This window comes from Schistocerca gregaria, chromosome 1 (genome assembly GCF_023897955.1).
Source record: "Schistocerca gregaria isolate iqSchGreg1 chromosome 1, iqSchGreg1.2, whole genome shotgun sequence".
In the NCBI taxonomy this organism is placed as follows: domain Eukaryota; kingdom Metazoa; phylum Arthropoda; class Insecta; order Orthoptera; family Acrididae; genus Schistocerca; species Schistocerca gregaria.
Genome location: NC_064920.1, coordinates 1,171,502,468 through 1,171,574,556, shown reverse-complemented (window position 1 = coordinate 1,171,574,556; position 72,089 = coordinate 1,171,502,468).

The window sequence follows — 72,089 nt, the reverse complement described above, 5'->3', positions numbered from 1 at the left end:
CATGTATCGTACAACGATATAGCTTTGTAGTTTCAGTCGTATATGTGGCTCCTGTCTACAAAATGGGTAGCGAATAGACTCAAGCAGTAAAGAAATAATAAATTAAAACTTCACTACTGAAGTTTTACAGCACGAACAAAGAACATTTAACAAGCGGTAAACTGTTTTCCTTAAGTTATAAGCGAGCAAAAATTTAAAAACGGTATAAAATTGTGTTTAAAGTTTGTGGGAAGTCGCTAAGTGTTCTCATTCTTAAATATTGGATGAATATAGTTTGGATAATTTGGCCGCCATGATTTTGCGCCTTCAAGATGTATACACAGTTTGCAGCTTTTATACTTGACCTACTTTGTTGAATATTTAACGTAAGATTAGATATCTTAATGAGTACATTATCACAGCATTTTAAAATTTTACATTCGGTCTACAGTTACATAAAATCGTTTGCCCCTGGAAGTCACTACAGAGGCAGCGCGCAATTGGGTAATGGTGGCTGGTGACAATTTCATCCGCTTAATAATAAAGATGTGAAAAAAGTAGGACTGTGTGTTTCGTTCGGTCCTTAGCAGTAGGCGTTGTTGCCAGGTTAGTTAGTTCATAAAAATATAAAAATCGCTAGATTCACCGTAAATTACTGAAGATCTTTCACGCAGGAGATGTGGGACAGCTTGAGACTTTATTTCACATCATTGACGCTGTTAACTGCTAGTGGTTCGTCTCCAGAAATAGATTACTCTTCACAGTGATATCTACCCCATTACACACCATTCAGATTGAGTAATGGAAGTTTAATTACAAAAAAAAAGACCAAAGTGAGGGGTTACCAGACTACAAAAGAGAGACTCCAGACAACAACACGTAACAATAATGCATCGATTAGGAGAGTATGCACCGTTTTTAACGTCATAGTTGAGAAAACGGTAGAAATAATGAAGTCCTAATGACGTCCTTCAAGGCTATAACACCACATGGCTCTGATCTCGAGTACAGAAAATCTTCAGGAAGAGAAACTGGAAGGGGCATCTCTGTTCTTGAAAAGTATGAAGATCAAACATAATAGAATGACGGCAGTCGAAGAGGGACAAAAATATATATAAGAAGAAATGATATTTTAGACTTTACCACTGACTTCCTGTATGGGGTGTAGGAAACTCTATTATTATCTCAAGAGGTAGGTCGAAATATTGCAGCTTGCTATGAAAATACAGGGCTGTATATGGGAAGGCGCGCTAGTCGTCACCTCCTGGATTTGTATGTTTAATTTAAATATTATGTTGTTTTTTAAAGCAAAATTGTTAACATTTCTTGTAATGTAAAACTGGTAGTTTTCTGTGTTACAAATATTTTGTCAGTAAATGACAGTCGGTGCAGCAGCACCACAGCATACTAATAAATGATAGTGTCTATTGCTCACAGTTTGACTCTCTTGTATAAAGCTATTCGTGCCTTTTGGCACTATATTGTGTAACTAGTTACGGTTAATAACGACGTGTGCCTATAGTCATGTAGGTATTTCAAATATGGACATATTGTTTAAATATTTCTGTACTGCATGTACTTTGTATTTTTAAGTATGTGTTCTGAGTGTGGGGAGTCAGCCCGAAACTGGTAACGACCACAGCAACAAACTGAATGAGAAGGATAAAATAAAAAAAGCAAATTTTCCTAAAAAAATGTAAATGTCTTGTGGCTAGGGCCTCCCGGCGGGTAGACCGTTCGCTAGGTGCAAGTCTTTTGATGAGACGCCACTTTGGCGACTTGATCGTCAATGGTGGATGAATGATGATGATCAGGACAACCCAACACCCAGTCCATGTGCGGGGAAAATCTCTGACCCAGCCGGCCGTCGAACCCGGGCCCTTAGGATGGACATTCTGTCGCGCTGACCACTCAGCTACCGGGGCGGGCACAAAATTTCCTAAATGCTGTACACTTGCGATCCTACCACCTCGAGTCAGCATGCCTCCGGTCAGCAAAAATATTTTGGTTTTCAAACATTAGGAACAAATAGCAGAAACGTTGGAATTGCGAAGAAACTGACACTTAAGTTTAGTTTTTGCTAGCACACCAGTGCCACGTAAGTCTACCTCAAGCAAACCATTGATCTTGCTGTCTTTTTGTGGGATCTGTACGTAGATGCGAACTGAATATTTAAGAATGGAACGTTAATAGGTGTTATGAGAGGGATAAGGAGAGAGGACACTCGGCATAGCCAAATAGATCCAATATCGACGAAATAGCCTACACACTGGAGGTCGCCAGTTCTCGCAGATACAGTAGTGCTGTGTTTAGAGGTAGTCGGCTCGATATTAAGTGTTGGAAACAAAAATTACGATACCACTACGTGGCTGGTCAGATATTAAGTACCTAGACCACAAGACTTTGCACCAGTATCCTTGACACGTTCGAAATAGACCCATCTGAATTTTTGAATTGTTTCTCTAGTGCGTACATTATCGTGAAAAAACTCAGTCCTTAGTCTCAGACCTCCTTGTGGTCGGTTTTGAAATAATACGTTACAATTTACGAAGTATATCACAGTACACTTCTTTATATACGTGGTGGTGTCAAAAGTTTCGGGAATCTGAATTTTGCACAAAAATTTTTAAGAATAAACAGAAACGGTGAGTTATTTCCATTGTCCTGTATTCCGTGAGTTTTTCTGTATTGACAAGAAAGACAAGAAGAGAGTAGAAGCTTATGGAGTGTGGTACTACAGAAGGATGCTGAAGCATAGTTGGCTACATCAAATAATAGATTGGAGGTACTGATTCAAATAAAAAAAAGAAAAAAAGAAATTTATGGTACAATTTCACTAAACGAAGATAACACACATCGAAAGGCATCAGAGAACTGTCAATTTGGTGGTGAAGGGATGTATGGGAAGTGAAAACTGCAGTGGGAGAACAAGATTCGAACATAGTAATCACGTTCAAATTGACGTAGAATGCAATAATTTTGCACAGATGAAAAGGATTGCAGTCGCATAGGATAGACTACTGGGAAAGCACGACACATTTATGAAGTGAGAATTTGGCTGCTTCTGGGGTATTTTGAGATCTTATTTTTTCCCGGTGTATACAATACAAGAGCACTCCATGCCATTTTCAATGCAACACTGCAGCAAGTAAGCGCTGTGCAAGCGAACGTAAAATTTCAGTTTTCACATAAACTCTATAAAGATGACACACACACACACACACACACACACACACACACACACACACACAGACTATAAACACTAGCCAAAGATGACCGACGTCAGAAGTTATCGATAGCGAAATTAAACGGTTGATGTATCATAAGCTCTGTCCCTCTGGTTTTGACAATTGAGAGAGCAGGGTTCCACGCAGAATTTAAACAAAAACCACCATCCCTGTTTATAAGGTTACTTGCTAACTTAGTTTCAACAGTTTCCTTAATAACACTATCTCAATAGCTGGAAGTGCATGCCACAATCTAAAACTTATATTTCATAGGATGACGAAAGCCAACACGATGTCGTGTACTACAATCTGGAACCGCGCGACCGCTACGGTCGTAGGTTCGAATCCTGCTTCGGGCACGGATGTGTGTGATGTCTTTAATGTTTTTAGGTTAGTTAGGTTTAAGTAGTTCTAAGTTCTAGGGGACTGATGACCTCAGCAGTTATGTCCCATAGTGTTCAGAGCCATTTGAACCATTTGATGTCCTACAGTGGCGGATTTGCTCGGCCATTGTAAGCGTGTGTACCGCTTGAGCTCAGTACACCGGTGCTCCCCAGTCTTGATAGTCTGCCGGCCGCTGTGGCCGAGCGATTCTAGGCGCCTCAGTCCGGAACCACGCTGCTGCTACGGTCGCAGGTTCGGATCCTGCCTCGGGTATGAATGTTTGTGCTGTCCTTACATTAGTTAGCTTTAAGTAGTTCTAAGTCTAGGGGACTCATGACCTGAGATGTTAATTCCCATAGTGTTTAGAGCCATTTGAACCATCTGAACCTGATACTCTGACCAATGTATGACATGCCACAACTGCAAGAAGTACTGTAGACACCCACCTTAAGCTCACCAAGATCATCCTTTACGGAATCTTAAAGGACGCTGATCTTAGATGGTGGTAGAAAAACACACTCTGCATCATATTTCCGCAAAATAAGGCAAATACTGTTCGAAATGCTCCCTGCTGAAGCATCCCCAACTCTCTTGCGGTTCCCTTTTTAGGTACTCCACGTCGACGTCTGCTCGTAGATACGTATCGTCGGTAGGTTTCTCGGCTTTACTTTCCGACGTGACAGCGACGACTCTCCGATGAGGTGCGGGCCTTGTGTTTTGCTGTTACTGCGAGCCTTGTAAATATCGCTTTTATTTAGTGATTTGCCCGGCTAAAACTCTCCCCCTTTGATGATTAAGACAGCCTGCGCCACCTTTCGGAGTGATTGGGGACGTCAGAGAGTCACAAAAGTTCATATTAAGGAGTCCGTAAATCACGTAAACGTTCACTTCAGTTAGCGTGTTAGTTAATGCCTACGCTTTCCGCTAGATGGTGCTGACTTACTGCTGAATAGCTTTGGTTCCGTAAAACCATCACTGATCAGTACTAGGTAAATGAAATAAGTACAACTCTCTTGTATTTCACTTTCATTCTATATTCAAGGATTTAGATGGTGATGGATGATGGTCTATTTAAAAGGTTCCTAGCCCGGAGGAATCTAAATAGTCTGCAAATGCCGATATGCACGCGCTCTACGTCCAGATTCGCAACTAACGGCACACGACACTTCCTAAGTTCACACGTTAATACCTGAACACTGGTACCTCTGAATTCACTCGTATCAGCAGATAATTTGAGTTTCTGTCGTCTATGGGTCTGTAAAGTTCCAATCTAGCACTAAAGTCATAAAATCTCCTTAATACTCCGTTGTTACCAACAGACAGAGATAATACACAACATCACTTTTTATCTCCGTAATATTCTAACAGTTTATCGTGAATCTTAACACGATAAAGTCCAATATAATTATTGTCTCGCTGACTGACACGGGTTCCCCGCCCTTTAACGAAACAATCAAGGAAAAAAAGGCGACAATAATGACGATCAGGCCTTTTTATAAGTTTTTCATCATAATAGTTCAACGTCACTGCCTTCTCCATGACGGAGCTTCCGTGGCTTTGCTGTACTTAGACGTTAAACTACTTGCTGATATACTATAATTTTGATCTGAAATTACCGAACTCTGATTCTACACTCTTTTCCCCTTTGTAACCTCCCCCTCACTCATCGACCTTAATGACAGTGAAAAATTAAACTGCGTGCACCTAATGGATATTTGGGAAAAACAATCGTAACCAAAGTTAATTTGTCGGTAAAGAGGGAGGAAAGCGTTACATCTAAATGAAAGGAAAAATGCAAATGAAATTATTGGAAATTAATTTTGAGAAAAGGTTAAAATTAATAAAGAAAGTAAATGTGCGGTCGTTACATTAACAATTAATTGGCGTCAATTAGATATTTGAGATTTGGGGAAAATTACGGTCGCCAGTCCTATGGACAACTACTATAATAACTGAAAATGAAAGATTAATGCACATGTTTTTAGCACTAAAGCCGTCGCAACTGAAGGTTGACACGTGTTGTGTGAAAACTGAATGTTTCTCAGAAATAATAAATTTCGCTATACTCTGACTTAATTTAGCAAAAGAATAACTAAAACCGGAAAATTGAAAGTTAATTTAGTGACTGAACTTAATAGTGAACTTCTGAAGCAATACGAAATAAAATAAAATAAGACTAGTCTTGGGCTACCTCAACAATCATCTCAAAAGGTACTTGAATCTACACAATTTAGAAATAAGAGATTTAACTTTGAACTTGAATTAAATGATTCTGTACACCTTAACAATAGTAAAATTTAGTACGTACCAAGCTGAGCTGCAGTCACAGGTAAGCTAAAATGTGGTAACAAAGCTCGCACTCTTAATTTGTGCTTGTGTAATCTAAATATTGTAGCCAGCGAAGAAAACCTTAACTGAACTTTGAAATTAAAGCCGTGAAATCGAATGATATTACTTTAATGCTGGTGTTTGAATTTCAACGACACTCGAGTTCATTTTGGAAAAGGAAGGGACCATGCTTGGTAATGCAATTGGGACAATGAGCAACTAAGGTTCATGATAAGTTGCTGTGTTTTAGTGATGGTACAGTTTGAAAAGCTGAGGACTGCCATACAGTTCTAAAACTTTACGTGCTTCCAGTCTTCCTTGTTGGTTAATTGAAGGTTTGCAGTCGTCCATCGGGGAGGTGGCGACAGTCACTCATTGTCGACCGTCGCTATTCCAGAAGCTGGATGTTAGCGCGCCTTCTTCTCGACACGGTCACCAGGCGAAGCGGGCTCTTGATGCGCGCCAGCTAATGCTTCCCGTCTGCGACACCGTGTCAGAAACTATCATAGTAAGTCGAGTGCAATTAAATGCTGCCAAACCCCGAAAGCGCAGCAACTCGCTGGAGCGTCACACAACACACTTGCTACACCGCCCTTTTGTAGCCAGACTCCGCTCTGCCCGCGCTCCATGCGGCAGAGTTAACACTCCCAAAGATCCTCAACACTTTGGTTCTCTACACGACCTATCGATGTAGTTGTTCGATAACATAGCTTTCCCTAGGCCAGACCCAGCGTAAAAATACGAATAATATTTACAAAACAAACCAATTATACATCGACATAAATGCATAAATATATACATACAAATAGTAAAACAATTACAATATATAAAGACACAGAAATGTCATATCTTCAGGTAACAAATAAAGGAAAAAAAATTATAGTACAATAGATGGAAATAGGAGGATATGCATTTTTGGCGTTACACCCTCTAAAAATTCTATTTTTAATTTTAAATTATTCTTTCTGTAGCTTTTATCACTGTAAACTGAACCGAGGTGTTACACTGCGTAAGGCAACAAGGCCATACACTTGGCGCCGTCTCGGTAGTATCATCACTCACTCTCTGCACAGACGGTCGATATCTCAATCCACGATTCGTCTTCGACTATAAATATTCTGACGAAAAGTGACAAGCTCTCAGAGTCCAAGATGACGTGGGTCCTGTGATTGTTGTTGTTGTGACGAATTTGCATTGATTTCCGAAGACAAGTCTATTTAGGAGGAGCAAGAGCGCTAGGAGAAGGACATAAGGAAGTAGGAGTCTGATTATTTGATAGGCGCTGCGAAGGCAGAGCTGCTCGGCGTGCTGATGAAGTTGCACGCGCCGAGCTGGTTGGCGTTCTTGAGAGCCGCTGAAGAAGGGCAGCGCGTATTTGCGCAACCGTGGCACGTGCGGCTGGGTGGCGTGTCGCTCGGCCGCTACGCCACTGAGGCGTGTACTGGGAAGGACACGGCGTAGCAGGCCGCCAGGTGTCGCGAGGAATTCGATACTGCCGAGCAGGCGTCCGTCGCTAACACGACGTACGCGGCAACAATGCGCTCAGTTCACACAGATCGCTCACGCTCAACAGTGGAGTTCTTGCTGCTACTTCGCTACAATGTTGTCTAAAGCAGGGGTCTCTAAACTACAGCCTGCGGGCAAGCCGTCCCGCGTTAGCTGGCCGGACATTCCCGGTATCCAGCCAGCCTATATTGCCAACAATTGAGTTTCGAGGCCTATCACGACCAATACAACGCGACATTGTCGGAGCTTTACAAATCAGAAGGTCCTGGTTAAACTTGTGGCTATCCACAATAAACACACAGACCATTCTCCGTGCAGTAAGGGGGGGGGGGGGGGGGGGAAGAACAGTTAACAGACTACTTTGGCAAAAACATTTTAAGTAAAAACATTCTTTGCATTTTATTCTACTAACAATGATTTTGAGATTTCGTTAACTTTGCAGGACGCTTTCGTGAAGAATATGCAGTGACATATTTTTTTGTCGGTGAAATTCGCCAGAATAAAATACGCCAGAATTTCGGTCAAGTACGTCCACCAATCAAAATTATGTAATTCAATTAAAATGGTACTTCGTTTCAGTGCTAGCTATTCCCACAACCTTAGATTTTTGCGATTTCATCTTTCCTTTAGCCTTACATTACGGTTATCATGGAGTGCTACGGTGCTTTAATCGCACTAGGAAGATCTAGGCCCTTATGACTTCGTCGAGGAGTTAATGTGTCCCGCGGACTAAAAATTTTGGAGACCCCTGGTCTAAAGGGTAGGCGAGTGGGTGCTGAAGCAGATTTGCTAGTTGGCCGAGTCTTGCCAATTGCAAGAAACATCTGTCACCTCTTCTTTGGTTAGTGTCTAAAAAGAATTCATCTGAAAATGCAACAATTAACTTTCGCTTCGCTTGTTAATCATTTCAGAGAAGCGTCATGAGCGGTGAACTTTGAGTGAAACCTACACATTTCTCTTGCTATCAAAACCCTCGTAAAATTTAGTTCTTTTGCAAAAACACAGCGGAGTTTTCGCGTCACTAACTTGTTGTGCAGATGCAGTTGCGAGAGAATTCTGAAGCAGTGGTTCGTTAAGTTCATTAAGAGAGGAACTGAGGGAAAGTCGGGTTAGTACCTTATCAAAAAGCATACACTATGTGACCACAAGTATCCGGCCACCCCCAGAAACATACGTTTTTCATATTAGGTGGATTGTGCTGCCACCCACTGTCAGGCTCTCCATATCAGCGACCTCAGTAGTCATTATACATCGTGAGAGAGCAGAATGGGCGCTCTGCGGAACTCACGGACTTCTAACGTGCTCAGGTGATTGGGTGTCATACGTCTGTAATCGAGATTTCCACACTCCTAAACATCCCTAGGTGCATTGCTCCTGATGTGATAGTGAAGTGGAAACGTGAAGGGACACGCACAGCACAAAAGAGTGCAGGCCGACCTCGTCTGTTGATTGAGAGACCGCCAACAGTTGAAGAGGGTCGTAATGTGTACTAGGCAGAAATCTATCCAAACCATCACACAGGGTTTCCACGTTGCATCAGAATCAACTGCAAGTATTATGGCAGTTAGGCGGGAGGTAAGAAACCTTGGATGTCATGGTCAGGCAGCTGCTCATAAGCCATGCATCACGCCGGTAAATGACAAACGACGCCTCGCTTGGTGCAAGGAGCGTAAATAGTGAACGATTGAACAGCGGAAAAACGTTGTGTGGAGTGACGACTCACGGTACACATCGTGGCGATCCGATGGCGGGGATGTGGGCATGGAGAATGCCCGGTGAGCGACACTTGCCAGCGTGTGTAATGCCAACAGAAAAAGTCGGAGGTAGTGGTGTTATGGTGTGGTCGTGTTATTCATGGAGAGGGCTTGCACGCAGCGTTGTTTAGCGGGGCACTACCACAGCACAGGCCCACATTGATGTTTTAGGCACCTTCTTGCTTCCTACTGTTGAAAAGCACTTCGGGGATGGCGATTGTATCTTTCAAGCACCTGTTCATAATACCTGTAATGGACTGTACTGCACAGAGTCCGGACATGAATCCTATAGAACTCCTTTGGGATACTTTGGAACTCCGACTTTGTGCCAGGCCTCATCGAACGACATCGGTACCTCTCCTCAGTGTAGCACTCCGTGAAGAATGGGCTGACATTCCCCTAAAAACCTTCCAGCACCTGTCATCAAGGCTAAGGGTGAGCCAACACCATACTGAATCCCAGCATTACCGATGGAGGGCGCCACGTACTTGTAAGCCATTTTGAGCCTGGTATCCGGATACTTTTGATCACATGGTATATCCTCAGCATAAAGTAAGCGGTTAATGTCTTTCCTTATGTTGTTCGTAAACCCATAGCGTTTCTCGTTTCACCAACAGTCGATGGCCCCATGAAATTACATTATTTCATCGAAAAACTATATATTTGGTGGAATAACACTGAGGATAATGAATTTATGCGTAATAACCATATGGCAAAATACTCTCCTCATTATGTGCTATCATTTGCCAAAATCTCATATGGATATCTCAAACCGTTTGTGCAATGTGAGGAGTGTTGTAAATATTTCACTCTGCCTTTATCACTGGTGGTGCGCGAACGCAAACGTGTGTGCTATATCAATCAATTTTCTGGAGATTGGTGACGGATAGAGACCTCCTTCCAAGTACAAATTGGATATGCTAATTGATTCACAAGTTGTTACATGTTATGTAATATGCACCGAACGCAACGTCATAGCGACTTTTGTATTGCAAACTTTTTTGGATTCGCACAGAGCGTTACTTCCACACAAATATCACAATAAGTACGACCATTAACGAAATAGTGGGCACCTGACTTATGAAGCTAAAAGTGAAACAAAAATGAATTATTTTCATAATAGCTTCTGTACAATTGTTTGACTAAGATTGCATATGTGCACCTGGATTGCGTCATCGCCGACCGGCCGGAGGGTGGCAAACACTGTCGGCTTCCCCTCCCGAACAAACGAATGAACTCCCCCAGCGCTTTGGACGAAAGTTGATCACTGCGCATCGGCCACCGTATCCTGTGCGGACTCTATCAAGTGTGTGAGAAAAGTAGTGAGCCGGTTATTTTTATCTACTAATAATTTTATTTCTTTCAAACAACAATATAGTCCCCTTCCAAGTGCCGGCCTGTGTGACCGAGTGGTTCTAGGCGCTTCAGTCTGGAACCGCGCGACCGCTATGGTCGCAGGTTTGAATACTGCCTGCGGCACGGATGTGTGTGATGTCCTTAGGTTAGTTAGGTTTAAGTAGTTCCAATTTCTAGGGGACTGATGACCTCAGATGTTAAGTCCCATAGTGCTCAGAGCCATTTGAACCATTTTGAACCCTTCCAGCTATACACTGGCAGAGTAGTTGTTCTCAGTCTTTAGCAATGCTGTAAGGCTCCCGGGTACAGCCTTTAAAACGTCAGCAACGTTCTTTTAAATGTTGTCCAGAGCCCCAAAATGACGTCCTCTTAAGGCATTTTTTAATTTCTGGGAAAGAAAAAAGTTACTAAGACTCAGAACAAGTGAATAGGCGGATATGGAACATCAGGAATGCCTTCTGAGGTCAAAAATTCTTTCATAGAAGTGGCCGTGTGACGTGAGGCGCAGTTACAATGCTGTGTCAAAATTTGATGTGAATTAAAAGCGTGTAACAAATCATCCATCAAGCTTGTTGTAAAAAGTCGGTCTGATCTAAAGAGCACGCACACACACACACACACACACACACACACACACACACACACACATGTTCGACGAAGTCGTCGGTTTTTGAAGCTGAAGGTCACGATGAGCGAGGTTCACCTTCAGCCTGTTCTCGATGTTCGCTATATGTCTGTTTCAACTTTTCAAAGGTCATATTCGCGGATTCTGCACAAAACACAAAACTGGATCGCATAACGTTGCTCTAAATGCCGTTGTTTCATTTTCGTAACACGCAACAAAAACACAGCTTCACTGATGGCGATCTCAAAAATCATGTGACGGCTGTACGTAGGTGAAACTCGGACTGAGCATCTGTAAGAGATGAACAGCCAGAGCAGCACAAGTAGAAATACCCAACGTTGCCAGATCGGTTACAGTGTTGCCAGTCTCATTGCTTTTTTCACACACCTCGTATTTACTTGTAGCCCTGCCCCCATGTCTCACTTGCTACGATTTACTATGTAAATACAATAGAGTAAGACTTCTGTGGCTGATTAATACGAGCAGCATTGGCAGTTCACAGGTGAAGAATTTACCTATCTTGTCGTTGGAATACGCAGCAGCTGCTAAAATTGACGTTAGTACGAGTTCGTTTTGCTGAAAGAAAGGAAATGCACAGCAAAATTATAAATAAAAAAACACAATTAGTGCAAAGAGATATTTCAACAACTCTTGTTTATAGCTCTTCTTTCTTTCTTTTTAATCTATAATTTCTGCACAGTCAGTAATTTGTGATGAGAAAACGAAAGCTGCTCCTTCACATACTAAAATCAATGTGCAGCAAGAAACCATAAACGACAAGTAAACGTCTCGTTTTACTTTCATTTTTCTAGTAAGTTTATACAATTTAGAATTTATTTACTGCAGTGATGCTTTTAATGTGTTGTGCACAAATTTCATCAGTATAGGTCACTTATGTACTATTTGTGAATAATACTTCATTTTTATTACATCTACTTACAAAAATTATTGAATTTGCTAAACTCGCTTAGCTGAAAGGCAGTTTTACGGAGTACGGCAGGGGCGGATTGGTGGGGGGGGGGGGGGGGGGAGGGGGTGGTGGAAGCGGTCAGGGGCGTAGCTTTGACGGTTCTACCAGAGATGCATGATCTCTTCCGTACGGGTCTGGGTACAGTTGTGCCTTGATGCAGATATCAGTAGATGCCTGCAGCAATATGTACTTTGCGGAATAAAAGACTGTGACGATGCTGATATTTCCCACAATATCAGCAAAAATGGAAAACCTCAAGGAGGGGGTGCTAAAGATATCTTAATCTACCTTTACTTTTACCGCAATAAAAAAATGGTCAAGTCGCATGCAAAGTTTAAGAAAGTTTTATTTAAACTGATTGTACACATATACAAGACAATGCCATCTTATGATGTAAAACGTTTACAATTGTGGTTCTCTTCCTTAACTGAGGAATTATATGCGCTCATTCTTCCTGGCAAATGGGTTAATTACTTCGTTAATAGGACAATCAATGCCAGGGTAAGTGTTCAACAGAGCTAAGACATTAAGTCAATCCTCCTTCACTGTCGACCTCAGCCATGTTGAAAAAGACTATTCGGCGAACAGTCCGTACTTATAAAGCTACGTATCGAAATTTCTCTGTAGACAAAAGCAGTAGAATATTCGCCACTTTTCTCGAACATACCACACAGAATAGCGTACCGAGATCACCAGAATGGCCGCGACTTTTCTCGTAGGTATGTGTTAGCTATCTACGCGCCAGAGAGAAAGGTATAAAACACAATGACGCGGACTTGCGTGCTTAGTAGGAAAGTACAACTGCTCGATTCTGTCGAGTCGACTGACGAAAGAAACCAACGAATAGCGTGCGGGCTGACTGGCTGGGGGCGGCGCGGTTGGCAATGCGGGCGACTCCGCAAAAAAGGGAAGGAGAGGGGGGGGGAAGCCCCCCCCCCCATATCTACCCGCCACTGATCTGAACTCGGAAGTGGGACCGTTGCCTCTCGCTGCCAAGTGGTCTACCGATTCAGTTAGCCAAGCGCACCTCGCGGCCTGCCCTCGCAACCATACTTCTGCTACTCATCTTGGGGTTGAAGCTCTTTTTTTCCGTGTTTGCTTTAACAATACGTATATTTTTGGATAGGGTCCGCCTTCAGCGAGACACAATTTTATTTTTTAACCCAAACATGTTTCACTGCAGTTGCAGCATCTTCAGTGGGCTTTTATTTTTCATCTGTTAAAGGTAAAGAGTGTTGTTTGCTGATTGTATACATGTAGCTATTAGTTTTTAAATCGTAATTACTGATATTTGAAAAAACACAAAAATTACGAATTCATACCCTTTTATCACATGGTGTGGTTTTTCTGATGTGTTGTGTTTCTACAGTGACCATTTTGTTCCATAGTTTGTCATCTACAACCACTTACACCTTAAAGTAGATAAATTGTTTAAGCCAAAATTACGATTTGAAAACTTGTTATTTCTATGCCTGAAGTTATTTATGTTTCACTTACATTCTCTTTTTATTCATCTTCATCACTGTCAAACACTATACACTGTGTGAAAAGGGAGAGAGACAGACAGGGTGGAGAGGGAGAGAGAGAGAGAGAGAGAGAGAGAGAGAGAGAGAGAGAGAGAGAGGGACATTAGGTTTTAGGACTTCTTGTGTGTATGTGTGTGTGTGTGTAAAGAGGGAGGGGGAAAGAGAGAGAGAGAGAGAGGGAGAGAGAGAGAGAGAGAGAGAGAGGGGGGGGGGGGGGGGGAGTGAGGGTGACACACACACGCACACACAGAAACACACACACACACACACAAATATCACAGACACCTCTGATAGACTCAAAACAACTGCCAGGAACACCTTCAACTGTTCCACTGCCCGCCATGTTTGTTGTTACAGCTGGTAAACAGTGAAATAATGACAGTGACAGTGCCAACTCAATATATAGTGTTAGACAGTGATGAAGATGAATAATAAATAATTTCAGGCATAGAAATATCAAGTTTTCAAATTGTAATTTTGGCTTAAACAATTTATCTACTTTAAGGTATAAATGGTTGCAGATGACAAATTGTAGAACGAAACGGTCACTGTAGAAATACAACACATCAGAAAAACCACACCATGTGGTAAAAAGGTATGAATTCGTAATTTTTGTGTTTTTTCAAATATCAGTAATTACGATTTAAAAACTAATAGCTACATGTATACAAACAGCAGAGAACACTCTTTATCTTTAACAGATGTAAAATAAAAGCCTACTGAAGATGCTGCAACTGCAGTGAAACATGTTTGGGTTAAAAAACAAAATTGTGTCTTGCTACACGGAGCCCCTATCCAAAAACATACGCATACATCTCCTAGTTCCTCATCTCCTGCCTTCCAACTTTTCAGAAGCTGTCCTGCACAATTTGCAGAACTAACACTCCTGGAAGAAATAATGTGCAGAAATAACTTAGCCACAATTTGTGGGTTGTTTCCAGAATGAATTTTCACTCTGCAGCGGAGGGTGCGCTCGTTTGAAACTGCTGGGAATGTAGCTACCGGGCAGGTTGTGAATCATCCTTGGATAGCTCAGTCGGTAAGGCACTGGTGCGCGAAAAGCGACAGTGCCAAGTTCGAATCTTGGTCTGGTATACAGTATTCATCTGCGAGGGATGTACACTTCTATACAAAGCACCTTTTTTTTTTAAAAAAAAAAAAGGAAAGAAAAGAAATGGTGTCACACATTCCCCACAGTACATAGCATAGGTCAAAACTAGGAGAAAATCTATAACCGTATGTCCAGAAACTAATGGCTGTTGAAATTTAGGTTCGTTTACTTGCGAAAAGTAATGTGTAGTATTCGCACGTGAAAAGGATTTCCAAGAGATGGCATGATAAATTACGTATGGAGCACATGAAAACCCTCAAGTAGTTGTTGAGGTGAGGCATCAGGATCTCTTCACTGTCCACGTATATGGGCAGGAACTGTCAAGGACAAATTCGTAAGTCCATACACTTGGCCAAACAAATTAGTATGTGCTGTGTATCACCCACTTCTGAGCTATGAGTTTTCATTGCTCTTGGAGAATGTTATCCTTGCAGAGAGATGAAAACTTGTGTTTTAGGCAGAAAGAGACACCACCCCAATTCTTATCGATCGTGTATAGTACCCCATCGCAACGTTGCATGGGCAACAAATTGGTCGAGGAGGTCTTGTAGCTTCCCCGCACGTAAATCCGTTAGATTTCTGTCTATGGTTGGGTTCTAAACGTCCCGGAAAACTGGGATTGTCCGGGTTTTCATCCCCGTGTTCCGGTGTCCCGAAAATTTGTTTCGGGACGCTCAAAAGTCCCGGAATTCAATTTTTAAATACATTTCGTGAAACTTCCCCAAATTTTTGGGATTTCGCTATATTAAACGAAATACAACACAAGAAATTAATATATTTTAGCTTATTTGTCTAAAACCTCCATTGTCCCATACGAGTAATGACAGTATCAGTTTTGATGCACTCAGGCAATGATTTACTTTGAGAGGTACTTTGGCCAACAAGTAGTAAGTTGTATTATTGTAAGAGAGCTATGAAACCTTCCGATTGTCGCGCTACTTACTCACACACTCATTGTCAGAACAGTGTAGTAGTTGGTGTTTTGTCAGACAAACTGCAATAGTTTTTTTCTCATATTAGTGGTATTATTGCTGCAGTACTTTGAAACGCAATGCCGAAACGTGCCTGCAAGTTCAGTGACTGTTATTCCAAGGAATGGAATTTCATTAAGAAAGGTCGTTTTGATTACGAAGCAGAGTGTTCCGTATGTAACTGTTTTATTAGTATAAGTCATGGTGGACGTTCCGACATAGTTGATCACATCAGGTCAAAGAAACACGTTAACAGAAACACTGCACCGATCTGCAGTAAAACTCTACAAAATTATTTTGTGAAACATCAGTCAAGTGAAGAGTCGAAAGTTCGAGCAGCCGAGCTTACACTAGCCTACCACATGGTAAAACATCACCAAACTTAAAGATCTAGTGATTGTACTAATAAGCTTAACAGCATTATGTTTGATGATTCTTCCATTGCAAAAAAGTTTAGTTCAGCAAGAACTAAAGTGTCAGCCTTAGTGAAAAGAGTTATTACTCCCCAGAGTGTAAAGGAAAGCCTTGAATACATCAAAAAGTCTTCTTTCTACGGGATATCCACAGATGCCAGCAATCATAAGGGCACTAAAATATTTCCGTTTGTTGTTCAGTTTTTCGATATTAATTAGGAAATTCAGACCAAACTTTTGAAGGTGAGTTCCCTACCTAATGAAACATCTCACGAAATTTTAAGATTTTGTATGAATACTATCGAAATGTTTGAGCTCGAGAAAAATAAATCTGTGGCAGTTTGTGGAGACAACACCAACACAAACTTTAGTGGTTTAAAAAGACAAGGCAAATGCAAAGTATTTACCAAATTAAAGGCAACATTGCATGAAAACATTTAAGGCATAGGGTGCCCTGCACATGTTTTACACAATAGCGTGCAGACATCTGCTGACAGTTTAAGCTGTGATGTTGAAACTATCATTATGACGGTATACTCACACTTTTACATATATACTGTTAAAACAGAGAAGCTTAAGGAGTTCTGTGAATATGTGGGAACTGAATAAATGAATGTAATGTGTCACTCGAAAACTCTCTAGTTATCACTTTTAAATCAGTTGAAAGAATAATCCGTCTGTTTGAACCGTTAACAGATTTTTTCCTAAATAAAGACAAAGCCACCAAAATATTGGTTCAGTTTTTCAGTAACCCTTTAAGTGAACCCTACTTATGGTTCATTCACAGTCAGCTCAGCACTTTGCAGCATGGGATAAAGGAAATTGAGAGAAGCATGAAAAGTGTAATAGAGGTCAATGATGTTTTGAAAAGTACTCTGGAAACTGTTACTAAGAGGAGAGAACAGCAGTTCATTTCTTTTAATGTTAAATCTGTCCTTAAAAGAGCAGAAGTATCAGAAGCAGCGGAAAGGAGTTTTAGAGAAGAAATTAACAAGTTTTATGACAATTGTGTAGAATATCTCAGCAAGTGGAGTGCCTCATATTAACCCTCATCGCCGGTGTTTGATTGGATGTTACTGAAGATAGTGCCAAAATGGGAAAAGTGTTGAAGAGACAGTTTCTTATTTGAAGAGTAAAGAGATTGAAATCGATGATTCCATTCTTTTTGACAAGTTCGGCATACTGACATATTTTGTTGAAGAAAGTCTTCACAAGTGGAATGATGAAAAAAAAGCATTGGAATGTCATGAGATTTGGGTGAGTATTTTTAAAAGCTGTGACTGTCTTCAGCATTACTCTGAGCTGGTAATAATTGCAAGGTATTTATTTGCAATCCCAGCCCATAATGCCAATGTGGAAAGAATATTTTCGTTCATGAATATCTAGTGGACTGATGAAAGAAACAGAATGGAGGTGGACTCTCTTGAAGCAATCCTGCAGATCCTGTACAACTACAAAATGGATTGTGCCGAGTTTTATCACTGTGTCTCAAAGAACAAAGACATGATCAAGAAAACTGGAGGCAGTGAAAAATACCCTTTTCTCCAAGCACAGTCAATTCCATTTACATGTGCTCAGTAATATTAAAGCTAATGTTAATATTAATTGATTAAAAGTTGAATGGCCATAAAATTTTGTAAAATCGTAATACATTCCTTTATCACTGTATACGTTTATTAAATGTCATTAATTATACAGATAATCTAGATTATATCAATCTTTTGTATCCTCTTATTAGTTATAATAATCGGGTTAACAAAAGTATCAACAAAACATTAATATTTAAAATTAAGAAACCTGGGTACATGTGGAATGAGGTGTCCATTGGCACCCAGGTGAATGTGTTCCGGTTTTCACCGAAAATAATTTGGTCACCCTAGTCTATGGGGCATTTAAAGGCATAGTTGTATGTCCAACAAACTGTGAGAATGTGTAGTAGAGATGGGCAAACTGAAACACGTAACTGTTTCGAAACAAATGAAACAGTACAATGTAATCTTTCGATACGCTGTTTCGAAACAATGAAACAGTTTGTGTTTTGTAATCTAATAAACCTACACATTTTATCATCTTGAATGTCTACTGTATAAGTATGTCCATATAAACACGAATGAAGTGCGAGAGCGCTAAGCGTATTGCAGAAAGTATGAAACTATCACTTGGGCGTCTTGGCAGTTTCGTATTTCCTGCAACAAATGCGCTGCATACTTTTGAATTGGCTGAGGACAGCCATAGCTGAAGGCACAAGAACCACCACGAACGGAACTGGAGGTGGGAGCAAACTGCAGAAACAACGGATATGCTACGGGGATTCCCACATTCCGTTAGTATGGGTAATATACCCATCCTGCTAATTTCCATGCACACAAAGGGAATCATTGTGGATAATAGGCACAGTGACTATAGACTCACAAATAATTCGAATAAATAACAAAATATAACAGAAAAAAAATTTGTCTTTCAAGGTGTTTCGAACCGTTACTATAAATTCACCATGCTTCCCAGCCCTTACCGTTCGGCATTACACTATCTGTGATGTGTCAAACAGATTGCTTGCAGTTATACCTACATCAACTTTATGTATGTGTCCAATAACTGTCACTATACGCCTTTTCTTTATTCAAAATGTTGTAGGCTTACTTGCGTTTCTTAATATTATTACTGTACATGAAAAGAGAAGCATATGTTATAAAAAAGTGTAATTTAATCAAATGATTTTCACGTATTTATTATCTTGAATGTGAATAGTATGCATCGTTTTATTGTTTGGTTAGTGTTTACAAAGCAGATGTTACGCCATTTCGTAATAGGACAGTCAGGTAGAAACGAAGCTTTATTTTCGGATATCTTAAGCTTGATGCTACTGCTTGTCAAAAAGATTTCGACGCTCTTGAAAGTGTTACATGAAGTGTTATGTTGTGTTTCAGTACCTGTGCCGACCCCGAATCTCGTACGACACAGAGCGGAATGAAACATCACTGTTTCGATACAATTAGTCTGTTCCAAGCACAGGTGGACTGAAACAGCCTTATTTTGAAACAACGATACAATTTCTGTGTCTGGCTCGAGATCGAATCTGGTGCGGTTATCCGAGACAGGGGCGGATAGAAACACCACTGTTTCGAAACAGTTAACCACAGCCGTTCCGAAACACTTAAACAGTCAACGTATCGATACACTGTATCGGAACATAGAAACAGTGGCCTAGTCTAATGTGTAGAAGTTACAGGAGCGTGTGACCAACGCATACGACGCTATCCCAAGAGAGCGAGTTGTGCTCGCAAGAGTGCATGATTCACTGCGAAGAACAGCCGCAGTGTCTACTTCTAAGAAAGAGGCATACGGGAATCGGCTGACAGATTGGTTCACATGTCAAAAAGTAGTGGTTTCCAGACGTGTTTATAGGAACTTTTCTTCTACTTTTGACGAATATTGTCTCCTGTAAGAACCTGAGACACCGTCTTTTTTTAGTTTCCTGTACAACGAGTTACAATGGTTTACAAAATTTGAATATCCACGGATGCTAATAAAATATTTGCGGATGTGACTGTGCATAAGGGATCTGCAGATGCGGGTAGCAATGCTATTACCCATATGCATTACTACACATAGTGGACCGCGTCCTCTGGTTGCTTTCTCATCGCAAATACCAGGGGTTTGTTAGTTTCTTACCGAAAATTTGCTAAGTACGTTTGGAGAAATTGACGCTAAGTGCCATATGGAGTACAACTGGTGTTTTTCTTCTATATGATGAATCCATAATGATATTTCTTTGCATTCGGAGGCAATGAAATATGCATGTTTTATTATTAACAGTCCGTCGGGTATCCATTTTTCGATTTTGCACCTTTTAATTTCCAATACACGGTGTGGAAGTTGAGAGTTTCCAAGATTTACTTATGTCTTTTTGCTTTGATTGACTATTCCGTCGGTTTTTGGTAGCATATTTTATATATTCTGAATGAAACACACACAACACTCGTGTAATATTCTAATATTGTATTCTACAGTATTGTAAAATAACACAAGTGTGTGCTTGATTCATATTGGGTCTTTTTGTCATAGCGTTATGATGACGTTATGTTGTTGTACAGAGGGAAAGTCGTAAGTAAAACTAAACTAAACTCCGCCTAAAAAGCCCATGAAGGCCCAATGGTACCGACCGGCTGCCATGTGCGCTAGTGAAAAACAAACTATTAAAGTCTTGCACACTGCGTTTGCTTCAGTACTGGTTGGTTCAAATGGCTCTGAGCCCTATGGGACTTAACATCTATGGTCATCAGTCCCCTAGAACTTAGAACTACTTATACCTAACTAACCTAAGTACATCACACAACACCCAGTCATCACGAGGCAGAGAAAATCCCTGACCCCGCCGGGAATCGAAGCCGGGCGCGGGAAGCGAGAACGCTACCTCACGACCACGAGCTGCGGACATTCAGTACTGGCCCAAGGGGAAATTCGTCTAACTTTTTGGGCTTTCACTGCACATAAATTTCAACAAACTGTAGTATGAAGATATTACAATTAAAAATTCTATGTGACCAAATAGTAGAGAAATAAGTCAAAGTCTACACATTTCTTGCAACTATGAGTAACTGTTAAATTTTTTTAGGCCGAGCTGATTTCGGAAATGAAAAAAAAAAACAAGATCACCAGTAAGGAAACTAACGCCCCAAAATAGTTCCGACAGAGAGAAATTATAAAAGGTACTTCGAATATAAGTTTCCGATAAGGAAGCAAAACTTTAGTTTGGTGTATACGGAAAGGACGAGATATCTTGATGTATCATTTCCCAGCACAATTTTCTTGGACAATTGATTACATCTTTAATTTTATAATTTAGTTCTGTATTCTGCATCATAAAAGGAAACTGGAACAGTAATTTGATTAATCCTAAACTGAAGCTGTAGTTACACCATTTGTTATTTGTTGTATATTTTCTGAATCAATTTGATGAATAGCAGGAATGGACAAAGTTTTATAAGCACGACATACAGTGTACGGATATTTCATGAAATATATCGATACTAAAGAGGCAGAAATATCGATATTTCTATGTCTTGGGCGGTATTTTTAGTATTTATAGGACTTTTTAAAAAAATATGGAAATCACAAAAATTATTAACAGACTTTTAAAAATTGACAAATACCTCTAAATGTCTAACATAACCAATAAAAGGCACACAATGTACTATTATATCACTTATCTAAAAAAAAAAAAGAAAACAGGTGTGAAATGAGGACTGAACATTTCAGACAACAGAGTACATTTTCCATTAAATACTAATAAACTAATATATGTGATTTTTATGCCGAGTGTAAGTTATTTTTGAAGTGCGTCCATCTTTTCTTGATGCCGGCAATCAGCGGATAAGAGAAGCGCTTATTCTGCCTCATAGTTGGGAGCTGGGGGTAATACTTTCCACCCCTCTCATACGGTGTTGACACCAAATGTGTGCATTTTGCACCTTGTACCTATCATTTGCAATGGTAAAAATGACACACGGAAGTAACAAGCTTTCATGAATATGCGGTGCAGATGCATTCATGTTAAAATGTGGTGCTCATTTGTGATACTGCATATGAAATTAAATCAAGCCCATTGTATGACATTTACTGTCAGATTGCGAAGATTGATAGTGCAGTATAACCTTGTTAACACGAACTCGCTTAAGACGAATTCGTGATTAACGCGAAAAAAATATTGGTCCCGGTAGGAATACATTAGTTCTTTTAAGGGAAGTTTTATCGGTTAACACGAACTTCGGTTAAGGCGAATTACGAACTCCTTTTCAGTTTTTAGCGCAATTAAATTTCATTGTAACACAAGCTTCCGATATTACAGTATTTTTAGGTGTTAGTTTTTTCCGAAACGAATACAAGAAATGTAACTACATAGCTGATTACTCATCGTTGACTCGTTTCTAACGTATTGTTGGTCGGCAACCGCGATTATTACCTCAACGGTAAGCGTGTACGGTACATTTGCATAAATTCATTAATCCGTACATTAACATTAAGAAACATATTCGATGCGAGATGTCCTTTTAGTCAAATCGAGTTACAATACTGGATAAAAATCTACAAAAGGTGGCATCTGAAACGTGGCAAAGAGGAAACAAAAGATTGTACGGTCAATGCTTCAGACTCTAGATGAAGTAGACTGTGGTACAATGAAAACGCCGGCCGGTGTGGCCGAGAGGTTCTAGGCGCTTCAGTCTGGAACCGAACGACCGCTACGGTCGCAGGTTCGAATTCTGCCTCGGACATGGATGTGTGTGATGCCCTTAGGTTGGTTAGGTTTAAGTAGTTCTAAGTTCTAGAGGACTGATGTCCTCAGATGTTGAGTCTCATAGGGCTCAGAGCCATTTGAACCATTTTGAACAAATAAAACTGCAATTGCAGATTATTTACGATAATTAAGAATCGAGAGAAAATCGTTAATGCTGCTGCACCAGGTTTCGGAAACAAAACCAAACAACTTCGTAACGATAAGTATGACGATATCGAGACGTTACTGTCATAATGGTTCAGTCATATGCGTGCATCTGACGTAGCCTTAACTGGTTCTATGGATTAGCGAATTGTAAATGAGATTGCCAAAATTATAGGCATCGAAGGCCTCAGTGGTTCTGCTGATTGGCCGTATCGGTTCCAAAATAGACATTAATTTCATGTGTAAAAATCTGTGCTGAAGCAAAAAAAGTTGATGTGATCAGTATCGACGAAACTGGACTTTTCTATGAAGTTTTTCCAAATCGCACGCTGGAAACAAAAAAGTGATCAGTATCACGGAGGAGCACACAGCAAACAACGTGTCCAAGCAAACAACGCAAGTCCAAGAAACCGCATTGTTCTAAAAACACATACACTGAAGAGCTAAAGAACCTGGTACTCATGCCTAATACCAAGTAGGGTCCCAAGACCATGCAGAAGTGCCGCAAAACGACGTGGCATGGACTCGACTAATGTCTGAAGTAATGCTGGACGGAACTGATACCATGAATCCTGCAGGGCTGTTCATAAACACGTAAGAGTACGAGGGAGTGGAGACGTCTTCTGAACAGCACGTTGCAAGGCATCCCAGATATGCTCAATAATGTTCATGTCTGAGGAGCTTGGTGGCCAGCAGAATTGTATAAACTTATTGCGTTTCCTAGAGCCACGATGAAGCAATTCTGGACGTGTGGGGTGTCGCATTGCCCTGCTGGAATTGCCCAAGTCCGTCGGAATGCACAATAAACATGGACGGATGCAGGTGATCAAAGACGATACTTACGCACGTGTTGCCTGTCAGAGTCGTATCTAGACGTCTCAGGGGCCCCACATCACTCCAACTGCACACGCCCCACACCATTACAGAGCCTCCACCAGCTTGAACAGTCCCTTGCTGACATACAGGATCCATGGATTCGTGAGGTTGTCTCCATACCCGTACGCGTCCATCCACTCGATAAAATTGGAAACGAGACTCCTCCGACCTGCAACGTGTTTCCAGTCATTTTGAGTCATTTTGAGTCGTGCAGTCATCAAGGGTACACGAGTGGGCCCTTCGCTCCGAAAGCCCATATCGATGGTGTTTCGTTGAATGGTTCGCACGCTGGCACTTGGTGATGACCTGGCACTGAAATCTGCAGCAATCTGCGGAAGAGTTGCACTTCTGTCTAGTTGAACGATTCTCTTCAGTCGCCGTTGGTCCCGTTCTTGCAGGAGCTTTTTCGGGCCCCAGCGATATCGGAGATTTGGTGTTTTACCGGTTTCCTGATATTCACGTTACACACGTGAAAAGGTCGTACGAGAAAATCCCCACTTCATCGCTACCTCTGAGATGTTGTGTGCCATCGCTCGTGCGCCGACTACAACACTGCGTTCAAACTTACTTAAATCTTGATAATCTGCCATTGCAGGTGCAGTAACCGATCTAACAGCTGCACGGGTCTCTTGTGTTGTATAGGCGTTGCCAACAGCAGAGCCGTATTCTGTTTACAAATCTCTGTATCTGAATACACAGGCCTGTACCAGTTTCTTTGGCGCTTCAGTGTATATGGACACTTCGCATCTACTCTCACCATAAGAAAGCTTGGATTGTTGGCACATAATTTCGCAAGTGACTTCTTCTCTTCAACAGTCGAGTGGTTGCCCAAAACAGACATTTTCTTCTTATATTGGACAGACGTACCGTCCATAACGTACAGCATCCGAAGCTAACCAACATGAAGATTTAGTTTTTTCTCCAATCGCGACAAGCCACCCTCAGCCCACGGACAAGCCATCATTTCTCTAGTGAAGAGAGCTTACCGCAAGCGACTAATAAGAGCTGTAGTTCGTGCTGCTGAAAAAATTACTGCACCTCGAACTGGAATCTGTTTGACCCAATAAAAGCCATCGCAGCAGCCTGGAACTCCGTATTGTCACATCACATACGAAGCCTGCGATTAGTTTTGAGGAGTTCATTAGTGGAGATTACTGCGTTGCCTTATATGCTTCTGTGGAACCTGACGTGCCAAAAGCTGTGATCGAGGTGCAAGAAGGGTCACCAGAAGAAAGTGAGGAGAAGCATACAGGTGCCATTCCACCTTCTCATCAGGAGATGTTTACAGCTTTGGGCAGTTCAGATCGATTTGCTTGAAAATCCGACGTCACTGCTGGATTTACCGACGGTATGGTTGCAATTGGTTGTGGAATTATAAGATATTTTCGTTCCCGTGAATGTCAGCGACGCTTGCTTGAATCTTTTTCCGAGAAAAACTTTATAATGTTATGAGTCTACAGTAACATAAAGTGATTGATGCTGTAGTGTATTAGGCATTACTGTACTACTGTAAACGTACATGTATACGTATTAAAATCTGTGTTTCACTTAACACGGATTTCTTAACGTGAATTCTTGATTTTTCCGTCCCTTCGGACTCGTGTTAACGAGGTTATACTGTAGTTGGGATGTGCAAGCAGTATGCTGATGAGAACTATAGTACCTCCGCATAAAGAAAAGAGAGACAATAAAAATATAGCTCCCGATATTGTATATCGGTTAATCGATATAGCGAGCTCTAAATATAAACCTTATGTATCGATATTGATTGGAGCTACATCGATTTTATATGTCGATATTTATGGCCCATCCCTAATGAATAGAACTAAAATTGGAGTATTTGATTTCGTTGTAAAATACGGCACTAGTTACTTCGTACTATCATGCAGTATTCACTTTGAGTCTGGCCACAGCAGCCAGAGACAGCGGTTATGTGTGCGTGTGTGTGCTGCGTTCGTGTGAATGTGGGCGTGTATGTTGTCTATTTCAGAGGAAGCGTACGTGTTTAATAATCTTTTTGCTATGCCTGTCTACGACTCAACTTCTCCGCTATACGGCGAGTAGCAATCTGTCCTTTTCATGTTGTTGTTGTTGTCTTCAGTCCTGAGACTGGTTTGATGCAGCTCTCCATGCTACTCTATCCTGTGCAAGCTGCTTCATCTCCCAGTACCTACTGCAACCTACATCCTTCTGAATCTGCTTAGTGTACTCATCTCTCGGTCTCCCTCTACGATTTTTACCCTCCACGCTGCCCTCCAATGCTAAATTTGTGATCCCTTGATGCCTCAAAACATGTCCTACCAACCGATCCCTTCTTCTAGTCAAGTTGTGCCACAAACTTCTCTTCTCCCCAATCCTATTCAATACCTCCTCATTAGTTACGTGATCTATCCACCTTATCTTCAGTATTCTTCTGTAGCACCACATTTCGAAAGCTTCTATTCTCTTCTTGTCCAAACTAGTTATTGTCCATGTTTCACTTCCATACATGGCTACACTCCAAACAAAGACTTTCAGAAACGACTTCCTGATACATAAATCTATATTCGATGTTAACAAATTTCTCTTCTTCAGAAACGCTTTCCTTGCCATTGCCAGTCTACATTTTATATCCTCTCTACTTCGACCATCATCAGTTATTTTACTTCCTAAATAGCAAAACTCCTTTACTACTTTAAGTGTCTCATTTCCTAATCTAATTCCCTCAGCATCACCCGATTTAATTTGACTACATTCCATTATCCTCGTTTTGCTTTTGTTAATGTTCATCTTATATCCTCCTTTCAAGACACTGTCCATTCCGTTCAACTGCTCTTCCAAGTCCTTTGCCGTCTCTGACAGAATTACAATGTCATCGGCGAACCTCAAAGTTTTTACTTCGTCTCCATGAATTTTAATACCTACTCCAAATTTTTCTTTTGTTTCCTTTACTGCTTGCTCAATATACATATTGAATAACATCGGGGAGAGGCTACAACCCTGTCTCACTCCTTTACCAACCACTGCTTCCCTTTCATGTCCCTCGACTCTTATGACTGCCATCTGGTTTCTGTACAAATTATAAATAGCCTTTCGCTCCCTGTATTTTACCCCTGCCACCTTTAGAATTTGAAAAAGAGTATTCCAGTCAACATTGTCAAAAGCTTTCTCTAAGTCTACAAATGCTAGAAACGTAGGTTTGCCTTTTCTTAATCTTTCTTCTAAGATAAGTCGTAAGGTCAGTATTGCCTCACGTGTTCCAACATTTCGACGGAATCCAAACTGATTCTCCCCGAGGTCTGCATCTACCAGTTTTTCCATTCGTCTGTAAAGAATCCGCGTTAGTATTTTGCAGCCGTGGCTTATTAAACTGATAGTTCGGTAATTTTCACATCTGTCAGCACCTGCTTTCTTTGGGATTGGAATTATTATATTCTTCTTGAAGTCTGAGGGTATTTCGCCTGTCTCATACATCTTGCTCACCAGCTGGTAGAGTTTTGTCATGACTGGCTCTCCCAAGGCCGTCAGTAGTTCTAATGGAATGTTGTCTACTCCGGGGGCCTTGTTTCGACTCAGGTCTTTCAGTGCTCTGTCAAACTCTTCACGCAGTATCGTATCTCCCATTTCGTCTTCATCTACATCTTCTTCCATTTCCATAATATTGTCCTCATGTACATCGCCCTTGTATAAACCTTCTATATACTCCTTCCACCTTTCTGCCTTCCCTTCTTTGCTTAGAACTGGGCTGCCATCTGAGCTCTTGATATTCGTACAGTTGGTTCTCTTCTCTCCAAAGGTCTCTTTAATTTTCCTGTAGGCAGTATCTATCTTACCCCTAGTGAGATAAGCTTCTACATCCTTACATTTGTCCTCTAGCCATCCCTGTTTAGCCATTTTGCACTTCCTGTCGATCTCATTTTTGAGACGTTTGTATTCCTTTTTGCCTGCTTCATTTACTGCATTTTTATATTTTCTCCTTTCATCAATTAAATTCAATATTTCTTCTGTTACCCAAGGATTTCTAGCAGCCCTCGTCTTTGTACCTACTTTATCCTCTGCTGCCTTCACTACTACATCCCTCAGAGCTACCCATTCTTCTTCTACTGTATTTCTTTCCCCTATTCCTGTCAATTGTTCCCTTATGCTCTCCCTGAAACTCTGTACAACCTCTGGTTCTTTCAGTTTTTCCAGGTTCCATCTCCTTAATTTCCCACATTTTTGCAGTTTTTTCAGTTTTAATCTACAGGTCATAACCAATAGATTGTGGTCAGAGTCCACATCTGCCCCTGGAAATGTCTTACAACTTAAAACCTGGTTCCTAAATCTCTGTCTTACCATTATATAATCTATCTGATACCTTTTAGTATCTCCAGGGTTCTTCCACGTATACAACCTTCTTTCATGATTCTTAAACCAAGTGTTAGCTATGATTAAGTTGTGCTCTGTGCAAAATTCTACCAGGCGGCTTCCTCTCTCATTTCTTAGCCCCAATCCATATTCACCTACTATGTTTCCTTCTCTCCCTTTTCCTACACTCGAATTCCAGTCACCCATTACTATTAAATTTTCGTCTCCCTTCACTATCTGAATAATTTCTTTTATTTCATCATACATTTCTTCAATTTCTTCATCATCTGCAGAGCTAGTTGGCATATAAACTTGTACTACTGTAGTAGGTGTGGGCTTCGTATCTATCTTGGCCACAATAATGCGTTCACTATGCTGTTTGTAGTAGCTTACCCGCATTCCTATTTTCCTATTCATTATTAAACCTACTCCTGCATTACCCCTATTTGATTTTGTGTTTATAACCCTGTAGTCACCTGACCAGAAGTCTTGTTCCTCCTGCCACCGAACTTCACTAATTCCCACTATATCTAACTTTAACCTATCCATTTCCCTTTTTAAATTTTCTAACCTACCTGCCCGATTAAGGGATCTGACATTCCACGCTCCGATCCGTAGAACGCCAGTTTTCTTTCTCCTGATAACGACATCCTCCTGAGTAGTCCCCGCCCGGAGATCCGAATGGGGGACTATTTTACCTCCGGAATATTTTACCCAAGAGGATGCCATCATCATTTAATCATACAGTAAAGCTGCATGTCCTCGGGAAAAATTACGGCTGTAGTTTCCCCTTGCTTTCAGCCGTTCGCAGTACCAGCACAGCAAGGCCGTTTTGGTTAATGTTGCAAGGCCAGATCAGTCAATCATCCAGACTGTTGCCCCTGCAACTACTGAAAAGGCTGCTGCCCCTCTTCAGGAACCACACGTTTGTCTGGCCTCTCAACAGATACCCCTCCGTTGTGGTTGCACCTACGGTACGGCCATCTGTATCGCTGAGGCACGCAAGCCTCCCCACCAACGGCAAGGTCCATGGTTCATGGGGGGAAGGTCCTTTTCATAATAGTGTCATTATTCCATCCAGGATTTTCCATCGTTAGCGTATCCATTTTTTTAATCCTCCATTTTGCAATTGGACACCTTGAATGAATTCAAAGATTTTTCTTAGCCCTTTCCCCGCCTAAAAGTAATCATATGGACGTCCATTAAACATTTGCAACTAATGTGAATAAAATGTAGGCATGATGTTTTAGAAAAACTATACAACGCTCCAGAACGGAAACGGACTAGCTATAACTAGCTGTTTGGGTACAACTTCCAGATGTTTCACTCTGTGTGCGATTGGGAGATTGATTCTGCCGTAGTACACATAGCGTTATCTTGCACACTAAAACAGTTTGAGAGCTGATATGTTCGCTAACAGATTTCTGGAAATTCTGAGATAAATAAGTAGTAGCTACTTGCTACGACGGTACAAAGTCTACCGCTACGACCTTTGTTGTGTGGATCTTGTACCTGGGGACGCGTTAGTGATTGTATTATCACCCAGTGACATTTCTGTGACGTTGATTACATCTCGGAAAGTGTACGTCAATATTTGTTACTGTGAGGCACAAAGCGTCATATTCGTCGACGGTAGAGATTTATCGGCTGAAATTACTTGTATCTCTACTGAAATATGATCTGCACATTGCTCTCTTTTTTCTCTTAACTATTAATTTAAGAGCAGCTTGTTTTCTCTAGTTTGTGTTTGGCGTCCGTACTGGGAATTTCAAGTGACTGAACACAATGACCGACTTCCTTAACACTTAATTTCGCGCAGTAGCAATAAACTTTCAATTTCTGCTAATCGCATAAACCTTCGCCCTTCTTCTCAATATTTGCATCTACATGTGTACTTCGCAGGCTAAATTATGGAGAATAGCGAGAGGTTGTTCGTGTAATACTGTTTTTACTCTCTTTCCTGTTACAATCTCGAACGCGGTGTGAGAGGAACTATTGACAATTAACAGTCATATGCTGCTCGACTCTTCCAGAAACTTACGCCTCGCCCAGTTAACATAAAAAGATAATTATATTTCACAAATGACTGAATTAGTACACAATTTTTTGCCCGTGCTTCATCATTTTCTTCTAAAAATTTCTAGAAATGATGTTTTAAAGAATGGACCGGGGATACGAAAATTAAGTCGTATTACATAATCAATGAAACTTTAGCGACAAATTTGTATTCTTGTGTAAGAACTTCAGCGCTTCACCATGGACCATATTTAAGTACATTAAAATAATTGAACCACCGTTAAGAAGAAAAGTGTCGATAAAATCAATGAACCATTTTTTAGGTAAGACAGAGTTTTACAATTCGGATCCCTTGACATGTCAATCCAAAAAAGTGAGAAAAACAACTTTGTGTCAAAGTGTGACACGATAAAATTCTAGGGTGTTGATTCGGATCTCAACAAACTAGATTTGTACTCGTTCCTACACTCATCATCTGTGGAGAACATTTTGTGTCGATGGGGTCATAGATGGAACACTCGAAAACATGGCACAACTGCTCGTGAATAATGCTGCTGACGCTTTGCGTTCTTCTGGGAGTGTCCCCCTCAATGAAATTCCAGAACTGCAAATGCTCTGTGCGAATATAACACTCTTGTCCTTGTGTGAATCAGCCATATGACGTCACCCATCGCGTTTCATCGCTTCATCTGTGCGCAGTCATTATCTCACTCGGGAGCACAGACGTGTACCATTCGAGAGTGATGCTGCACCAAAAGAACTCACTTGCTCTTCTGTGTCGAGTCAGTTCAGCGAAATAGGGTCTATGATAAAATATCTTTCTTTTCACATCATCTCGTGTCGAGAATCAACGCGTGTCCAAACACGGGCCAGGTTTGAGGAGAGTATTTACTTACGCTGCTCAGAGATCCAATTCACGACTGTTCTTGCTTTCCACAAACTCTCATAAGTATCACTAAAAACGCGGGAATATCACACCATTGGTTTGCCGGCCTACTGAAGATGTCTACGCACTTATGAAGATTCATTGGCAACCATCAAGACTGATTTGGTGTGGTCATCTGTTTCTTTGACCGTACATGGGTTACAACCCCTCTTGAGAAGGACTAGCAGCTAACCACCTTGTGAAAAAGCCACGTATTTTCTCTTCCAACAATTAATGCCTTTCACAGTAAATTTCACACTACGTCTTTGACATTTTACCAGTTGTAGCCGAAGTTTTCGGAGGTTTACTAAGGCCTTTAAGAAAATCGTACTTATCCTGATCGCTCAAGGACGCCATGTTTCCCTCTTTCATCAGTATTACGATTGCTTACTAACACTTATCATGGTTAGACACACATTAGCGCAATGTGCGCTTTCTAAGAGCATCAGTCAGTAGCTCTAAGTGTAAGACCGCATACCCTTAAACTGGGTGGCGCATGATAAGTCAGCCGACTGAATTTTGATCATACAAGTATACCATTGGGGAAATGGTTTTCAAATTGTGCGCTGAACGTTGTGCAGCTCATGGAAATTTCGCCACATGTCGTAGCGAGTTCATCGCTTCAGTTGTGAGTCGGCGATTTCAGTTTGCCGCGATGGCGGACAAAGGACGGTTGACCGTCGCACAAAAGACGAAGATTGTGTTACTGTTCGCGGCAACGAGCAGCGTTACATTGACACAGAGAAGGTTTCGTACTCATTTCGGCACACGGAGGGCTCCCAGCCCACAGACAGTGCGCAGAGTACATAAAAAATTTGAAGGTACTGGATTTGTCTTGAAGTGTCAGCGGCCGTACGCACGTACAGTACTCAACCGGGATTTATTTTCAAAGAATATTCTTAAGAATTTATTTTATTTACTAGCGATTCATCAAGAACATTAACACGTTTAATCACACTATGTAAGCATGGAGGTAGTTGCCAGGGAGTAAATGATGAAATAATAACCAAATTCCTTTTAACAAATGGGAATTTTATTCACTTTAATAGTGCCTAAAAGCATTTTTTTAAAGAAACAGATTTAAAATTATAATCAGAAAGCAACCTCTAAATATCAGAGTTACAACTTATTCAGAGGTAGAAAGAAACATATTTTGACTGCCCCCCCCCCCCTAGGAGGGATGGAATTGATACAAAACACTAACAATTAAAATATTAACCTTGCAACCGAAGGTGCAACTTGATTTTTAACTTCTAAGAAAAGTCTTACGGTGAAAGTGTGGCAACTTTATATACTAAAATGATCATTTAAATAAAGCCCATGAAGTGCAATCTTATATAAAATTCTACAAGGTTGACCAAACAATAGTTAAGATGCTCTACAGTACACAGATACCGCCACTCAAGATCACAGACAATAAAAATCAAAGTTTCCAAAGATCAAAACATATTTGAGGTATTAGGCCGTTAATCATACAGTGAAGGCTTTCACGACCGGATGGTACTGTTGTTGATAATTCTTCCGGGTTATGTGGCCGTGGTCCATGGAATACTTCTGTTCCTAACGTTTCGTCCAATACTATGTTGGACATCCTCAGAGGTATGGCTGGTCCTCTTAGTCGGCAGGACTCAACAGGACCAGCCACACCTCTGAGGATGTTCAACGTAGTATTGGACGAAGCGTTAGGAATAGAAGTATTCCATGGACCACGGCCACATAACCCGAAAGAATTATCAACAACATTAGGCCGTTACATTCCAAGCAATAAATTCGTTAACAAACCAACTCCGACAAACATGACAGAGGCAGCTACTAACGTACGGTAGACTGATAGGGAGATTAGCGAACAACCCGAACCGCAGGTTACTCTAACCCGCCCCTCTTCGACAAGGGAAAAACGGGCCACCCAATTTATAAACTACCACTTCCCCGCGGGTGGGCAAACGGAGAAGAATGGTGGGACGATCACAAAGCAAAACGGCTGGTACCTCACCAAGAAATAACATGTAAAATTTAACAAGAGTAAATCAAACTACATATCACCAATCACCTAACTTGTAATAAACTGCGATTTCTCGAGAAGGCGCAGCACCCCCAAATCGCTCTCCCGAACCGTCCGCTGCCAGCCGCTTCAACGGTCGCAGGAAACCGTGCCGATCTCTCGTCTCGCGGCGTCGCAGCTCGCACCGGCCAGACTGATGCCGTGGGTTGACTTGTTGCTCTCGTGTCGACCGAGAAGTCACTACCCCTCGCTATACGCCGCGGCCCACTGGACTCAAGTGGCGACCTCACATGCGCCGACGCTCAAGACGGACAAGTCATCTCGTGTCTCAGTGCGCGACCGACCAACCGATCGATCCATCCGCCAATGACCATTGCCTGAGCAGACTCGAGCAGACTGGCGGCCTAACGCGCAGACTCAGATGCAGGAACTAAGACCCGACCGGGCGACCACTCGCTAAGTTCTCTTACTGGAGGACTGGAAAGACTCTCAATTTGCCGGCTTTAAAGGTTGATCCGAACGACAGACATACTAGCACTCCGAACGACAGGCAGACAGTAACTGCCTAACAAATGCGGACGAGAGACAGACCAGCAAGCTGGGGACGAGAGACTGACCCAGATTGACCGAGTGGCGAGCTCATAGCGCCCCTTAAATGCACGTGAACGGGCAACCTTTCCCCTTTCACACCAGAAGGAGACACCAAAGCTGCGACTGCCACAGCGGCGCCACCACCAAGAACCGAGGGCGACTGCTTCACACTACACTTTGCGGCGCGCTCTTCAAAACAGCAATTTTTCCCACGGCTCAAGTACGTTCGCCGCAAAACATTGAAGCAGTTCCAGTGACTCTGACTCGTGGTCCGAGTAAATCAAACAGAAGGGCCAGTGTAGAGTTGGGAATTTCACGCCGATCTGTACAAAGAATAATTCAATCCGACCTTCGCTTGTATCCATACAAGATGACTGTGGCGCATAAGCTTCACTGACAGAGATAAGGAGCGGAGACTGCAGTTTGAAAGGTGGGCAATCGAGCAAAACAAATAGGCAGTGCTACACAACACGTGGTTTTATGACGAAGCTTATTTTTACGTGAACGGTGTTGTGAACAAACAGAACGTTCGATTCTGGGCACGTGACGCTCTGCGAATAATCCACACAAAAGACACCTACGGCGAGAAAGTGTGCCTGTGGGTCGCCATGTCAAGCCGTGGATTCATCGGTCCGGTCTTCGTCGATGCTGCAGTAACCGGTGAACCCTATTTACACATACTGCGAGACCAGTTCTGCCCTCAACTCGTGGCCTCATGTCTTCTACTGCAGACACAATGGTTCTTGCAGGATGGAGCACCGCCCCATACTGCCAACGCTGTGCTTGATTTCCTACACGAAAGACTTGACCTAAGGGTGTAGTCAAGCAGATTTCCAGAACGTTACCCAGGAGGAAGAATGTGGCCGCCCGTGCATTAACCCATGTGACTTCTTCCTTTGGGGGGCTCCTTAAGGGCAAGGTTCAAAATGGTTCAAATGGCTCTGAGCACTATGGGACTCAACTGCTGTGGTCATTAGTCCCCTAGAACTTAGAACTACTTAAACCTAACTAACCTAAGGACATCACACACATCCACGCCCGAGGCAGGATTCGAACCTGCGACCGTAGCAGTCGCACGGTTCCGGACTGCGCGCCTAGAACCGCGAGACCACCGCGGCCGGCTAAGGGCAAGATGTGCTACAGAAGACTCGAAAATGCAGTGCAACTTAGGGCCTTCATTGTAGAGTTATGCCGCGCCATTCCAGAAGATTTGTGTTGGAGATTTGTCGCCGCGCGAGATTAGCCTAGCTGTCTAGGGCGCGTGATAACTGGGTGTTGTGTGATGTCCTTAGGTTAGTCAGGTTTAAGTAGTTCTAAGTTCTAGGGGACTGATGACCATAGATGTTAAGTCCCATAGTGCTCAGAGCCATTTGAACCATTTTTCTAGGGCACTGCAGTCGTGGACTGTGCGGCTGATCCCGGCGGAGGTTCGAGTCCTCCCTCGGGCATGGATGTCTGTGTTCGTCCTTAGGATTATTTAGGTTGAGCAGTGTGTAAGCATAGGGACTGATGACATTAGCAGTTAAGTCCCATAAGATTTCACACGCATTTTAAACATTTAAATAATCGAAGCTTGACCACTTTCACGTTCTAAATAAAGTAACAATAATATCGATTTCACAATAAACCTTAAATTCTTTCGCATAAAACCAATACAATTTCTTCTTAACTTTGAATGTCACGCTCAATAGCCTTGCACCAATGTGCTTTCTGATAAATAAATAACGGACAAAAGTAGCTCTTATGCCCTAAACTTTACAACAAATATTCTATTACTTAATGATTCAATAAGGTGTCATGCTGTATTCGTTCAATGTGTTTTGTGTGGAGGAAATGATGATGTGATGCTTAACTGAAAATATTGATAAATTAAATGTACTACATCTATTAACCAAATGAAGTTACAGAGTTGTCATTTTAGTGATGCGCTCTTATATGAAATGTCAATCGTTAAGATCGACCAAATCGTTCTGGTTTTAGTATTCAGGTCTTTGTTACAAAACTTGTTAATTTCACTTTAACAATAAATCCTAAATTATTATAGATATGATCAATATGGACAAAGTTCAAAACCATCGTACAATATGCGTTAGATGAGTATGTGCCAAGCAAGATCGTAAGAGATGGAAAAGAGCCACCGTGGTACAACAACCGAGTTAGAAAACTGCTGCGGAAGCAAAGGGAACTTCACAGCAAACATAAACATAGCCAAAGCCTTGCAGACAAACAAAAATTACGCGAAGCGAAATGTAGTGTGAGGAGGGCTATACGAGAGGCTTTCAATGAATTCGAAAGTAAAGTTCTATGTACTGACTTGGCAGAAAATCCTAAGAAATTTTGGTCTTATGTCAAAGCGGTAGGTGGATCAAAACAAAATGTCCAGACACTCTGTGACCAAAATGGTACTGAAACAGAGGATGACAGACTAAAGGCCGAAATAATAAATGTCTTCTTCCAAAGCTGTTTCACAGAGGAAGAATGCACTGTGCTTCCTTCTCTAGACTGTCGCACAGTTGACAAAATGGTAGATATCGAAATAGACGACAGAGGGATAGAGAAACAATTAAAATCGCTCAAAAGAGGAAAGGCCGCTGGTCCTGATGGGTTACCAGTTCGATTTTACACAGAGTACGCGAAGGAACTTGCCCCCCTTCTTGCAGCGGTGTACCGTAGGTCTCTAGAAGAGCGAAGCGTTCCAAAGGATTGGAAAAGGGCGCAGGTCATCCCCATTTTCAAGAAGGGACGTCGAACAGATGTGCAGAACTATAGACCTATATCTCTAACGTCAATCAGTTGTAGAATTTTGGAACACGTATTATGTTCGAGTATAATGTCTTTTCAGGAGACTAGAAATCTACTCTGTAGGAATCAGTATGGGTTTCGAAAAATACGGTCGTGTGAAACCCAGCTCGCGCTATTCGTCCACGAGACTCAGAGGGCCTTAGACACGGGTTCACAGGTAGATGCCGTGTTTCTTGACTTCCGCAAGGCGTTTGACACAATTCCCCACAGTCGTTTAATGAACAAAGTAAGAGCACACGGACTATCAGATCAATTGTGTGATTGGATTGAGGAGTTCCTAGATAACAGAACGCAGCATGTCATTCTCAATGGAGAGAAGTCTTCCGAAGTAAGAGTGATTTCAGGTGTGTCGCAGGGGAGTGTCATAGGACCGTTGCTATTCACAATATACATAAATGACCTGGTGAATGACATCGGAAGTTCACTGAGGCTTTTTGCAGATGATGCTGTGGTGTATCGAGAGGTTGCAACAATGGAAAATTGTACTGAAATGCAGGAGGATCTGCAGCGAATTGACGCATGGTGCACGGAATGGCAATTGAATCTCAATGTACACAAGTGTAATGTGATGCGAATACATAGAAAGATAGGTCCCTTATCATTTAGCTACAAAATAGCAGGTCAGCAACTGGAAGCAGTTAATTCCATAAATTATCTGGGAGTACGCATTAGGAGTGGTTTAAAATGGAATGATCATATAAAGTTGATCGTCGGTAAAGCAGATGCCAGACTGAGATTCATTGGAAAATCCTAAGGAAATGCAATCCGAAAACAAAGGAAGTGGGTTACAGTACGCTTGTTCGCCCACTGCTTGAATACTGCTCAGCAGTGTGGGATCCGCACCAGATAGGGTTGATAGAAGAGATAGAGAAGATACAACGGAGAGCAGCGCGCTTCGTTACAGGATCATTTAGTAATCGCGAAAGCGTTACGGAGATGATAGGTAAACTCCAGTGGAAGACTCTGCAGGAGAGACGCTCAGTAGCTCGGTACGGGCTTTTGTTGAAGTTTCGAGAACATACCTTCACCGAGGAGTCAAGCAGTATATTGCTCCCTCCTACGTATATCTCGCGAAGAGACCATGAGGATAAAATCAGAGAGATTAGAGCGCACACAGAAGCATACCGACAATCCATCTTTCTACGTACAATATGAGACTGGAATAGAAGGGAGAACCGATAGAGGTACTCAGGGTACTCTCCGCCACACACCTTCAGGTGGCTTGCGGAGTATGGATGTAGATGTAGATGTAGAGAATATTGAAGTTTTATTGGGATCACCATGAAAATTTAAGAAAGATGGTAGATTAAAACTATTATGGCTTAGTTCCCTTGAATTACTACAGAATTAAATATTTTTGATAAATGTTTCCCTTTATGGCCGATCTTAGAGCCGCCATATTTAACACTGCTACTCCTCCCTGGGCACAAACAGCTGCTATGGGGTTTCCGTATGGCGTAGGTTCTCGTCTGTCTCACGTGCACATGACAGCGCTTAGGCCTGATAAGCCTGGCCTCATTCAGCACAGTAGACACCCCATTTCCCCCTCTCGTGGCGAATCTGTGCTCTTTGTGGCACACGGTCCTGGACGACAGGATTCGCTTCACAATTCCTGGAGGGCTTTGCCTTTCGGCCATATACTTAAATGAGAGCGAAATGCTCGTTAACTCACAGTCTCCTGCTGACACTGCCAGGTAATCATAACAAAATATATGTTCCATGGACTGTATATGCTTACCGTCTTTGACATACCTTATGAAGAATAATAAGTTTCCTATATTTCGTGCTTTATGTTTATGTTACTATGTTATTCAAGTCTTACATAATCATCATCATCATCATCATTTAAGACTGATTATGCCTTTCAGCGTTCAGTCTGGAGCATAGCCTCCCTTATATAATTCCTCCATGATCCCCTATTCAGTGCTAACATTGGTGCCTCTTATGATGTTAAACCTATTACTTCAAAATCATTCTTAACAGAATCCAGGTACCTTCTCCTTGGTCTGCCCCGACTCCTCCTACCCTCTACTGCTGAACCCATGAGTCTCTTGGGTAACCTTGCTTCTCCCATGCGTGTAACATGACCCCACCATCTAAGCCTGTTCGCCCTGCCTGCCAGATCTATAGAGTTCATTCCCAGTTTTTCTTTGATTTCCTCATTGTGGACACCCTCCTGCCATTGTTCCCATCTACTTGTACCTGCAAGCATCATAGCTACTTTCATATCCGTAACCTCAACCTTGTTGATAAGGTAACCTGAATCCACCCAGCTTTCGCTCCCATACAGCAAAGTTGGTCGAAAGATTGAACAGTGCACAGATAACTTAGTCATGGTACTGACTTCCTTCTTGCAGAAAAGAGTAGATCGTAGCTGAGCGCTCACTGCATTAGCTTTGCTACACCTCGCTTCCAGTTCTTTCGCTATGTTGCCATCCTGTGAGAATATGCATCCTAAGTACTTGAAACCGTCCACCTGTTCTAACTTTGTTCCTCCTATTTGGCAGTCAATCTTTCCCTCTGACATTACTTTCGTTTTGGAGGTGCTAATCTTCATACCATAGTCCTTACATTTCTGATCTAGCTCTGAAATATTCCTTTGCAAACTTTCAATGGAATCTGCCATCACAACTAAGTCATCCGAATATGCAAGACTGCTTATTTTGTGTTCACATATCTTGCTCTCACCCAACCAGTCTATTGTTTTCAAGATATAATCCATAAATAATATGAACAACAGTGGAGACAGGTTGCAGCCTTGTCTTACCCCTGAAACTACTCTGAACCATGAACTCAATTTACCGTCGACTCTAACTACTGCCTGACTATCCATGTAAAGACCTTTAATTGCTTGCAAAAGTTTGCCTCCTATTCCATAATCTCGTAGAACAGACAATAACTTTCTCCTAGGAAGCCGGTCATATGCCTTTTCTAGATCTATAAAGCATAGATACAGTTCCCTGTTCCACTCATAACACTTCTCCATTATTTGCCGTAAGCTAAAGATCTGGTCCTGACAACCTCTAAGAGGCCTAAACCCACACTGATTTTCATCCAATTGGTCCTCAACTAATACTCGCATACATTTGTAAAATTTGTACCTTACAGTCGTTCCATAATTTTAAAAAATCTACTTTTTTCCTTATCGAAGGAACAAAATCACATGTAGGGGTGTCGCAAAAGTTTGAAACGCGGATTGGTATGCCCAAAAGAAAAATGGTTAAGAAACGCAGCTCTAGACATCGTCGCACTCTCGTTGGAGATGCCTGCCTTCCTGGAAACAAGTCCGTTTCTTGACTTCATGTACGTGTTTAGCTATACGTTCCTGCGTGGCTTAGTGAGCACTATGTCAGTCTTCTCGGGGGGTTAAACGTATGGGGCAGTCGAGATTCTGATTCCCCGTGAGTACGGGCCCACTGAACCCCGGAACCCCTCATGCCATATAGTGTAGAAGCCCAGTCAACAGGAGCAGCACTATCTCTGAACGATAACCCCCGTCTCGAATGGCTACCATCATGCCGTTATCGATTTCCGACACGTGCTGGTAGATGAATCTTCTTATTATTATTCTTTCTTCTTTGGCGTATCTATCCTACGACAGGTTTCAACTGACGGCTCTCCATCGTGTCCTACTCTGAGCATCTTTCTTCATCAGTCTGTATCTTCACCGTCTTGTAATGTCATCAATCAGTTCCACCCCGTTCCTATCTCTACTTTTTAGTCTTCGATTTTTCCCCATTACAGTTATTTATAGCAGACAATTCCTACGCTGTCTAAGTCCCCGCCAAGATTTCTTCCTCTTTCTGATCACTTCCAGTAATCTTTGTTCTTCCCCTATTTTCTTGATTACTTTTTCATTCTTAAGTCTGTCAGTCCATTTCATTGCATCTTAACCAGTCTTCTCCATAGCCACATTTCAAAAATTTCCAAACATATTTCTTCTAGCTCTTTAACTGCCTACCATTTAGTGCTTATAGCACTCCATTGCAGACACAACATTTAGGAAATCTTTTCCTCAGATCCTTTGAAATTCTCCTAACTGTTAGGTACTGCATTTTTTTCAAACGCTCTCTTTCCCATAAACGTCCTACTCCTTATTCCATCTGTACAGCTTCTGTTCCACCTCATTAAACTTCGCAGTTGCAGAAAGGGTTTTACTTGTTCTAGCTTTTTCTGTCTAAGAATATGTCAACTGGTGCTTTCTTCTTGCTTATTCTTTTCCCCTTTTTCTTTCCTCTATTTCTCTTCATTCCATAGCCCTCGATCCTTAATACAGTACGTGTAACATCTGCTGTAGCTCCTCTTCTTACAATAGTTACAACATCTGCTGTAACTCCTCTTTTGCTTCCGCTAGTACTGCTTGACCATCTGCGTAAATACAGTCTTTAGCCTTTCTCCTCCTGCTAGGGTGTCCCTTGCGTCCTCTATCCCTCTACATAGCAACTCTTATCGATATATCTTGAACAGCTGTGGGCGCACAGAGAATCCTTGCCTTACATTCCTTCCAGTGATCGTCTCTTCCGTCTCCTCATTCACTCCTCTGTCACTTTTTACAATTTCACAGTCTACATTAAAATCTTTTAAAATTCTTAGCATTCTAATTCAGTTGACCGTCTGGAATGCTATCTCCCAGTCGATGAAACAAATATACAGCTACTCGTTCATTTTTATCATTCCTTTCTCCATTCAGCTTCAGAAATAACACGTAACACGATCTCCAAACAAATAACCAACAGCCTCGTGCGCGTTCTGAGCGAGAAACCCTTCTCGTAATCTCTGTATCCAGAATGGAGGTGACGTTCCTTCTACCTACTTTGTGAGTTCCCTAACTGCGAGAATGTTTCATCTGAAAGGGTGAAAATTTCCCGTCTCCTCTATATCTCTTTTGTTGCGCAACCTTCCCTTCTACAATAACCTATGAAACCTTCCGTTAGGCTTTCTAGCTCTTGCTTAGTAATAACAAATGAAATCTTCCCTTTGAATTTAATTCTCTTTCTCAATCTTCGCATACAAATTTAAATGCTGCTTATTAAAAGTAATTTTCTGATTATTTCGACGAAACATAGAATGTGTCGTCGTCGTGGCCCTCAGTCGTTATCTGTAATAACCCAAAACTGTTCCTTACCTTTTTTACTGTTACTGGATCGCCATCTGACTGCTACATCGAACTGCGACATGAATATACTTACTCTGTTTTACTATACTCTATTAGCTGCTGGTGGGCTGTCATAATAACTGGCTGTATTTATTACCAAAGGTGACGTTATTCTTTAATAGCAAAGCTGACGTTATTCTTTAATTAATTTAACTTAAGTTACGTAATTCACAGTTAAACGTTTTCTTGACAACAATAAAATTTTGCAAAGTTTTACATTGATGGTTTTTGGGATGGATTATAATCAGTAATGCAGTATTGCTGTCAAAAATTAATTATACTCTGAATGAAATGATTTTACAAACGTTCAAAAGGGACTTACTTTTTACAATAATCTTACAACTAGCATTGCACAAACATACCTTCAGTAGTCTTGAGTGTCGCAAAAAAATAATTCTATAACATTGTTCCTCTAATGATAATAGTTAGCTGATGTCTCTGTACATCCGTTTATAATCTCTTGTAAATCATAGCTGGTGGCTGGCAGGCACACCGCTCCTCTCAACCTCTCGCTTCAGACATGCTACCGACTCGCTTCATTTCTCGCTTACTACTGACGTCCTTCGAACGCTAAAGTGCGGTCTGTCCCGCCAACAATGCTTTCTGGTGCAAACAGTCCCTCCTACCATTACAAAATGTACCGATGCAAGAGTCTTTCCCGTTCTTTTCTTAAAACGTATCCACACGCGGTCCCTACCGCCCTTTTTAAAATTATATCAATGTGCGATCTCTCCTGCCAACAATACTTTGGTGCAGATATTCCCTGCTACCACAATTATTTCCGATTCCTACTTAATCCTATTAATAATATATAAACATCTTTCATAAATTGTGGTTTGACAATAGACAATAGAAATATTCACAAGGAGACGGCCGTATTCTTTCCACTACACTGCCAAATTCGAGCTTACATTCCATCTGTAAAGGCCTCTTCGACGACCGGGCTTCAAACCCTAATCTTTCCCCGTTCCTCCCTACATACTTTGTGCAATTTCGATGAAGTGCTAATCATTTGCGTATGCCAACGTTACGTCTCGCGCATGCCACCTCCATGACGATGCATTTTCAAAGGCCAGCAGTGTATATATATGAAAATAAAACACGTGCTACTAGAATCAGTGAAGTCTCCGATTATTGATGATACCTACCAGCTGTACGTGCTACAAGGACAGATAGCGCGCTAGCCGGTGGCGACTCGCGCAGAAACCGCGCGATGTGACCTTGTCGGCGGCCTAGCCATCAGCTGTGGAGCAGCTACCGCGTCGCCTCGCAGGCGATTGCGCCGCATTTCCAGGCCAGGGACGCACCGCCGACAAGACCAACAAAGGCGAGGAGAAAACGCCGCACGGCACGTCACATCCTGGGAAAGCGCGTGCACTTCTCCCCGCAGTTTCGGAATCGAACGGGCCGCAGCGGCTGAGCGAAATCCACGTCTTGCGTGAAGTAGTTGCGTGCTTGCGAAACGACGCTCCAGAGGAACAACCTGCATCGAGGTCACTGGAACACTGGAAGAAGATAACTGACTCTGCGTATCGTGAGTGCGCCTGAAATACTTGAGGAAACTGCAGGCTGACAATTGTTGAGCTATATGAAGAAAAATATAAATAAGTTACCAACTACGGCGCGCACACACTTTACTCAACATGTAAACGTCGCTATAGATATTCGGATTTAGGTTATGACATCTTCGATATGCCTGGCATCATAAGCGATGATGTGGTGCACACGAATAGCGAAATTCTGGATGACCCGCTACTCTGTAGGAATGAGCATGGGTTTCGAAAAAGACCATCGTGTGAATCCCAGCTTGCGCTATTCATCCACGAGACTCAGAGGGCCATAGACACTGGTTCCCAGGTAGATGCCGTGTTTCTTGACTTCCGCAAGGCGTTTGAAACAGTTCCCCACAATCGTTTGATGAACAAAATAAGAGCATATGGACTATCACACCAATTGTGTGATTGGATTGAAGAGTTCCTAGATAACAGAACGCAGCATGTCATTCTCAATGGAGCGAAGTCTTCAGAAGTAAGAGTGATTTCAGGTGTGCCGCAGGGCAGTGTCGTAGGACTGTTGCTATTCACAATATATATAAATGACCTTGTGGATAACAATCGGAAGTTCACTGAGGCTTTTTGCGGATGATGCTGTAGTATATCAAAAAGTTGTAACAATGGAAAATTGTACTGAAATGCAGGAGGATCTGCAACGAATTGACACACGGTGCAGGGAATGGCAACTAAATCTCAGAGTAGGAACGTGTAATGTGCTGCGAATACATAGAAAGAAACATCCTTTATCATTTAGCTGCAATATAGCAGGTCAGCAACTGGAAGCAGCTAATTCCATAAATCAGCTGGGAGCAGGCATTAGGAATGATTTAAATGGAATGACCATATAAAATTAATAGTTGGTAAAGCAGATGCCAGAGATTCATTGGAAGAATCCTAAGGAAATGCAGTCCGAAAACAAAGGAAGTAAGTTACAGTAGACTTGTTCGCCCACAGATGGAATACTGCTCACTGGTGTGGGATCCGTACCAGATAGGGTTGATGGAAGAGATAGGGAAGATCCAACGGAGAGCAGTGCGCTTCGTCACAGGATCATTTAGTAATTGCGAAAGCGTTACGGAGAGGATTGATCAACTCCAGTGGAAGACTGCAAGAGAGACGCTCAGTAGCTCGGTACGGGCTTTTGTTGAAGTTTCGAGAACATACCTTCACCGAGGAGTCAAACAGTATATTGCTCCCTCCTACGTATATCTCACGAAGAAACCATGAGGATAAAATCAGACAAATTAGAGCCCACACAGAGGCATACCAACAATCTTTCTTTCCACGAACAATACAAGACTGGAGTAGAAGGGAGAACCGATAGAGGTACTCATTGTACCCTCCGCCACACACCGTCACGTGGCTTGCGGAGTATGGATGAAGATGTAGATGTAGTGTCGGAACATGGACGCTGTTGATGACGCCCTGAATGGCTGTTTTCAGCTCAGCAGTGAAACTTCTTGGCAGTTTAAAACTGTGTGTCGGACCGAGACTCGAACTCGCGACCTTTGCCTTCCGCGGGAAAGTGCTCTACCAACGGACAAGACAAAGTACTGGCAGAACCGAAGCTGTGAGGGCGGGTCGTGAGTCCTGCTTCGGTAGCTCAGATGATAGAGCACACATCCATCCCCGTAGCAGTCTCGCGGTTCTGGGCTGAAGCGCCTAGAACCGCTCGTCCAGTCTGGCCGGCAAGTGTTAATTCGAAAACTACATATTGTCTATATAAAAACTGAAAGTAAATTAACAGTCGCAATGAAATAAAAATAGTGCATGATAAGATTACTGAGTGGTGCTACAGAAGAATGCTGAAGATTAGATGGATAGATCAGGTAACTAATGAGAAGGCACTGAATAGGATTGAGGAGAAGAGGAGTTTGTGGCACAACTTGACTAGAAGAAGGGATCGGTTGGTAGGGAATATACTGAGGCATCAAGGGATCACCAATTTAGCATTGGAGGGCAGCGTGGAGTGTAAAAATCGGAGAGGGAGACCAAGAGATGAATACACTATAAACAGATTCAGAAGGATGTAGACTGTAGTAGATGCTGTGAGATGAAGAAGCTTGCACAGGATAGAGTAGCATGGAGAACTGCATCAAACCAGAGTCTGGGCTGAAGACCACAACAAGAACAGGGTTACTGAAGAATAGCTTGAAGAGGTATTACGTCCGGAAGACTATACAGAAACAGAATAAAAGACACAATTAACAGTGGTAACGACAGAATACAATGATATGAAGATGGTATCTGTTCTTTTGGACATGCGGGAGTCGGTAAGATTGTCTGGCGCAAGTAATGAATGTAATGGGCAGGGGCATTACGAATGTAGTGTGTGGACATTAAGTTGGGAATGTGGGTCTCATGGGGATCGTGCAAGGGATAAATCCCTGCAGTCGCACTATCCTCTGTGCCCTCGGTGGCTCAGATGGATAGTCAGTACGGTAGCTCAGCGTTGTCGGTCAGAGGGTTGGACACCCTCCGTAATAAAAAAAATGAGTGAACGGATCAACGAACAACCTCAACGCGTGTCATGAGACGTCCGCTCTGAATATACAGGGTTATTACAAATGATTGAAGCGATTTCACAGCTGTACAATTACTTTATTATTTCAGATATTTTCACAATGCTTTGCACACACATACAAAACTCAAAAAAAATTTTTAGGCATTCACAAATGTTCGATATGTGCCCCTTTACTGATTTGGCAGACATCAAGCGGATAATCAAGTTCCTCCCACATTCGGCGCAGCATGTCCCCATGAATGAGTTCGAAAGCATCATTGATGCGAGCTCGCACTTCTGGCACGTTTCTTGGTAGAGGTGGTTTAAACACTGAATCTTTCACATAACCCCACAGAAAGAAATCGCATGGGGTTAAGTCGGGAGAGCGTGGAGGCCATGACATGAATTGCTGATCATGATCTCCACCACGACCGATCCATCGGTTTTCCAATCTCCTGTTTAAGAAATGCCGAACATCATGATGGAAGTGCAGTGGAGCACCATCCTGTTGAAAGATGAAGTCGGTCTCCAGTTGTGGCATGAGCCAATTTTCCAGCATGTCCAGATGAACGTGTCCTGTAACGTTTTTTTCGCAAAAGAAAAAGGGGCCGTAAACTTTAAACCGTGAGATTGCACAAAACACGTTAACTTTTGGTGAATTGCGAATTTGCTGCACGAATGCGTGAGGATTCTCTACCGGCCAGATTCGCACATTGTGTCTGTTCACTTCACCATTAAGAAAAAATGTTGCTTCATCACTGAAAACAAGTTTCGCACTGAACGCATCCTCCTCCATGAGCTGTTAAACCGCGCAGAAAATTCAAAGCGTTTGACTCTGTCATCGGGTGTCAGGGCTTGTAGCAATTGTAAACGGTAAGTCTTCTGCTTTAGCCTTTTCCGTAAGATTTTCCAAACCGTCGGCTGTGGTACGTTTAGCTCCCTGCTTGCTTTATTCGTCGACTTCCGAGGGCTCCGCGTGAAACTTGCCCGCACGCGTTCAACCGTTTCTTCGCTCACTGCAGGCCGACCCGTTGATTTCCCCTTACTGAGGCATCCAGAAGCTTTAAACTGCCGAATGGAGTTAGCAGTTGGTGGATCCTTGTTGAACTTCGTCCTGAAGTGTCGTTGCACTGTTATGACTGACCGATGTGAGTGCATTTCAAGCACGACATACGCTTTCTCGGCTTCTGTCGCCATTTTGTCTCACTGCGCTCTCGAGCGCTCTGGCGGCAGAAACCTGTAGTGCGGCTTCAGCCGAACAAAACTTTATGTGTTTTTCTACGTATCTGTAGTGTGTCGTGACCATATGTCAATGAATGGAGCTACAGTGAATATATGAAATCGCTTCAATCATTTGTAATAGCCCTGTATGTAACGAACAATATAGAACAAAGTGAGAGAAAAAAGATGGATAGAGCGTCTCCCATGTAAGCAGGAGATCCCGAATCCCGGTTTCGAGTCCAGGTCGGGGCACACATTTTCAACTGTCCCCGTTGATGTATATCAACACCTGTCGACAGCCTAGGGTCTCAATTTAATTATCATTTCAGAATACATTGAGGTGACAAAAATCATGTGGTACCTCCCCATATCGTTTCAGAACTCCTTTTGTCCGGCGTAGTGTAGCAACTCGACATGGGAAGGACTCAACATGTTGTTGGAGGTCCCCAGCAGAATTATTGAGCGATGCTGCCTCCATAGCCGCCCATTATTGCGAAAGCGTTGCCAGTGCAAGATTTTGTGCACGAGCTGACATCTCGATTATGTCCCGTCAAAGTTCAATATGGGTTTTATGTTCGGCGATATGGGTAGCCAAATCATTCGCTCGAACTGTCCAGGAAGTTCTTCAAACCAACTGCGAACAGCTGTGGCCCGGGTGACATGGTGCACTGTTGTCCATTAAAAATTCCGTTGCTTAATGGCTGCAAATAGCCATTCAGAACCATTTCGCGTCAATGATCGTCTCAGTTTCACAAGAGGACCCAGTCCATTCCAAGTAAAGCCCATGCCACCATGGAAGCGCCACTAGCTTGCACAGTGCCTTTTTGACAACATGGATCGACGGCGTCGCGGGGTCTGTGCCACATTCTAAACATACTACTAACTGTTTACCAAACGAAATCGTCACTAGGTGGCATAGGGTCCAACCGATGTCTTCAGGAGCTCAGGAGATGCGCTGCAGGCGATGATGTGCTGTTAGCAAAGGTTGTCGCTTCAGTTGTCTGCTCCCATAGCCCATTAACCCCAAATTTCGACCCATTGACCTAAAGGATACGTTGGTCGTACTTCCCAATCGATTTCTGTGGCTGTTTCAGGCAGTGTTGCTTGTGCATTAGCACTGAAAGCCCTACGAAAACGCCGCTGCTCTCGGTCGTTAAGTCAAGGCCGTCGGCCACTGCATTGTCCGTGTGGACAGGGCCTTACTCAGTTACTGTTGGTCGCTCAGTTTTTTTTTTTAATTTTGTACGCTTTATTTCGAACCAATTGCAAATGAGGTTGACAATAAGGAATAATTTTTAGATTTGACTGTTAAGACACAAAGTCTAATAAAAAATTCTGAGGGAAGATTCACTCACGGCTGAAGGCCTTATTGACCAGAAATTCAAATTACTTGTCGGCTGAAGGCCCCAATAGTAATAACTCAAAATTAAAATATTTTATTTTTAAAAAAACAATCATCACAATCTGATCAAACCAAGAGAGAAGTGGACCTCAGACAATATTCCAAGGATCGGCCTGGGAAAGACGCTCAACTTCGTAAGCGATGAGACAGGCAGCCAAGAGTTGTATTCACTTAACGGGATGGCAACTCAAACTAGTGACTGTTTAAACGCAGACCAACACACTTGCAAAATCTACCTAACGTCTGGTAACCAACACAATGATGGAATAACCCAGGCAAGGTGGAACCGGCGGACAGCACTGCATCTTCAGAACCTGGTGTTTAGAACATCCAGAAGCAGAAGGAACCACTACGACCAAAGTAGTCCAAAAGAACAAAATATCCGAACCACAATCAAGGAGGCTCTTCAACTACATGCCTCACCAGACAGCAGTGGCAAGGCGAGGAAAGGTACACTGACGCAAAAATACGCTAACCTTCAGGGCAGGTAAATAGGGCGTTTAGCAGCCACTAGGCACAAAAATACTGCTGGTTGAACTTAATGAATGAACACAAGGAATTCAATGATTAATAATAAGAAGTGGATGATGTCTAATTAATTTCGCCAACTCCAAACATGCCACTTATTGGTCTTCGTCTCAGCAAACCTGCGAGCAGCAATGTGTGAACAAACGGCGTGATCTTAAAATAGTGGAAGTTTCACTACTGGTTTAATGTTCACTCAACTCAAACGTCCTGAGTCCGGTGGACAACGAAATTTTGGCCCTCACAACTACAGCCCTTGGATCTGGCAGTGCCTGCGAGACGCCAGCCGTCCTGGCATGTCCTCGCGCTGCCGGACCTCACTGCTGCTCCGTCCTAACAGAACTCCCAACACACGCCAATCCGGAAAACACCTGACGTCCTTCCAAAGATAGTAACACGGTACTAGATTTCGGTAACTGCTGCTGCTGCCACTCGTGGACAGACAACACTACCAAACATAGTGGCGCCAGTAAACATAAGAAGAATACGACACGGCACTATCCCTATTACACGATGCCAATCTACCACGGCACCCACGCGAGCCCCATCATGGCTCCCTGTCCATCTCGGAATGCTGAATTCCCTAAAGATTTCCGATATGTAATCTCTCACGTGTCTAGGTCCAACTACCATTACGCATTCAAAGTGTGTTATTTCCCCTCGTGCGGCCTTAATAAAGTCGGAAATCTTTTTACATGAATCAGCTGAGTACAAACGACAGCTTTGCCAATCAACTGCCCTTTTATACGCTATGCACGCGACGCTACCGCCATCTGTATATGTGCATACCGCTATGGTATAACTTCTGTTACCTCTGTGTATATGGGGTACATAGACAAAGACAATAAAATATGGGAAAGATGAAGGAATAAAATGGAGTAGACAGTATTGCGGATATTACAAAACTGCGAGGATTAAGTGAAGTTTAGAAAAGGGGCTGTATTGAGATGTACGTACAGAAGAATTACATGTATCACTTCGAAGCGTCAATCGCGAATCATCTTTTTATAATCATTACAAGAAATGCAAACAGGGCAATATAATGAACATTACATAATAGTTTATTTGGATTCAAGGCACATTTCTTTGATAAATGACAAATTTTTGTTGAGACTTAACCGATATGTCAAACGCTTTACACCTTTTATTTAACGTAAGTGATTGCAGGCAACGGCTTAAAATAGTAAACTCGCTGAAATTAGTGAAAGGAGCACCAACAGAGAACAGAGTGCCAAAAAGAAACACCTTAATTGCAGAGCACTTTGCGTGAGACAATTTGAGGATTCAGTGGAGAATCTTCACAAGGTCGACTGTCAGAGTTCCAGGTGTACGAGAGAGGTGTCAAGACTGTGCCTGTGCCTGTGCCAGATGTCGCAAGCACTTCAGAGGCGATGATTTTCATAAGTACATTTGTGAAGAACACATTGTTCCGTTCTGTCAACTATGTGCTACGGCTAGAGATGATTAGTAGCTTATAAGACTGATCTATTACCGATTTGGTGATTGAAGAGGGTTCGTGTCACGAATATTTATCAAAATCCGAATCTCTGTTAAGAATGACTGTTATTGTAGCTTTCTCCAAGTGTGTAACGTGGAGTCCAGCTAAAGATAATTAATTTATGTATAATTCATGTAATTAAACATTTGTGCGAATAATGCTGTTTTTACGAAAATCCTTTAATCAATGACTAATTCATAAGTTTACTTTCCATCCTTAGTCAGAAAATACCATTAAATACCTAAAAATATGAATGAAATATATGGTCACTGTGACCCTCCACATCCTTGATACTCTTATCTGTACAAATTCCTCCACAGGTTAAAAAATAATTTTTGTTATTGTTGATGGCTAAGTTCTGTAAATGATGAAAGGCAAAATAGCGAAAGAGTGTAACTGTTGATGGCTAAGTGGTGTACTCAGGCAGCAGAGCGAATAAAGAAAATGCTGACTTCTCTGTCACTGTGTGACGACTAAAATCAGCAGTGGCAATCCTTGGGCCAGTCAGGTTCTGTGTTGTCTCCAGGGCCGTCCCGAGGGGTTGGCAAGATGGGCCCCCGCCAAGGAGCAGGGACAGAGCGGCTCAATAGTCCCTCATAGCTTCTGCCTACGACATTGTCTTGCCCCGCGACTGGAATTGCACACTATTCTCACACTCTTATTTCTGCGTGTTATTTCGTCCGGGGAGCATCGTGAAGAAACGACTACTACCGAATGGACGGCAACTGCTAACGTGATTTATATTATTTGGCAACGATGCAGGCGGTTCACACACGTGCGCCTAGACAGCGCGCTCATGTTCAACAGTGGAGCTTGTGCTGGCACTTCGCTACGGTATTATAGGATCGCTAAGATCGGCATTGTTGTTTGTGCTTGTAGCCTTAGCTATTCTCCGGTTATCCCGATGTAAATAAAGGTACGAGAGTGGTTTCAAAAGTTCTCGGAACGGAATAGAAAAAAAAGTACTTACATCACTGAAACTTTTTATTTTTCAATGTAGTCTGTTTGTAGAGCAATGCACTTCGTCCAACGATGTTCCAGTGCCTTGATACCATCTCGAAAATGAGTTTCCTCCTGGCCTGCAAAATTGTTGTCAACTCCGGCTATGAGTTCGTTGTTTGAAGTGAATCTTCGTCTACCAAGAAACGTTTTCAGTTTTGGGAAGAGATGGGAGTCTGGCGGAACAATATCAGGTGAACAAGGCGGGTATGGCAACAGTTCATACATTAATATTTGTTTATCCATTATGGACTGTGGAACAACGGCTGGCATATATTTCTTGATGCAGTAATTTACCAGCCGCCGTATGCGTTGTAGAAATTTATTTTATGAACTTCTTATATATTACTAGTTGATGTGATATGCTGAAGATGGCATCAGTGTAATGCCGAAACTGGTAGCATATAAGAAGTTCATAAAATAAATTTCTACAATACATACGGCTGTTGGCAAATTATTGCATCAAGAAATTCATACCTTAGGTCGTGTAATTTTGCCATGACGACAGCAGATATGTGTGATCCATCCTCAAGAGTCGCGGCACCCATCTTGCAGATAATTTTTTCATTTCTAATTCTTCAGATGAAATCTGGCAAGCGTGAGCAATTTCACGCACTTTCAATTGGTGATCGTCCACGACCATTATGTGCGTTTTTGCAATGTTTTCGGTAGCAGTGACACATCTTGGCCTAACACTGCGCGGATCATCATCTAAGCACTCCCGACCAAATTTAAATTCATTTGTCCACTTGGCAACAGTTGAATATGAAGGAGCAGAGTCCCCCAGTGTAATCTGGAAATCGGCATGAACGTCTTTTGCTTTGATACCTTTCTTTACGCCGTACTTAATCACTGCTCGAATCTTTCCCATCTTCACAAAATACTACGCTAGAACAACAACAGAGCCACGTCATCGCCACAGCTCTCTTCCAAGAGGACTGACATGGCCCGTGTTTACAGGCAACAGTCCAATGAAAATCACGTGAACAACTCGTTGCGCTAGCGCTGACCTCTCGTGGTGATTTCGAGAACATTTCAAACCACCCTCGTATGCTCCAGTATTGGTCATCAGCTGCATTGCTCAAAGGGCTGATGTAAGGTTGCTGTAAGTGAGTATTTTATTGTTATTGAAGTGCACTTCTCAACTTCCACTTCAGAGTCTGGAAGGAGAGTGAGGTATTGTTTTCGCCCCTCCATCCCCGCTGCCCAAAACTCACTTAAAGATGTACAGGGTGTTTCAAAAATGACCGGTATATTTGAAACGGCAATACAAACTAAACGAGCAGCGATAGAAATACACCGTTTGTTGCAATATGCTTGGGACAACAGTACATTTTCAGGCAGACAAACTTTCGAAATTACAGTAGTTACAATTGCCAACACGCACAAACATTGTCTTGTTTTGAAGAACTGTGTTACGAACGAAACTCTAAGAAAGGTGTGTCGTTTTGAAAGAGGTTCATCGAAGATTCAACCATGGGCTATGATGCGACTAATCATAGTTGAAGAGACTCTTGATGTGTGCTCCCAAACAAATCTTCCATCTACACCATGTTTGGGACAGTTGCTTAGAGTACACACACAGCAGCCTGTACGAGCTTCATGCACACTTCGAAATGCTGCGAAACGTTACGAAGTGTACAACCATGTGATGTATTCTCAGTTGGAAGACAACGACCTACAGTTAAAGGAATATTTCAGGAAGTGATCCCCCTGAACATGCAGTTACACTCTCGTCAGCATCATATGAGAGGTCATTCAGCGTCTTGCTATGAGTTAAAACTTGTTTCAAATCAACAATGACAAAGATTACACAGTCGACATTCATCCTTACACACCTCCTTGATGTTCATCAATACCATTTGGGAAAATTAATCTTATGGACGTCATGGTTGAAATAGCTCTGAGCACTATGGGACTTTACATCTGAGGTAATTAGTGGCCTAGAATTTAGAACCACTTAAACCTTACTAACCTAAGGACATCAAGACATCCATGCCCGAGGCAGGATTCGAACCTGCGACTGTAGTGGTCGCGCAGTTTCGAACTAAAGCACCTAGAACCGCTCGGCCACACGGCCGGATATGGACGTCATGAAAGAACTTGTTTCCCGAACTGCAGAAAAGAATGCTGCGATGGGAAAATTTAATCAAAATTTTTGGTGTCTGAGAAGAAACAATACATTTATTCTTTTTCATAGAAATTATGATTTTCTTTTTTCTGTTAAGATTCAGTGCCTGATGTTTCTAAATTGTACTAATAATACTAACAAATTTAGCAGCAGCAATAATAATAACAAGATTTGCTCTAAAAACACAGTGTAATGGTCGTGAGCGTTAGTCAGAATTGAAATTTCACGCGGTGACTTGGTATTAGTCAAGAATACCTTTAATGCAACGAAGACGGCACTAGCAACACTTCAGAGTTTGCAGATCGCGTAATAGCTCTATGAGAAGCTGGATGTTCCTTCTATGATATTGCAGAAAGACTTGGCAGGTCTGTGGCCCCTGTACATGACGGCTTGCAAGTGGTGGTCACGTCAGCAAGAAGACTGGACTCCGGACGGCCATGTGGCACTACAGAGAGGGAAGCCAAGTCGTGTTCAGCTTGTGGCTCTGGCGTATCGCGATTCATCTGCAGCAGCAGTTTGAGCAGCAGTTGTCACCACAGTGAACGAACTGGTTACTTCAAGGACAGCTCTGAACCAGACGCCATGGAGCCTTCATTCCACTGACTCAAACCACTGCCATTTGGGACTTTAGTAGTGTCAAACGAGAGTCCATTGAATGGCGTTTTTTGATTAAATTTGGATCTGCCTCGGTGCCAGTGATGGCCGTGTGGTGGTTAGGAGGAGGTCAGTTGAGGACCTCCAACCAACCTGTCTGCGTGCTAGACACATTAGGCCTACACTTGGAGTTACGGTCTGGGGTGCGATTCTGTTTGACAGTAGAAGCACTCTTGTAGGTATCCCATGCATCCTGACAGCAATTTTGTACGTCTGCCTGTTGATTCGAACTGTTGTAAAAGATTTTTTTTCTGGTGATTGGTGATGGTAGGGTATTAGGGCGCGGAGGGGGGGGGGGGGGGGGGGGGGGATGCGGCCCGCAACTTTGGCAGTTCTACCAGGAGCACAGCGTCCACTCTGTAAAACCGTCGGCACACGGACCGTGTTGTCGAACGTTAACGTTGATCGTGCCAAGTTCAACGCGCTGCTGGACGCTCATGAAAGATGCGACTTCTGCGTACGGTACGTGGGCCCCAACGTGGTATACGCGATTGCAACGCACTCCAGCGGCAGTTTGAGGGATGTTTCTAGTTCGTAAATCACACTGTTTACTCAACAGGCGTACGTAAAATTCTCATGTTAGCTCTATAAAACTCACATTTCCTCCATCGTCCACGAAAAGGAAAGTAGTGTGTTCAATCAATAAGGACACAGGCTTCCAAGAGTTCCATTACAAACAGTGCGGTACAAATTTGGAATACTTCTCCGTATGAGATGAGCATTATTTCATCATTCCCACATTTTAGTAAAACCCTAAGATCAATCATACTTGATCACTGTTCCTACCCAGTAGCAGAATCTTTGCAACATGTGAATTACGAAGCGTAAAAGAAAAAGGAGCAAAATATCTTTATACAAGTAGCGCAAGCTGTCATGTAATTAAGCCAATCGAATGAAGTCACCCCTCAAAAAAAGGTGAACTTATATTTACGGAACATAAAATATTATAGTCGACAACATGGCGGATAACGCAGTGCGCCTGTGCAAAACACCTGATAAAAAGTGTTTGTGTTGTTGCAAAAAAGAAGAAAAGCCAGGAAAAAACAAGGAGAGGAGAATGCCTGCTGCAGCATCCAAACTGCTGTCGAGATTGCACTACTGTAGTAACTGAAGATCCATGTAATTTGCCAGCTGAAGATGGGTGCAAACCCGAAATGCATATTGGCGTAAATAAAAAACGCATTAAAAAGTGGCTGGTTGCCGTATTTTTTCAGTGAAATATCATTATAGTATATATTTATGTTAAACTAATAATAAAGTATCAGAACTGAATAAAAACGCGAATGTTAGGAAAAAAAATGTGAAAGTGTAATGACGCCAAACACCGCCTGAACATGGAATCTTTACCGAACGGAAACGCTACCCATTACGCTAAACCAACAACAGGTTGACGCAGCTTACCTATATTGTGTTACCCCTTGCTAAAAACGTTAATCGTAGGTAATTATGTTATTAATTGAAATTTCATTATACCAAATTGTACGATGAATAATGCGTTTTGCGTTGATGTTAAGTGTGTCGCTGCCTTCAAATAGCCTACTCCCATAATACGCAAGTTACAATAATTCTTTTGCCACGAATATGATGTTTCTCATTATTTTATTGGAACGAATCACACAGTTATCAACGGGTTTTCCAGTGATTCTCAATTGGCTGGTGCTCAGAAACGGCATATAGGCTTGAAATGAATGTCAATATGGCGCCCACAACTCTGTGCTGAAGGGAGACGGCGTGCGTGTGACGTAGGTGGCGTTGTGCCATCTCATTGGTCAAAGCTCAGACGCACGCTCAGAATATCTGACATGCCATATATTGCTCTGCACGTTCGGAAAGACTCCCGAGCGTGCAATTCCACACTGTGACGTCACAAATGCGGCACGCTCAACGCTCAACGTTCGGATGCACGGACCGCGTGCCGACTGTTTTAGGCTCTACTTCTCAGCTGAGAAGGTGAACGTCGAGATTGACGGACCAACTCCTGACCTGTGCAGTCTGCGACTGTGGCGCCGTTACGGGAATTGCGCGAAAGCAGAGGCAGCAGCGGCGCGCTTCGCAGATGCAACTACGTGTCGCAACAGCCGCCTACATTCGACGCGGCCTTTCGCAAGGCCCGTGCGTGACTGCTTTCCGGCCGTCCTATCCCTGAGCTGTGCGTTACGCTCTGCGGGAAGTCGGCCGGGGAGGCTTTCTCCCTGCCGCGTGACGCGATCCGTCAGATTGGGGAATCGCCGTCCGCTTAAGTTGACGTTGTGTTGAGGCTTCGGCACACGGAGCGTGCTTCCTAACTTCGAGCGTGTCGAGTTTCTGACGTCATAGCTTGGAGTAGCAGGTTCGCGAGTCTTTCCGAACGTGCAGGGCAATACCTAGCTTGTGTGCTGAGTGCGCGTCTCACCGTTGACCAATGAGATGGCACAACGCCACCTACGTCACATGAACGCCATCTCCCTTCAGTACGGAGTTGTGAGGCGCCATATTCGCATTCATTTCAAGCGTGTAAGTACCGGGTGATCAAAAAGGCAGTATAAATTTGAAAACTGAATAAATCACCGAATAATGAGATACAGAGGTACAAATAAACACACATGCTGGTAATAACATGGGGTTTTATTAGAACAAAAAAATACAAAAGTTTAAAAAATGTCCTACAGATGGCGCTTCATCTGATGAGAATAGCAATAATTAGCATAACAAAGTGAGACATAGCAAAGATTATGTTCTTCACAGGAAATGCTCAATATGTCCACCATCATTCCTCAACAATAGCTGTAGTCGAGGAAGAATGTTGTAAACAGCAATGAAAAGCATGTCCGGAGTTATGGTGAGGCATTGGCGTCGGATGTTGTCTTTCAGCATCCCTAGAGATGTCTGTCGATCACGATACACTTGCGACCTCAGGCAACCCCAAAGCCAATAATCTCATAGACTGAGGTGTGGGCACCTGGGAGGCCAAGCATGATGGAAGTGGCTGCTGAGCACACGATCATCACCAAACGACGCGCGCAAGATATCTTTCACGTCCAGCAATATGCGGTAGAGCACCATCCTGCATAAACATCGTACTTTCCAGCAGGTGTTTATCAGCTAGGCTGCGGATGATGCGATTCTGTAACATATCGGCGTACCTCTCACCCGTCACGGTAGCAATTACAAAACCAGAATCACGCATTTCCTCGAAGAAAAAAGGCCCGATAACGGTAGATGTGTTAAATCCAACCCATACCGTGACTTTCTCGTCGTGCAATGGAGTTTCCACGACAGTTCTAGGATTTCCGGTAGCCCAAATTCTGCAGTTGTGGGCGTTGACAGACCCTCGGAGCATGAAATGAGCTTTGTCGGTCCACAACACGTTACTCAACCAATCGTCGTCATCTTCTGCCATCTTTTGAAACTCCGCAAAAGCCCTCCGCTTCACTAAATCGCCAGGTAACAGTTGATGATGCCGATGGATTTTGTACGGATAGCATCGAAGGGTACGCCTAAGTGCCAACCAAACAGTAATGTATGGAATGCCGGTGCGACGTGCGACTGCACGAGCGCTGACTTCCCCGTGCATAGACGAACCCGCTACAGTCTCCATTTCTTCCTGAACTGTCTCAGCAGCATTACGCCTTGTGCTCGGTCGGCAGGCTACGGAGTCTATCGTCTAAACAACCCGTGGCTTCGAACTTCGAAATCATTCTCGCCACAGCTGCATTTGTCAACGGACTTTACCCGTTCGAATTCCCTTCCTATGGCGACAGGATCGTAACGCTCAACTAGCACATTCCCCATTCTGATAACACAGCTTCACTAAAGGCGCGTTTTCAGGTAACGTCAACATGCAGCGACTGCTGCCGCATCTGATTCTCTCTCTCTTTACAGCTCCTTTTATACACGATTGTCTTGCGCAGCCACTGACCTTTTGGTGTCCAGCGCCATTTGTCGAACATTTTGTGAACTTTGTTTTCTTTCTTTTGGTTCTAATAAAACCCCATGTCATTCCAAGCACGTGTGTCAATTTTTACCTCTCTGTCTACATTATTCCGTGGTTTATTAAGTTTTCAAATTTATACTGACTTTTTGATCACCCGGTATATATGCCGTTTCCGAGCACCAGAAAATTGAGAATCACTCGAAAACCCGTTGTTAACTGTGTGATTCGTTGCTATAAAATAATGAGAAACATCTTATTCCTGGCAAAAGTATTATTGCAACTATCGTGTTATGAGAGTATGACATTTGAAAGCAACGACACACTGAGGATCCAATAAAACCGCATTGTTCTTGGTACAATTTGTTATAGTTAAATTTCAATTAGTAACATAACTAGAATTAAAGCTTTTAGCAAGTATCAATACGGTAGGATTCGCGGTCAGAGGTTTGTTGTCGGTTTAGCGTCGTGAGTAGCATTACCAATTCATATCGAAATGCATCATAAGGCGGTATTTCGCGTCTCGCCATGTAGAGTTTTTCCCCCCTATCATTCGCGTCATAGGTGCTGATGCTTTTTTTATTAGTTTAATATAAGTTTAATATAAATATATAATATAAGTATTTGATGTAATGTAAATGTACATTCACCTTTTTTTGAGGAGTGAGTTTGTTCGATTGGCTTAATTACAGGACAGCTTGCGCTACTTGTATAAATATATTTAACTCCTTTTTCTTTTACGCTTCGTAATTCACATGTTGCAAAGATTCTGCTACTGGGCAGGAACAGTGATCAAGTGAGAGTTACCTCGAGGTTTTACTAAAATGTGGCAATGATGAAATAATGCTTATCTTATGTGGAAAACTATTGCAGATTTATATCGCACTGTTTGTAATAGAACTCTTATAAGCCTGTGTCCTTACTTACTGGACACGATACTTTCCTTTTCGTCTTAAAACACGTGCATGGATATTGAAATTTTTATTTTTGTATTTTACAAATAGAACAACCTGACTGACATACGGACAATTGAGGAAACGTGCATTTTAATGGAGTTAACGTGGGAATTTTAGGCGCGCCCGTTTAGTAAACAGTGTGATTTGCGAACTAGGAACATCCCGCAACTGCCGCTGGAGTGCTTTTCGATCACGTATACCACGTTGGGCCGCACGTACCGTATGCACAAGTCGCATCGTTCCTGAGCGTTCATCAGCACGTTGAACTCAGCACGCTAAATGTTGACGTTCGACAGCACGGTCCGTGTGCCGTCGGCTTTACGGACGATCGGCAATACGGCTTTTTAGTCTTGTTAAGCACCCAAGCTGCTGACAAGAATAATACAAAGAATAATGGGAAACTGAGAATCGGTAATGAGGGGTAAACTGGAAGGGATCTTTAAGGTGGAGGGGGGGAGGAGGCACAGAAACTCATGGGAGTACTTTTTTAGACTAGGATCAGTGTCCAATCATCCTGCTTTGATTGAAATTAAGCTTAATGAGAAGTTCAGACAGGCGGGTACTGCAGATGCGAAAATATAACAAGATTCTCATAACAGTACATTGAAAATTAATGTTAATATATTGCATCAGAAAACCAGGGGATTAGCAACAGAGTAGATGGGCTTCTTATCTGTTTAGACGATTTAGAAACTGAGGGTGGAGCAGAAGTCCTTTGCCTGTCTGAACATCATATAGTCACAGGTATGGAAATGGTAAATGTAGGTGGATATAATCCTTCAGCATATGTGAGTAGAGACACTATGGAGAGAGGAGGAGTTGCCACAGATGTTAAAATCACTCATGGTGTGAAAAATTTGGAAACTAAAACATTTTGCGAAGAGAAACATATAGAAGGATGTCTTTGAGAGCTTAAAATAAATAATGGCACTTTTATAATTGTGGCCATCTATAAGTCCCCATTGGGAAATTTTCAACTATTTTTGAAAAACTTGGATTCTTTGTTGTGCTACATGTCGGACAAAGGAAAGCAAATTATTGTTTGTGACGATTTCAACGTAGATGTTCTGAAAGAGTCCAATAGAAAGCTTTGCCTTGAAGTATTACATGGTTCTTTCAATTTGACATCAGTTATTTATTTTCCTACTCCGGTGGTAGAGGAAAGCAGCACACTGATAGATAACGTTTTCGTAGACTGAGATAAATTTAATCAAATAAAAACTTTTCCTGTTAAGAATTGCCTGATCATGATGCACAGCTAGTTACAGTATATGATATAGCTCCATACAGTAACGAAAAACAGTCCTCCAAAATTGTGCGTTCCATTAATGATTTAACAATTCAAAATTTTAGGGAAAACTTGCAACAAGTAGACTGAGATGAAGTGTGCAGGGAACATGATGCTAATTTAAAATGTAACCTATTTCGTGGTGCCTTTGTGAATATATTTGAAAACAGTTTCCCTAAGAAAACAGCTAAATATAATTGTAAGAAACCATGTAAAAAGCCATGGCTCACTAAAGGGATAAAAATATCTTGTACACAGAGAAGGAAAAGTTATCTTATAGCTAGAAGGAGTAATGAGCCCAAAACAGTGAAAAATTGTTAAGAAAATTTATTAAAAAGTCCAGAAGTATGTGCATTATGTCTGAGATTAGCACATCTGATAATAATTAAAACAATTTGGATTATTGTGAAAAGGGAAACAGGGCAACTGAGAGCTCAGGAAGACTGTATTTCTATAAAACACAATGACAAGTTTGTCAACAAGAAGTCAGCAGTAGAAAACATATTTAATGATAATTTTTTAAGTGTTGTAGAGAAAATAGGATCCAGCTATTCATTAGAAAATGCAAGGCAGTATATGAAAGAGGAAGTACCTATGCAATTTGATAAAACTGAAATTCAACCCTCATATCCTACTGAAATTAGGAACCTAATAAATTCACTCAAAGATAAATGATCACATGGAATTGATGGCATTTCCAACAGAGTACTAAAAGCTTGTTCCCAACAAATAAGTAGGCTTCTTAGTTACATATGTAGTAGCTCAATGAAACAGGGTATTTTTCCAGATAGACTGAAATACACTATTATCAAACCATTGCATAAAAAAGGGATAGATCTGATGCTTACAACTACCGACCAATCTCACTTTTGACAGCTTTATCCAAAATTGTTGAAAAAGTAATGTATTCAAGGGTGGCATCACATATTTGTAAAAATGAAGTGCTAACAAAATGTCAATTTGGTGTTCAGAAAGGCTTTTCAACAGAAAATGCTATATATACTTTCACTGATCAAATATTAAATGCAGTGAATAACCTAACATCATCCATTGGGATACTTTGTGATCTCTCAAAGGCTTTTAATTGTGTGAATCATCAAATTCTTCTAGATAAGCTTAAGTTTGTGGTATGAGTGGGACAGTGCACAAATGGTTTAATTCATACTTAACTGAAAGAATGCAGAAGGTTGAAATTAACAGTACAGATAGTCTGCAAAAGCCAGCAGAGTCCTCTAACTAGGGAAGTATCAAGAATGATTCAGTCTTGTTCTTAATATATATTAACGACTTGCCACTCTACATTCATGAAGATACAAAGCTAGTTCTTTCTGCTGATGACACAAGTATAGTAATCACACCCAAGAAGGAAGAATCATCTGAGGAAATTGCAAATAATGTCTTTCACAAAATTATTAAGTGATTCTCTACAAATGGACTCACTAAATTTTGAGAAAACACAGTTTATACAATTCTGTACACTAAATGACATAATACCATTGATAATTGTAGACTATGAACGGCAGTCTGTTGCTAAGGTAGAATACTCATAATTTCTGGGTGTGTGCATTGATGAGATATTGAATTGGAAGAAACACGTTGATGATCTCCTGAAACGGTTAGGTTCAGCTACTTATGCCATTAGGGTTATTGCAAATTCTGGTGATAAACATGTCAGTAATTTAGCCTACTATGACTATTTTCATTCACTGCTTTTATATGGAGTCTTATTTTGGGGCAATTCGTCATTAAGAGAGAAAGTATTCATTGCACAAAAGCGTGTAATCAGAATAATAGCTGGAGCCCACTCAAGATCACCTTGAAGACATTTATTTAAGGAACTTGGGATAGTCAGTCCCTTCGCAATACATATATTCACTCATGAAATTTGTCATAAACAACCTATCCCAATTCAAATGTAACATCGAAGTGCATAGCTACAACACTAGAATAAAGGATGATAGTCACTATTCTGGATTAAATCTCACTTTGGTACAGAAAGGGGTGAAGTATGCTGCCACAATAATCTTTGGTCATTTGCCAAATAGTAGAAAAAGCCTAACAGATAGCCAACGAACATTTAAAAGCAAATTAAAAGAAGTTTTGAATGACAACTCCTTCTACTCAATAGATGAATTCTTAGATATGATGTAGTTATTGTAAAAAAGAAAAGAAAAGAAAGAATGTATGCATGTATGATGACCAATTTAGCTTTACGAAAGGTGAAGCGACCAGAGGGGCAGTTCTGTTGTTGCTGTTCCTGATGGAAACAAGACTGAAGAAAGACCAAGGCATTTCATAGGATTTGTCGACCTAGAATCAACATAAAATGATGCAAGATGAAATTCTGAAAAAAATAGGGGTAAGCTATAGGGAAGGACGCGTATTACAAAATATGTGCAAGAACCAAGAGGGAACAATAGGACTGTAAGACCAAGAACAAAGTGCTCGGTTTAAAAAGGGTGTCAGACAAGAATGTAGTTCGAGTCTCGGTCGGGCACACAGTTTTAATCTGCCAGGAAGTTTCATATCAGCACACACTCCGCTGCAGAGTGAAAATCTCATTCTGGAAGAATGTAGTCCTTTAAAGTCAGTACCACCATTAGACTGTTGCTTATTTGCGTGGTACATTAACACTTAAGACGATCATGATTTAGGCTTCAAAGTGCCATTATCAAGTATTTTAAGTGTTACACAGTGCCTAAGATGGCATACTCCCGTATTCAAAATACACTATTAGACACACTGTCTATGTGTCGACATTTCTGGTAAAGTTATTTTGCTGACCAAATTAAAAAAAAAGAAACTGATCTACTGCTGTTAACGTCTCACTTCCTAATCTCATTTAATTCGGTTAGAAGCCATTACCCTTGCTTTACTGTTGGTGATGTTCTTAAAACATCTTTATAACACAAGTACCATTCCATTCCACTGCTCTTACAACGGCTTTGCCATCTCTGGCAGAATTACAGTGTCACCTGCAAATGTCAAGTTTTTTAGTTCGTTCTTCGTGAACTGTGGTTCCCTCTCCATATATCTCTTTGATTTGCTTTACTGTTTGTTCAGTGTACAGACTGAATAACATCAGGAATAAGCACCTCCTCAGCCACTGCTTCCCTTCCACGCACATCAACTCCTGCAATTGCAGTCTAATTACTGTACAAGATGAGAACAACCTTTCACTCTCTGTATTCTTTACCTGCAACCTTAAGAATTTCGAAGTGTGTAACCCACGTGTGATAATTCAAAAGTTTTTTTTAAATTTCAAAAAGCCGCTCTTTATCATGTACAAAAAAAAAACGCGCTACGAAGGAATTGTCTGAATACGACGGAAATTGGTATATGTGACGTGCATGTATAAACAAACAAATGATTACAATTTCAGAAAAGAAAATGGATGGTTCGTTCAAGAGAAGAGACTCGCAATCGAGATAGTCAGTATATCTACATCTACATCTACATTTATACTCCGCAAGCCACCTAACGATGTGTGGCGGAGGGCACTTTACGTGCCACTGTCATTACCTCTCTTTCCTGTTCCAGTCTCGTATGGTTCGCGGGAAGAACGACTGTGTGAAAGCCTCCTCAGTAACGCGTAGGTCCGCCTCCATCCCTTGTGCAAACAGTTATTCGATTCTGCATTTATTGATAGAGTTGTTAGATGTCATCCTGAGGGACATTGTGCCAAATTCTATCCAATTGGTGGGTTAGATCGTCAAAACCGCGAGATGAATGGAGGGCTATAGCCATAATGCTCCAATCTTTCGCAGTTGGGCAAGGTATTGTCTGGCAAGGACGAAGAAAAGCAGTAGAGGCTCTCGCTGTGCGCGGAAGACGTTATCTTGCTGAAATGTAAGCCCAGGATGGCTTGCCTTGAGGGCAACAAAACGTGGGGTATAACATCGCCGAGACATCACTGTGCTGTAGGGGGGCCGCGGACGACACCCAAAGGAGTCCTGCTATGAAATGGAATGGCACCCCACACCACTCCTGGCTGTTGGGCCATATGGGGGGTAGGTTGGTAACGGGCCATTGTTCAGGGCATCTCCAGACACGTCTTCTCTGGTCACAGGGCTGAAGACAATTCCACTCCAGTCACTGAGAGTCCAGGCCGAAGACAGGTCTGGAGACGCTCTGGACAATGGTGGGATACCAACCTGACTGTCGCCCGCCATATGGTCCAACAGTCAGGAGCGATGTTCTGGGGTGACGTTTCATTTCACAGCAACACCCCCTTGGTTGTCGTCCATGGCAGTCTTACATCACAGCCGTTCGTCGACGGTGTTCTGTAGCCCATTCTGTTGCATTCGTGGCTAGCCACCTGGGCCTATATTCTAGCAAGATAATGCCCTGCCGCACGTGGCGAGAGTTGCTGCTGCTTATCTTCGTGCTCGCCAGTCTACGCCTTGGTCAGCAAGGTCGACGCATCTCCCGCTAGCTGAGAACGTTTGGAGAACTATGACCAGTGCCCTACAACAATTTGGTGGCCGAGCGGTTCTAGGCGTTTCAGTTTGGAACCGCGCCACCGCTACGGTCGCAGGTTCGAAACCTTACATCGGGCATGGCTGTGTGTGATGTCCTTAGGTTAGTTCCGTTTAAGTACTTCTAAGTTCTCGGGGACTGATGACCTGAGATGTTAAGTCCCATAGTGCTCAGAGCCATTTGCACCTAAAACCAGCTCGGGACGATCTGTAATGTAGAAATTAATGCAGATGAATAGGAAAAACAATCCCGTAATGGTTGAATGCTGCAGTATTAGTGTAGCGCTTGACACAGGCACGTTGACTAAATATTTGGGCGTAACATTGCAGAGTGATATGAAGTGGGACAAGCATGAAATGGCAGTTGTGGGGAAGACGGATAGTTGTCTTCGGTTCATTGGTAGAATTTTGGGAAGATGTGGTTCATCTGTAAAGGAGACCGCTTACAAAACACTAATACTGCTCGAGCGTTTGGGATCATTATCAGGTCGGATTGAGGGAGGACATAGAAGCAATCCAGAGGTGGGCTGGTAGTTTTGTCACTGGTATGTCTGATCATCACGTGAGAGTTACGGTAATGCTTGAGGAACTCGGGTGGGAGTCTCTGGAGGAAAGGAGGCGTTCTTTTAGTAAATCGATACTGAGGAAATTTAGAGAAGCAGCATTTGAGGCTGACTGCAGTACAATTTTACTGCCACCAACTAACATTTCGCGGAAAGACCACAGAGATAAGATAAGAAAGATTACGGCTTGTACAATGGGAGTGGAACAGGGAGAGAAGATGCCAGTTTTGGTACGAGGTACCCTTCGCCACGCACCGTAGGGTGGATTGCGGAGTATGTAAGTAGATGTAGATCTAACGTGCCAGTTCGACATAATTTGTCACGATGTCCCTCAGGAGGGCATCCAAAAGGTCTCTCAAACAATGACAAGCCGAGAAACTGCTTACATAAGAACCAAAGATAAGTCAATGCGTTATTGACTCGCCCAATTTTCGAAACTCTTTTCGCTTGAAGAAATAATCCAATTTTCCTGAAATTGTAATTGAGCCGTGGCTGCTTCATGCTATACGCTGGATTAAACCTTCATTGCGATTCTGTCTTTAGTCTCTCGCATTTATCGCGACTATTCTGTTATTCTCTCCTTCCGCGGGTGGCAGTAGCGCTGTTTATCGATATTCCCACCTTGGACTATCTTTGACCTGGCGCTTATAGTTTCCGGCTGGGCGGTGTGCAGGAGTCGGTTGATTGGCGTGGAGCAGTGAGGAATTCTCGGCGGAGCGTAGATTGGCCGCAGCCCGCTGGCGGTCTCTACGCGGTGTCGCAGAGTGTGGCGCTGTTCCCATTGCTACTAGGTCAGTGGCTCACCGACCCTGGTCACGAAAGTTTAGTTTTGATTTAACCTACCAGCAAGTCAAGACTGTAAAGTTTGGAAGGTAGGAGACGAGATACTGGCAGAAGTAAAGCTGTGAGGACCGGGCGTGAGTCGTGCTTCGGTAACTCAGATGGTAGAGCACTTGCCCGCGAAAGGCAAAGGTCCCGAGTTCGATTCTCGATCCGGCACACAGTTTTAATCTAAATGGCTCTGAGCACTACGGTACTTAACATCTGTGGTCATCAGTCTCCTAGAACTTAGAACTACTTAAACCTAGAACCGCTCGGCCACTCTGGCCGGCAATTTTAATCTGCCAGGAAGTTTCATATCGGCGCACACTCCGCTGCAGAGTGAAAATCTCATTGTTGAAACATCCCCCAGGTTGTGGCTAAGCCATGTCTCCGCAGTATCCTTCCTTTCAGGAAAGCTAATTCTGCAAGGTTCGTAGGAGAGCTTCTGTAAAGTTTGGAAGGTAGGAGACGAGATAAAAGCAGAAGTAAAGCTGGGAGGACCGGGCGTGAGTCGTGCTTCGATAGCTCAGATGGTAGAGCACTTGCCCGCGAAAGGCAAAGGTCCCGAGTTCGAGTCTCGGTCGGGCACACAGTTTTAATCTGCCAGGCAGTTTCAAGTCAAGACTGTTCACATTGTGTCGTTTGGAGTTCGTTGTCGGCTGTTGGGATATCCCCGCGAGCAACAACATGTTTTTCAAGTTGGAAAATTGTAGCCACCCTCCGGTGGAGTTTCACTATGTTTGGTTATTTAAATTGAAGTGCACCAGCGGAATTTTCTGCCTTGTGGCCGTTAACGTTCCGGTTACCTGCCCTGGGCGTTGACGTAAATTTCAGGCAGTGTAGTCTCCTCATCCTGTAGTTGCTGTCCAGCAAGGTGTGTAGTTTGACAGCTCGGTGTATGATTGGTTGTGGGTGCCAACATCTTCTACGTTGTTCCGTTGAACTCCCTGCTGTGCCCTGGACGGGTGAAGTGGAAATTATCTCGTCGATGAGTCCGCTGACTACCGGTGGGCTGGTTTCTCGTCGGATCGTGAATGGTTTGCCCGTCTGCCTGTCTCACCTAAGCGAGCGTTAGTTTGAATTCCAGACCGACCCTCGAACATCTGGGCACCCTTGCGCGTAGTGTCTTATTTTTTTAAAAATTTGTTCTTGTTGTTGGTACTTGTATGGCTTCTAGCCAGTTTTGTGTTTTAAGTTAGAGTTGTTTTACTCTTAAGGTCTTGAGCCTAGTTTAAAGTACTGTCTCACGTAAGCCCTTTGGCGTTTAAAAACGTTTTTTGAATTTTTAAGTCTTCGGCCTTCAGCCGATTTGAGTTTCAGTTGTTTGTTCTTAAGACCTTCAGCCTAAATTATAGAACTATTTCACGTAAGGACTTTGGTACTAAAAAAAAAAAAAAAAAGAAAATGTAATGTTCTGGAGTTTTCAGTTTTCGGCCTTCAGCCGATTCGTATTTAACTTGTTTACTTTAACCTAACTAAAGAACTGTTTTAAGATAAGGCTTGCCTTTTAAATTTGTGATTATGCTTGCGTTTTAAGTTATTGGCCTTCAGCCATTTTTAAATTAAAGTAGCTTTCAGCCGGTAATTAAGTCCCAGAGATTAAAGCTGTGTGTTTAAAAATTTTTTTGGGCTCTTGCAATGTTAGATCAAATAATATAGATGTATGTTCGAGTGTAACTGACAGCCCCTTATTTTGGCCCCTTTCCACAATTTATTCTATCTGTCCTGTCGTGCTGGTTAAGCAGGCCATTTCAGTAATTGTTTGTTTGTCTGTACATGTACGTCACATCTACTAATTTCCGCCCATTCGAATAATTCATTCGCAGGGCGACGCTTTTTTTTTCTTTTTAGCGGTCTTAGACGGTACATTCTAATACAAGCAGAGCCAAAACACACTGGCTCTTTTGCCGGGGAGTCGTTCTGTTGCCAGGGAGAGGAATGCCGACTAGACGCACCCACGGGCAGAGCCTCAGCTGTGGCGGGCGACGCAAACAGGGCGCCCGGGCTGCTATCTCGGCGTATTTCGCGGAAGCAGCGGCGCACGGCGAGATAAGCCTATCTGGCCCGCTTCCTCCTGTCACGCACGATAAAGGCTGCGCAGCCCCGGCGCACACCGACTTGCCATTTCGCCGCGCGAACAGGCGATCGCACACCGATACTAACACCACAAAGTTCTCTGTAGATTGCAACACCGCCCACAAATTCCATTCTCAGCGTATCGGACAGTCAGAGAACACAATCCCTCGGAAGACGATCGGTCCCACATTCGAGGAAAGCACGCCTCATTATCTTCTTGATGTCACCGCGATACCGTGTCCAATAAAGTTGAAGAATCTGCGTGTAAATTTCGATGAGCGACTGAATGGGCAGAAAACACTGTCGCTACCTAGGCATTATTACACTTTTCTCATTGATCTGCTAGAGTTCTACACCGAAGAGCCAGAGAAACTGGTACACCTGCCTAGTATCGTAAAGGTTCCCCGCGAGCACGCAGAAGTGCCGCAACACGACGCAGCACGGACTCGACTACTGTCTGAACTGGAGCTGGAGGGAACTGGCACCGTGAATCCTGCGGGGCTGTCCATAAATCCGTAAGAGTACGAAAGGGTAGAGATCTCTTCTGAACAGCACGTTGCGAGGCATCCAATATATGCTCAATAATGTTGATCTCTTGGGAGTTTGGTGGCCAGCGGGAGTGTTTAAAATCAGACGAGTGTTCCTGGAGCCATTTTGAAGCAATTCTGGACGTGTGGGGTGTCGCATTGCCCTGCTGAAATTGCCCAAGTCCGCCGGAATGCACAATAGACATGGAAGTATGCAGGTGATCAAAGACGATGCTTACGTACGTGTCGCCTGTCAGAGTCGTATCTAGATGTCTCAGGGGTCCCACACCATTACAGAGCCTCCAACAGCTTGAACAGTCCCCTGCTGACATGAAGGGCCCATGGATTCATGAGGTTGTCTCCATACCCGTCCACCTCCATCTACTCGAAACACTTTCAAATGAGATTTTTCCTGCCAAACAACGAATTTCAACTCATCAACAGTCCAATGTCGTTGTTGACGGGCCAAGGCGAGGCGAAAAGCTTGGTGTTGGGCAGTCAAAATGGTTCAAAAGGCTCTGAGCGCGTTGGGACATAACATCTGAGGTCATCAGTGTCCTAGGACTTATAACTACTTAAACCTAACTAACATAAGGACATCACACACATCCATGCCCGTGGCAGGATTCGAACCTGCGATCGCAGCGGTCGCGCGGTTCCAGACTGAAGTGCCTAGAACCGCTCAACCACACCGGCCGGCCAATGATAACTATCATAATCGGTTTAAAGAGACAAAAAGTATATGTTCAGCTACGTCCAAGCAGCTGCAGGAGCGTCAAATGACTTCAGCATCATAGTGGGGGTCCACCACATTTTCGCATTATCACCACTACCGTTTAGTCTTCTAATGAACACTGTCGCATCAAACCTGCACACGCCACGCCGATGAACACTTCTCTATACTTTTGACATCATGTGGGTTGCGAAGAACAAATCTGATCTCCAGCCCCAAACAGAAGAGTGGCATGACCGACTCACGCGATCTACCCTTTTGTTCAACAAAAAGAAAACTCAGTACTAGAAAAGAGATCTGCGAGAAGTTGGGACCATCAACGTTGGTGGAAAAGATCTACCAAGAGTAGAAAAATTTAAGTATCTCGGTTCTACAGTCTCTAGGAATGGCCACCTTACAGACGAGATCAACGTAAGGATGCAGACAGACCGAATGAAGTGGCGAACAGCAGACATCGCCTGCGATCATCGGATTAAGGATATCTGAAGTCAAAGATCTATCGGACTGTAATATGTCCTGTTTCTACGTCTACATCTACATCCATACTCCGCAAGCCACCTGACGGTGTGTGGCGGGAGCAATATACTGCTCCACTCCTCGATGACGGTATGTTCTCGAAACTTTAACAAAAACCCGTACCGAGCTACTGAGCGTCTCTCCTGCAGAGTCTTCCACTGGAGTTTATCTGTCACCTCCGTAACGCTTTCGCGATTACTAAATGATCCTGTAACGTAGCGCGCTGCTCTCCGTTGGATCTTCTCTATCTCTTCTATCAACCCTATCTGGTACGGATCGCTCACTGCTGAGCAGTATTCAAGCGGTGGGCGATCAAGCGTACTGTAACCTACTTCCTTCTCTCTACAGCACCGAGTGTTGGCCAACTAATAAAGAGGCATGGAAACTAAGATGCTTATATCGACAGGTGGAATCACTCGACTGTCGCAACGATCCGGGAAAAAATGCGAGAAAGCCGTGTACGATGGTTTGGATGCACGCTGTGCGCAGGGAAAGACACCACTGCAGACGCAGCATGCACAGTGGTTGTCATGGGAAAGAAACCCGAGGGAAGATCTAGACAGCGATGGGGCGACACTTTGCATAACGACGTGAAGCCTGTGACTCTTCATCCAGACATGGCCCACGATCGAACAAAGTGGAAACAGCCAATACCCTCAGCTGACCCTGCCAACTGGCGGGAAAAAGTTGAAGAACAAGAAGAAACATTTATATGTATAGCTCAGTTGGTAGAGCACTTGCCCTCGAAAGGCAAAGGTCTCGAGTTCGAGTCTCGGTCTGGCACACAGTTTTAATCTGCCAAGAAGTTTCAAATTCAGCGCACACTCCACTGCAGTGTCAAAATTTCATTCCAGAAACATTTATGATCAGGAGTCCCTTACTGATACCTCCCCCCTCCCCCAAGAAGGGAACTGGGTATCCCATCCGTTTGTAGAGTAAATCTCATGTGCAAGTATAGTACGTTTGCTGCGTGTTTGCTTAGTGTATATCTGAGGCCGGACGTAGGGATCAGACAGGTATTTACCTAGCTATTGTGGGAAAATACCAAAAACCCACATCTAGGCTAACCGGCTTACCTACCCTGACCGGGATCGTTAGCATTCAAAACGGTTTTGAGAAAGTCTATGGTCAATATTGGATAAAGACAGGGTCTATAGAATTTTCAAGGCACCATCCTCCCTGGAAGATAATGGCAAGTTCAGGGAATGATGAAAGAGGGGGATAGGGATCGCACATCCTTTTCTCGAAGGTAGACACAAAGGCTTAGTAATATTGAGATCTCGTGATCAATGTGTTTGCTTTGTAGGGCGCTCAACTGCACTGTTATTAGTTCCCATACAAATACCCAACCTTCGCTCAGTCCAATCTCGCCACTTTCATGAATGATGGCTGGCCGGATGGTCGAGCAGTTCTAAGCGCTACAGTCTGGACCGCTACGATCGCAGGTTCGAATCCTGCCTCGGGCATGGATGTTTGTGATGTCCTTAGGTTAGTTAGGTTTAAGTAGTTCTAAGTTCTAGGGGACTGATGAACTCAGCAGTTAAGTCCCATAGTGCTGAGAGCCATTTGAACCATGAATGATGAGGACAACACAAACACCCAGTCATCTCGAGGCAGGTGAAAATCCCTGATCCCGCCTGGAATATAACCCGGGACCCCGTAGAGATTTGGTGATTGTGGTGGCCAGGGCACATGTGAAAATTCAACCTCGGGCTCACAAAACCAGTCCCGGGCGGCGCGCACTTTGTGAATGGCTCCCAGTCGTCTCTGAACAGAGCATAACAATTGAGGAACAGCCACGATGGTCACTTAATCTTTCCCAGTAACGCGACCTTCCAGAGATACCATGCTGACCATGGCATACCACGATATGGCTGCCCAAATAGTCACCGAGCTCAGTCATATTTCACTCTTGAAAGGTAAACGTGGCCGGAATTGGGAAACAGGGCGAGAAAAGACTCATCCGACCAAATGATTTCCTTCCATTGCTCCGTACTCCAGGTTTCATGGCGTTGGCAACACGTTTTCCTGTTACGGGCATTTGCCTGTTTAATGGAGATCCCTATGTGTTGTTTTAGTGTCGACATGTTTAACGAGTGCGGCCTTCAGTTCTGCGGTGACTTTTGTAGCTGTCGCCCTGTTACTTTTCATCACAGTCCTCTTCAGTGACAGTCTGTCATGATCACTCAACACAAACTTTCGTCTACGTTGCGTCTTAGCGGATGACGTTTTTCCGCTTTCGCTGTAAGCGGTATAAATATTTTGTGTGTGCCTCATGAAACACCAAACATTTCGGCTCCATTGGTTATGGAACCACCCACAGTACGAGCAACAACCAATTTGCCCACGTATGATTTCACTCACCTCCGACATAATGTACTTAAAACTACGCAGAACACTGTTCTCACCCGAATGACCCTTGTAACGTATTGAGGACGTTGCACAGGTGCCA